This window comes from Rhinopithecus bieti, unplaced genomic scaffold, assembly GCF_001698545.2.
Source record: "Rhinopithecus bieti isolate Rb0 unplaced genomic scaffold, ASM169854v2 scaffold_47995, whole genome shotgun sequence".
NCBI classification, from domain to species: domain Eukaryota; kingdom Metazoa; phylum Chordata; class Mammalia; order Primates; family Cercopithecidae; genus Rhinopithecus; species Rhinopithecus bieti.
The window spans coordinates 729,323-801,331 of NW_016819498.1; the positions used below are offsets into that span (position 1 = coordinate 729,323).

The 72,009-nt window shown below is 39.4% G+C and overlaps 1 protein-coding gene across 2 annotated transcripts; it reads left to right on the forward strand.

Moving 5' to 3' along the window:
- The first annotated feature begins 7,114 nt into the window (after positions 1 to 7,114).
- Positions 7,115 to 37,011, forward strand: CIMIP6 (ciliary microtubule inner protein 6). Of its 2 annotated transcripts, none has more exons than XM_017859050.1 (5): positions 7,115 to 7,253; positions 11,056 to 11,263; positions 19,852 to 20,005; positions 35,266 to 35,381; positions 36,485 to 37,011. In XM_017859050.1, the coding sequence occupies exons 1-5, from the start codon at positions 7,228 to 7,230 to the stop codon at positions 36,842 to 36,844; spliced, it is 864 nt and encodes a 287-aa protein (XP_017714539.1). In that variant the 5' UTR covers positions 7,115 to 7,227; the 3' UTR covers positions 36,845 to 37,011. The 2 variants fall into 2 exon arrangements, with proteins under 2 accessions (XP_017714539.1, XP_017714540.1); XM_017859051.1 differs by having other exon boundaries at positions 11,056 to 11,161.
- The last annotated feature ends 34,998 nt before the right edge of the window (positions 37,012 to 72,009 follow it).

Below are 72,009 nucleotides of genomic sequence, written 5' to 3' on the forward strand. Positions count from 1 at the left end.
TTTTAGACGGATTCTCACTATGTCATCCAGGCTGGAGTGCAATGGTGTAATCTCAGCTCACTGCAACCTCCACCTCCAAGGTTCAAGCAATTCTTCTGCCTCAGCCTCCCAAGCAGCTGGGATTACAGGTACCTGGCATTATGCCCAGCTAATTTTTTGCATTTTTAGTAGAGATGGGGTTTCACCATGTTGGCCAGGCTGGTCTTGAACTCCTGACCTCATGATTCACCCCGCCTCAGCCTCCCAAAGTGCTGGGATTACAGGTGTGAGCTACCATACCTGGCCCATTTGTAAGATAAGTTTTTAGGTGCCAGGAATTTCAAAGAACAAACTAAAATTTCATGTTCCAATGAGAATAGGCCAGAATACAGAAGGTACTCCAATACAGAAAGTATATACTGGCTTGGCTATATGTTAGCTAATAAGATACAGTGATGACCTACAAGGAAGATAATCACATCTCAGAACTTCTTCAAATAGAACGAGGAAAATCGCTTTTAAGAGAAGCTAGGAGACATAGAAAACCTTCAAAACTAAAGAACTTAGGCTAATGATATGGTTTGGCTTTGTATCCCCACCAAAATCACATCTTGAATTGAAATCCCCATGTGTCAGGGGAGGGTCCTGGTGGGAGGTGACTGGATCATGGGGGCGGTTTCCCAAATGATGTTTTCATGATAGTGAGTTCTCATGAGATCCAATGGCTTTAAAGTGTGGCACTTCCCGTCTGCCTTCTCCTGATGCCATGTAAGACATGCCTTGCTTCCCCTTCGCTTTCCACCATGATTGTAAGTTTCCTGAGGCCCCTCAGTCATACAGAACTGTGAGTCATATTAAATTCCTTTTCTTTATAAATTACCCAGTCTCAGGTAGTTCTTTATAGCAGTGTAAACACAAACTAATACAGAAAATTGGCACCAAGAGAAGTGGGGCACTGTTATAAAGATACCTGAAAACATGGAAGCAACTTTGGAACTGGGTAAAGGTCATAGGTTGGAACATTTTGGAGGGCTCAGAAGAACACAGGAAAATGTGGGAAAGTTTGGAACTTCCTAGAGACTTGTTGAATGGTTTTAATCAAAATGCTGACAGTAAAATGTACAACAATGGCCAGGCTGAGGTGGTCTCGGATGGAGACAAGGGAGGAATTTATTGGGAACTGGAGCAAAAGTCACTCTTGCTGTGCTTTAGCAAAGAGACTGGCTGCAGTTTGCCCCTGCCCTAGAGATCTGTGGAACTTTGAACTTGACATTATTTATGGTATCTGGAAAGAGATTTCTAAGTAGCAAAGCATTCAAGACGTGACCTGGCTTTTTCTGAAGTGTACAGTCATCACCTCACAAAGAGATAGTCTGAAATTGGAACTTATGTTTAAAAAGGAAGCAGGGCATAAAAGTTTGGAAAATTTGCAGCCTGACCATGTGGTAGAAAACAAAAACCCATTTTCTTGGGGGGAAATTCAAACCCAAGCCAGCTGCAGACTTTTGCATAAGTAATGAAGAGCCAAATGTTAAGACAATGGGGAAAATGTCTCCAGAGCATTTCAGAGATCTTCATGGCAGCTCCTCCCATCACAAGCCCAGAGGCTTAGGAGGGAAAAATGGTTTTATGGGCCAGACCCAGGGCCCAGCTGCTCTGTACAGCCTTGGGACACAGCACCCTGCATCCCAGCTGCTCCAGCTACAGCCTTGGCTAAAAGGGGCCAAGGTACAGCTCAGGTCATTGCTTTGGAGGGCACAAGCCCCAAGCCTTGGAACCTTCTATGTGGTGTTGGGCCTGTAGGTGCACACAAGAGAGTTGACCTTTGAGAGTCTCTGTCTAGATTTCAGAGTATGTATGGAAATGCCTGAATGTCCAGGCAAAAGTCTGCTGCAGGGGTGGAGAACTCATGGAGAACCTCTCCTAGGGCAATGCAGAGTAGAAATGTGGGGTTGAAGCCTCCATACAAAGTCCCCCACTGGGGCACTGTCTAGTGAAGCTGTGAGAAGAGGGCCACCATCCTCCAGACCCAGAATGGTAGACCACTGACAGCCTGTATTGTGCACTTTCAAAAGCCACAGGCACTCAACACCAGCCCAAAAAAGCAGCTGCAGGGGTTGGACCCTGCAGAGCCACAGGGACAGAGCTGCCCAAGGCCTTTGGAGCACAGCTCTTACAGCAGCTTGTCCTGGATGTCAGACATGGTGTCAAAGGAGATTATTTTGGATCATTAAGATTTAATGAATGCCCTGTTGGGTTTTGGATGTGCGTGGGGCCTGCAGCCCCTTTGTTCTGGTCAATTTCTCCCTTTTGCAATGGGAGCATTTACCCAATGCCCATGCCTCCAATGTATCTAGGAAGTACATAACTTGCTTTTGATTTTACAGGCTCATAGGCAGAAGGGCCTTGTCTCAGATGAGACTTTGAACTTAGACTTTTGAGTTAATGCTGGAGTAAGACTTTGAGGAACTGTTGAGAAGGCATAATTGTTTTTGAAATGTGAGAAGGACATGATATTTGGGAGAGGCCAGGGGTGGAATGATATGGTTTGGCTCTGTGTCCCCACCCAAATCTCATCTCGAATTGTAATCCCCACGTTATCAGAGAAGGGACCTAATGAGAGGTGACTGGATCATGGGGGCGATTTCCTTCATGATGTTCTCATGATAGTGAGTTCTCATGAAATCTTGTGGTTTAAAAGTATGGCACATCCCCCCTCGCTCGCTCTCTCGCCACCATGTCAGACATGCCTTGCTTCTCCTTCACCTTCCACCATGATTTTAACTTTTTTGAGACCTCCTCAGCCATGTGGGACTGTGAGTCAATTAAATCTCTTTATAAATTATCCAGTCTCAAGTAATTCTTTATAGCAGTATGAAAATGGACTAACACAACTAGTGATTCCTAACCTTTTGAGAATGGTATCACCCCAGCCATGTTTCATTTTCCAATGTTCCTTCTTCAAGAAGCTAAATATCCATAGCCATTCATTCAACCCATCTTCACCCCATGACCACTCTATTTAAAATATCACTGCAATATGGAAATGGCCCTTCACTATTTTCTCCACCTAAGACAGGCTTTTTTATTCATCCTTTCTTTGGTCATGCAAGATCTATACAGGAACCATATTTGGGATTATTTAAAAATAAACCTTAAGTCATGAAATCATAGAGGGGCCTGGATTAATAAAATATAAGCCCTCCAAATTCATAAAATACAAATTTCTTCATTCAATCAGGTAAACTTGCAAACTAGTGAGTTCTGATAATTTTGTAGTAACTCAGGCTGTTTTCTTTCAAGAGATCTCATGGAATTAAGATTTTAATTTATACCTCTATACGAATGTAAACATACCCATGCATATATCCAGGATTTGTTTTGTTTTTTGTTTGAGATGGAGTTTCGCTCTTGTTGCCCAGGCTGGAGTGCAGTGGCACAATCTTGGCTCACTGCAACCTCTGCCTCCCGGGTTCAAGCAATTCTCCTGTCTCAGTCTCCAGAGTAGATGGGATTACAGGGACCTGCCACCAGGTTCAGCTAATTTTTTGTATTTTTAGTAGAGACGGACTTTCGCCATGTTGGTCAGGCTGGTCTCAAACTCCCGACCTCAGGTGATCTGCCTGCCTCAGCCTCCAAAAGTGCTGGGATTACAGGTGTGAACCACTGTGCCCAGCATATTCAGGATTATTTATATCAGAAGTGATCTATATGATTTCTACTAGAGATTTTTACCCTTTAGGAAATGTAACAACTTATACTTATTTCGTAATATGTCTCTCTTAAAAGCATGCTACAAATCAATTAGCTTTGAACCTAGACCAGAGGAAAACACAGGGTCCCTTTCATTTATGTGATTTATTTGAACCTATCCATCTTCAAAGATAGGCAGACCTAACACTACCATTTTTCATTCCCATTATCCTCAAATTCATGTCTATATTGGTTTGATAAAATTTTTATAGTATAAGATAATGAAACAAAGACAACATAATGCATGCACTTAATGAATTTTCTACCCTACTAGTTATAAAAACAGGAAGACTAACAGCTCTTAATGAGTGCTATGTGCCAGGATAAGTTCTCTGAACATATTTTCTCATTTAATCCTTACAATACATGTATACAAGGCAAATAAATTGTCTTTTAAAAATAGAACTAGGACTAGCTTTTGTTTATGTCGTATTTTTGAGATTCTCACCTGTATCACACGCACATCACTGAAAAAAGAACTGAGAGGAAGCTGGATCTCCCTGAGCCTCAGCTTTCCTATCAGGTTATACAACTGTGTCATTCTTTATTTCTGGAATTTTCTTATGGTTGCAAAAAATATTGAAAATTTTCTACATCTATAACATTTTGGATGTGCAATTTTCATCTTATTGTGTTCCCTCACATATGGTGTTCTTGCTCAAAGAGCATCAGTATTTTTAACTTGCACAATATTAGTAACTACTTTGAATTATTCTTCGTTGACAAGTATCCAAATATCTATCACAAATTAGAAAATTACATGTATTATTTAGGCTAGTGTTTTCATTGATTTTTCAGACAAATTTTCCAGTAGAATCACTGTATTTTACATTTGGAAGAGATCATGAAGACAATTTAATATGAAGTTATCTTTGTACAAGTGAAAATCTATAGCGCAGAGAGGTTTAAGTGTCTCCCCTAGGTCAATGCTTAGTTAGTAGTAAAAACCACTAATGGCAGCCCAGTGCTTTTCTGTATAAAACATTAAAAGTTATTCTAAAATTCCTATTTTTATGCAGCACCCTGCAGAGGATGCACCAGGAATAAATAATTGGCACATTATTATACTATCAGTACTGCAATGTAACACTTTATCGGTTGTATAATGCGTTCATATATCATTGATGTTTTGGTCACAGTTTTTTTTACTGTATGTCTTATATCCTTAACTAGATTGTGACTTCCCTGTGGTTGGCACAATTTCTTTTTCTTTCTTTCTTTTTTTTTTTTTTTTTTTTTTTTTTTTTTTTTTTTTTTTTTTTTTTTTTTTTTGAGACTGAGTCTTGCTCTGTCACCCAGGCTGCAGTGCAATGGTGCAATCTTGGATCACTGCAACCTCTGCCTCTTGGGTTCAGTGATTCTCCTGCCTCAACCTCCCGAGTAGCTAGGACTACAGGCATGTGCCACCATGCCTGGCTAATTTTTGTATTTTTAGTAGCGACGGGGTTTCACCGTGTTAGCCAGGATGGTCTTGATCTCCTGACCTCGTGATCTGCCTGCCTCGGCCTCCCAAAGTGCTGGGATTACAGGCATGAGCCATGGCGCCCGGCCCACAATTTCTTTTCCAAATGTTTCTCATAGCTTTTAATAAGTCCTAGACATATGCAAACTACTTAACAGAGATTGACATAAATATATTTAAAACTAATACCATAATGCTCATTAAGAGAGGCAAATTACTGTAATCCTGTATGGATGCAGGTGAACTTGTCAGTCTGAAAGGAGCAAGTTGAGAAAATGCCCTCATTTCTTATCAAGCCCTGAGATTGTTCCTGAGGGTAAGTGGTTTTAGGATTTGAAGCGATTGGTGAAGGTTGAAACAGAAATTAGAGGGAATGATAAGGGAGTTGTCTAACCCTCAAGGACATGTGGCAGCATAGTAGATCAAAATAATCAATAAAAATAATGACAAAGCACTTACTAATCATCGGGCCCTGCTCTCAGTACTCTGCCTGTATTAAATCATCACCTCACAACAACCCTAGGTATTTTCCCCATTTTGTGGATGAAAAAAATTGAGGCTCAGAGAGCCTCAAGTGAACTAGCTTGCCCAAGTGAACTAGCTAGTAAGTGGTAGAGCCAGGTTTCAAACACTGACTGCTCCCAGGCCCTAAGCTCCTAATCACAGTGTGATGGTTAGGATAAGACCAGGTAAGCAGGTGGTGGTTAACACAATGCCTAACAAATGCATGGTCCCCTAGTGGAAGCTCAACTGGTATTAGTTCCCTCTGCTTTCTGGTTTTCAACCCTCTCACCCCGTATTTATTTACTCATCCACTCCTTACTCACCAAACACACACACACAATGACACACTCACACACAGTCCAGTCTTTAACAACAAAGTCCACACTCAGGTATCTAGGTCACTAGGTGCCAAATCTATACGTACATTCTTCTTCCTGATAGGATTTCAGGTCACATACATAAAATGAGTCCTAGGACCAACCTCTGCTCTCCCCATCACTCTCCAGGGTGAATGTAAATACACACATGAACACTGACTCTGGATTCCAAACATATGCATATGCATAGCCTAGTATAAGGCAGAATTCAACTCCGGACTCTTCGTTTTCCGTTATCCAGGGAAATGCATGAGTTACCAGGACAGATGCCAAAGACTTTTGGCTCTGGTAGTGGAAACTGGGAGGCAATGGTGAAATGAAGTAAGAAACTCCAGGGCCAGAAGGTGGATGCAAGTCAGCAACGGCTTTTCCCAGGAGCTTGCTCTTTTTGGGTAAGTGCTACACGTACAAGCACCAACCCGCTGCGTAAGCCACCCTATTCCGAACCCTGCTCAGGCTGCAACAGATGCACACACTGCAGGAAGCCTCATTTGCAGGAGATGAGTGTTCCCTTGCTCTATTTTAATCCTGGCAGCCCAGCCGGGGAAGGTTTTGTCAGAAATGGTGGAAAAGAGTGACAACCAAGCTTTCTGGAGTAAAGGCTAGGCAACTCAGGAGCAACGAATCACGACTCGCACAGTATTTAATAATTCAAGGGAAAACAAGTATCCTTCCCGCAAGCCCGCACTTTTGCAGCCAGCTTGGGCAGCCGTGGTAGCGCCTGGGCAACGACCTGCCGGGCTCCGGACGGTGGGCGCGGCTGAGACACGAGCAGCGCTGCCCCGCGGCTCCGGAAACAGCCCTTCCCGTATCCTCAAGGGCCAAATCCGTCCTGATAAACACCCCTCCTGGCCCTACAGTGGGAAGGGCAAGTTCAAATGCAGGGCGTCAAGCCCACAAGCCTAGAGACCCGGCCAGGCATCCCCGCCCTCTTCGCTGCGCAGTCGCGCATGGTGAGCAACAGTCCCCACCAACCCCGATTACTGCGCCTGCGCACTCCAGGGGTGCCCCCACGCCCCTTTCCGAGGCCTAGCGCCTGTCGCTTAGCAACGCGCGAGTCATAGTCGTCGCGCTTTGCGCGCACTTTTCCTGGCAGGGCTGCGTCCCTGTTCTTCCCGGGAGGGTCCTCGCTGCCTGGTCCCGTAGAGGCCCATGGAGGGAAAGAAAGATAAGCATCAGTAAGTGCTGGGGTTTCGTGTCTTATTTCCCCTTCCAAAAACTGTTTTCCTCCTTCAGGGGGAGGCCGGGGTCCAGCACGAACAGTCCAGGCCAAGCTCAAACAGTCCTCTTGCTTCTCTAATTTCCACTTGGCTGAGCGCTTACAACAATAATTTTTAAAACACACCGTTTACTGAGCACATACTGTGTGTCAGGGACTTGACTTGCGTTACTAGGTCTAAAATTCTTGAAGTCATCCACAATTCTCACAATTATTAGCAGATTTTGTAGGCTTTACCTTTAAAATTATCCAGAATCTACCACTGTTCATCACTTTCAGTACTGTCCCCACCCAGTCCCAAGTACCAGCTTCTCTTGCCTGGATGCTGCAACAGCCCTCCAGTTGGTGGCTTTGCTTTTCTCTTACCCCTCTGCAGCCTCCTCAACACAGCAGTTAGAGCGGTCCTTTTACAGCCCAGGTTAGATCGCCGTTCTCCATCCGACATCGTAGAGTAAAAGCCAAGGCTCCTCCAATGGCCTATGGAGTCTACACAACGCGCCCTTTCCCGTTTCTTGCCTCCCTCTGACAGGACTCTGCTACAGCAAACAGGCCTTTCTGCTGTCATCTGCAGTGATAAAGACTAACATCAGCAGCACCTGGTTGTTAGGAATGCAAATTTTGGGGACTTCCTACCCCCGAGACACACTGAATCAGAAAGTCTATGGCTGGGGCTCAATAATCTGGCTTCAACCAAGGCATCCAGGTGATTCTGATGTACCTTAAATTGAGACTATTAATCAAGGTAGTACATGCAGCCAGTCAGGAATGATGTGGAGCCAGTGATAACTTCTTCCAAAGCCTGTATTTTTGACCCTAGAACAATGGTTCTCACACTTGAACGTGCATAAGAATCAGCTAAACAACTGGTTAAAACACGTTCCTGGGAACCAGCCCCAGAGATTCTGAGTTTGTAGTACTCACTAAAAACAAGTAAACAAAAAACTAGGTACATAAAGGAAATGGGGCCCATAAATTTGTATTTCTAACAAGGTCACAATTGATGCCAGTGCTGCTACTCCAGTGCCCATACTTTCAGAAGCAGTGTGCTAAGGATGGTTACACTTCTGCTGGGAAGCTTTGGCAATTACAGTTCACTCTGCTGGAATGCTTTTCCCACAAATATCCACTTAGCTCTCTCCTCCCCTCTTTTTTCAATTGCCACCTTCACAGTGCAGCCTCCACCCTACTTAAAAATGCAAACCTACCTCCCACATACATGCACTCCCTTTTCCCATTCCCTATTTTATTATTGTCCTTAGCACTTAACAGACTATGTAATTTACTTTTTCATCTGCCTTTCCTCCATTAGAATGTAAGCTCTATGGGGGCAGGAATTTTTGTTTTGTCACTGCTTTATCATCAGTACCTCCAACAGCACCTGGCATGCAACTCAATAAATATCTGTTGAAACAATGAATTATTCAATGTTATTCTCATATCTCTTACAATAGGCATTGTTCCTATCATGCAAATGAGACAAAGGCTCAGATATGGCAGAACTGGGCTTCCAGTCCCTGTCTGACTCACTTCAGAGCCCATCAGTGTTTTTATCTGTACTTTTCCTCTGGCAAGAGATTGCTAGAATCATATATTTCACGCTTACTTATCAACCCATAGGCATTCATACCACAAGTGCTTAATCAAATGAATTTAACTATATAAGCAAATAGCCCCAGTCCTTTTCTTCAAGGACTTGATCACTACAAGTGTATATTGTTGTATGATAACTATGAGAAACAGGTGGAAAAAACTGATGCCAGAAGCCTACAATAAATTGACCCCAAAGAGTCTACCTTTAAATAAATAATTATATCTCTGGAAAGATAATAGAAAAAGGTTTAGAAGTTTTTTACATTTTACCAGTAATCACTTTTTCCAAATCCTTTGCAGAAAGTAATTTTTAGAAAGAAGGAACTAGAATCCAAGGATTCTGAATGTTGCTTTTATGTGTACTGGAGGGGTGGTTGAGGGTATTCAAACAAAGCCAGAGTAAACAACTCCAGCAGATTCAGCAGAAATATGTAAATATTATAATGGCAGTCCATTTACCTTGGATGAACAGGACACTTTTCCTGATGTCGGGCACGTGATGAATTCAACAATCTACACCTTCATGGAACTTATTGACTAGTAAAGGATATTTGTAGTGCTTACTAAAAACAAGTAAACAGAAAATTAGGTACATAAAAAATTGTGGTGTTAATAAAATAAATGAACAAAGTACTAAAATAGAGAATGCATGTGGCAGGGGAAGGAAATCTAGGAAAAGCTGCTGAGGAGATGGTTTTAAGCTGAGACCTAAATATCCTGAGCCAGCTGTGCTGGGAGCTGGGAAAGAGCTGTCCAGGCAGAGGGAAGAGCATGTGCAGGTGCCGTGAGGGAAAGAGATTGATGTGTCCCTGGAACTGACAGAAGGCAGTCTGGTTGGAGGGTCTTGAGTGAGGTTGAAGAGATTCACTGGGGCAACTCACACAGGACCTTAGAAGTACGATTAGGAGGCAGTATTTTATTGCAAATGAATGGAAAACTACTTGAGGGTTTTAATTGAAAAGCGAAGTGGGCCAGGCACGGTGGCTCACGCCTGTAATCCCACCACTTAGGGAGGCCGAGGCTGGCAGATCACCTGAGGTCAGGAGTTCAAGACCACCCTGGCCAACATGGCGAAACCCTGTCTCTACTAAAAAAAAAAACACACAAAAGTTAGTCGGGCGAGGTGGTGCGCACCTGTAGTCCCAGCTACTCGGGAGGCTGAGGCAAGAGAATCACTTGAACCTGGGAGGCAGAGGTTGCAATGAGCGGAGATAGTGCCACTCCTGCCTGGGACAGAGTAAGACTCTGTCTCAAAAAGGAAAAAAAGGAAAATGATGCAATAGAAGAGATGGACCTGGCATTCATTTGAAGGAAGGCAGGTGTTATACTTTAAGGGCTGTGTGTAAGGTTAAACAGTGCTCCCTGCTTTCTCTGTGAATTTGGGGTTTCAATGACTCACCTGCTATGGGATCACGGCTTTGATTTTAAAAGCTTCTATGTAAAAAGTATTCAAATTCATGTATTTCATTCTTTATTTTCAAGCAGGTGAATTTTAAAATACTGCCTTTTATAATTTCAATTTCTCCTTATTTGAAAGGAGAAAAATCTGATAAGCTGTTTCTTCCCATACATTTTTAAAATATTTTATTTTAGTAATTTTCATATTTGTAACAGTGTACTTATTAGTGGCAAAAAATGAAGAGATTTATTTTGACTGCCATATAGTGTTCTTTTCTTGAAAAGATAATAATGGTGCTCCTTTGGTAGCTTTAAGTTTGCCAGACAAGCTTTTGAAAATTAACTGGTTTATCCTAGTCCAGATAGCTGTTTACTAGGTAAAGGGGGGAATAAAGCCATTCTCTTGGTAATAAAACTTTTAAAGAAGATGAGTTAAGTATAGGATGTAACTTGTCCACACACGTAAGTACTGCAAACATGATTTGGAAGCATAATCCCATCACTACTCTTTCTTTACTCCAAGCAAATGAGAGGTGGTGCACTGCACTGGTATATTATAATGAGTAATCATTATTAACACAAATCCCTTTATCGCTTATATGATTTAGAATTAGAAAATGGCCTCCTACATTTTAATAGCACAAACCCTTTTAACTGTTAATACAGCCTAAATTGTCTTGACTGATGTTTGTAATATATTTAAATCTTATGTAATTTTGACTCAATATTTTAATGGTTACTTGGGTAAATGATTTACTATTTGTGTTTTTCAGACAGCATAAAATAGAGGATGCTGCTATAGCATATGTAACTGAAAATGAAGAAATTAAACATGAAAAAAAACCTGGAAAAAGCATGCAACATTCAAAACCACATGTCGTAAGAGGACGTATATATTATGCTAAATTCATTAACACAAATGCAAGAACATACAACGAACCAGTTCCCTACATAGATCCCAAAAAAGGGCCAGAAATACAGGTTGGACAGATGTTCATTGTATACAAATAGAGATTTAGATTCAGACACTGTTTTACAGAATAATTTGGTCACAGACTATAAAGGATGAGACACATCTCAGAGTAGTACTTATCATAATCCAATAGTTAAAAGCAGTAACCTGGAACTATTTTGGCACATGACTTTTACATATAAATAATACAGATACAGGGAGGGAATCTAAGTAATTGTTTCCCTAGATTGGGTCAGATTATTGCCACGAAGTAGTGCTTTGGGGTTACTAAAGAAATTTCATGTATATATTGTATTTACAATATATATTCTAATATAAAAATGTCCCATGATACTCAGTAATTCACATACCTTCTGTAAAATAATAATCATTTATTAAAAGCATATGAAGTTCTAAGAATGAGCTAAGTGTTTTATATATATTCTTTAATCTCTACAATTTTTATGAAGTCTTATTGGAAATAGTTTACAGATAACACATATTCCGATGAGGTTAATTAACATATCTGAGATTAAGTAATAAGCAAATGTCACAGTCATATTTCTGACCCAGGGCTATTGGTTTAGCCAAACCACACTTCATTGACTGTACCATGCTAAAAATATTCCCCTACATTTTTTATAAAGTCAGGTTTGTTGCAGTACAATTTATTGTATTAGTTTCCTATTGCTCATCTTAAAAATTTTCACAAACTTAAAAGATGGTTGAAAGCAGCACATATTTATTCTCTAGCTTAGAACTCCAAAATCCATCTCACTGGCTGTTGCCAGGCCTAGTTCTTTCTGTAGGCTCTAAGGGTGGATCAGTTTCCTTGCCTTTCCCAGCTTCTAGTGGCTGCCCACGTTCCTTAGTTTATGGCACCTTTTTGTTCAAAGTCAGCAACACAGCATCTTCAAATCTTTCTCTGACCCACTCTCCTGACTCTCTCTTATAAGGACCCTTGTCATTAGATTGCACCCACCCAGATAATTCAGGATAATCTCCCCATCTCAAGATCCTTAATCACATCTGCAAAGTCCCTTTGCCATGCAAGGTAGCATTCACAGATTTGGGGATTAAAACATGAACAATCTTTAGGGACAGAAGGAGGGAACATTATTATACCTACCCTCACACAGTAAATTAGTTACCCTTGTAGTGTATAATTCTTTGAATTTTGGTAAAAGTGTAGTCATGTTACTCCATCACAGTCAAGCCGTGAATCATTTCCATCACCCTCAAAGGTTCCCCTGTGCCCTTTTGTGGTCATCCCCTTCCTCTACTCAAACAGCCACTGATCTGTTTTCCATAGTTTTGCCCTTTCCAGAAAGTCATGTTAATGGAATTATACAGTATGTAGCTTATTGAACCAGTCTTTCAGAATAAAGCATTTGGGATTTGTCCATGTTACTGTAGCATGTCACTAGTTCATTCCATTTTGTTGCTGCAACACACTTGCTGTGTGACTTTGGGCAAGTCATGCTAAGCTTCAATTTCCTAATTTATATAATTAGGATAGTAGTTGTCCCTCATGGCATTTTTGTGGGAATTAAAATATTTTGTCAGTTACTGTTCTAGACACTAGAGATAGAGCAGTGAACAAAGTAAATGGGGGAAAAATCCTGTCCTTACATAGCTTACATTTTAGTGAGGGAATAGGTAAGTAAGCTGTATTCGAATGTTATATGGTAGTAAGGGCGGCATGCAAGGCAGGATAAGGAATGCTGCAGGCAGAGCTGCAATTTTAAATTGGTGGTCAGAGAAGGCTTCACTGAGCGACATTTGAGTGAAGACCTGAGGGAGAGTGAGGGAATGAGCATGTAGGGACTTGGCAGAAGAGCATTCATAATGCACAAAGGAAGCACTCACTAGACATTAGCTCTTAGTGGCAGCAGAATCCTAATCTACTGCTCTTTGCAGTGATGGGGACTCATTTGCAGCTGAGAGCAGGATTCTATGAGAGAAGACCTAGTACAGTTGGAAAAGGAAATGTGTACCATCTAAATGGTCTCAGATCACTGTGCCAATGTCAGCCTCCTCCTACTCCACTTCTTTCCTCATCTCTCTGTGTGTTAGGTATAGTGATTTAACATTTAGATGGAGATTGCTTTTTGTGAGCTCTCTTCATACTGATAACATCTGTTCTTGTCATAGACAGCACACCATGGTGTGAATGTGAGATCTTCTTGGGGTAGGAATTCCTGTGGTTAAATGTACTTTAATTTCATGAACTAAACCCTTTTAAGGGCCATATTGAGAGTACTTCATTTTGTACATTTGCTTATGCTCTCGTACCAATTATTTCAGATTTTAAAGAAATCAATTGTTATTGTTAGACCAGACCTACACTGGGGAAATTAATTTGGTACCAAAATCCAGATTAGTGAAGTTCTTACATTTCTTATAAAGGCTCATGAATGACTCTGAGCTCTAGTTCAGGGCTGAATTTAAAACTGTTCACTGAACTCATCCTTACATTGGCAGTACTAAGAAAAAGAAGCTGGTTTGAGAATAGAAATATGAAACATAAAAGTTTAAAAACTTTATCCCAACTAATTTTCTCTTACTTCTTACTCTATCGGTATGTTGGAAAAAAAATGAACAAAGGTGTTAAGAGCTACTATCCGCAAGACTAGGTGACAGGGCAGTAGTAGAATCATTATTAGCGCTGGGCCTTTAAGAGATGGTGAAAGTGAGTTTGAGATGAAGAGCTCAAATAAGGGAAGCTGTCCATGAATACTAATGAGCAGAGTTACAGAGGAAGACTGAAGATACCACTGAGTTACAAGCATGTCTGATTTGGGTGTGGCAGGAAGGGAAAGTTTATATTTTAAAAACATAGCCTGGGCAACATGGTGAGACTGCATTTATACAAAAAAAAAAAAATTTTTAAATAGCTGGGTGTAATGGTGTATGCCTGTGGTCCCAGCTACCTGAGAGGCTGAGGCAGGAAGATTGCTTCCACCTGGGAGGTCAAGGCTGCAGTGAGCTGTGTTCACGCCATTGCACTCCAGCCTGAGTGACAGAGTGAGACCCTGTCTCAAAAAGAAAGAAAATAGGCTGGGCACAGTGGCTCACACCTGTGATCCCAACACTTTGGAAGGCCAACGCAGGAGGATAACTTGTGCCCAGGGGTTTGAAATCTGCCTGGGCAACATAGTGAGACCCATCTCTACAAAAATAAATAAATAAATAAATAAATAAATAGCCAGGTGTGGTAGCAAGCCTCCGTAGTCCCCACTACTTAGGAGGCTGAAGCAGGAGGATGGCTTGAGCTCAGGAGTTCAAGGCTGCAGTGAGCAATGATCATGCCACTGTACTCCAGCCTGAGCAACAAAACAAGACCCTATCTCTAAAAACAAATTTTAAAATAATAAAATAAAAAACAAAAACAACAATGAACCTTAAATCTACTCATTTCTAAGTATCCAAGGATGAATAAAGAACATATATTTCACATATTTGTAAACTGTTCCTTTAAGATGACAGGTTTCTTTTTAAAGGTTAGCTTGGTTAAGAAAAAAACTGGTTGACAGTAATGCTGTCTTTATAAGAGTAAAGAATATAAACTTGCCTAAATATTTCAAATGACACCTGTTGTTTTATGTGTTTTGCTAAGATAGTATCTTTAGGATGCAACACGAGATTGGTTGGTTTTATTTATTTACAAGATTTTTAAGATTTCTTACATTTCTACCTAGGAACATAAAATTGAGGATGCTAGAAAAAGTAAGAAGTTGTTTTAGCTCAGTCACTTCCAAAGAAAACTGGTTTGATTGTCTTGTATTTTTGGCTGGGTGAGGTGGCTCATGCCTGCTATCCCAGCACTTTGGGAGGCCAAGGTGGGCAGATCACGAGGTCAGGAGTTCGAGAGCAGCCTGGCCGGCATGGTGAAACCCCATCTCTACTAAAAATACAAAAAATCAGCCTGGCATGGTGGTGCATGCCTGTAGTCCCAGCTATTTGTAGGCTGAGGCAGGAGAATTGCTTGAACCTGGCAGGCACAGGTTGCAGTGAGCCAAGATCATGCCACTGGACTCTAGCCTGGGCAACAGAATGAGACTCCGTCTCAAGAATAAAATAAAATAATTTTTAAATATTGGTACTTTAAAAGAGATAGTATATACTAGGTTGGTATTTTCAAAAATTTATTTTTCAGAGCACTGACCCTTGTCTACATGCTTGACAAAATAAATTTGCAAAGTCAAATACATTTTGGAAAACCTGTATTTTTATAAACCTTTCTCAGAGCTTCACAATTCACATTGGTGTATAAAGGTTCTGAGAAATCTTGTGATAAACTTATTTAGCTTTGTTTTTCTCACTATTTCCCAAAGTTATTTAACTGTGGACACCTCTTTTGTATAACACCTATTAATATGCTGGAGAACTAGTGTTCCACAGAACACAATTTTCGAATTTTTTTATGGAGGGGTACATCATGAACTGCTTAAAAACATTTGTTTAAGCACTCATAACATCTATAGCAAAATAGAGGTGAATTTAGGTACAGTGTAACCAATGTGACCTTAGCTGCCCTAGTGTCTGTGATAGTACTTCAGTTTTTTAAAGCCACTGAGCTCTACCAACAAAATGTGATTGTTTATGTATAGGTTTTGTCAAAAGCCCACATTTCCTTGGGAATCCACAAAGTATGATTTTATGTTCCACAGATGACCACCACCAGCCATCTTGGCTAGGCCACTGTGGCTGTGGAGCTTGGCTTATGACCTCTTACATTCGCTTAACTGGTTTCTCTAGGATACTTCACTTGCTTTTATTACTTCTCCTCTGAGGATTCTCCCTTAATTTCCCAAAGAATGGAAAATAGGTAATCTTTCCTAGAACATCTATGAAAGCTTAGGGGTACTAGGAGTATAACATAGAGACTGCCTTGCACTGGCTTCCAAATGTGACTAAGGGACCCACAGTGCAACAGCTACTGGCCTTCCCAGAGCTGCGGGTTAGAAGAAGCCCCGTCATCAGGAATCTCCAAGCACCTCCTGACCATGGAGCCCAGTGACTATCATCCTGGGGCAGGAAAGAAGACAGGCCTTAGACTGGGAGGGATAACTCCTCTCTGGGTCCAAAGTTTGAGTTAGGCAAAACCCCCTCAACAATCTGCAAGATGTGGTCTGTTGCCCAGTGCCTAGACAAAGCCATCACGCTAGGTAACTTCCCAGCTTATTTTGTCATAAGTAACTGTGTTAACCCCGCACAATCCAATATAAGTGATGGTACACAGAGCAGTAAATTTTGTGTTAGTCTTTCCTTTCAGTATGAGATAAAGATAAAAACAAGCCTCCATCTATCTCTTTCCTTAATCTCATAATCTTTTATGAGTAAATGTTTGGACCAAAAAGGCATGCACATGTTACATGGGCACATACGCACTCTCACTCTTCCAGGAACAAACCAAACTTTTTAGGCATAAGGAAGACTATCCAGAAACATGAAAGATAACCTTTTTTTTGGACTGTAAGATTTCACTCAGCTAAAGTGAAGATGCATCCAATTTCTAACACTCATCAGAACACTTTCACAAACTGCAGTCTTAAAGTCACCAATCACATTTTAGGAAAAACTGTTCTCTATTTCCTTTATATTTGTGAAACAAAGACCATTTTGGCAAAACTCTCAGTTTAAAAGAAGTTTGCTCAAAAGATGAAATTATCTCTCTGCTTTAAGCGTAACTTTGCATTACACTTTTAAGAAAAAATTATAGCCAGGCATGGTGGCTTATGTCTATAGTCTCTGCTACTCAGGAGGCTAAGGTGGGAGGATCACCGGAGTCCGGGAGTTTGAGGCTGCAGTGAGTTGTAATCGCACCACTACACTCCAGCTTGGGTGATGGAGGGAGACCCTGTCTCAAAAAAATAATAACAACAAATAATAATAATTAAAGCCCATCAGCCATTTCCTAGTGGTTTGCTCATCCCAGAGTCATTTTTCCAGTAACTTGAATATTAGCAAAATAAGTTTTTGATCAACAAAAGTAGATGATATAAAGTGTTTGTGCATGCTTTACAATCTTATCATAGAGGAAATTTCTCAGGATACTTGCTGCTATGGTTTGAATGTTTGTCCCCTCCAAACTCATGTTGAAATGTAATTTCCATTGTAACTGTATGAAGAGGTGGGACTCTTTAAGAAGCGATTAGGTCATGAAAGCTCCACCCACAGGAGTGAAATGAATGCCATGATAAAAGGACAAGTTTGGTCACCTCTTGCCCTCTTTTTGCCCTTCTGCCTTCCACCATGTGAGGATGCAGTGTTCAAGGTGCCATCCTAGAATCATAATTACCAAACCTGCCAGTGGCTTGATGTTAGACTTCCCAGCCTCCAGAACTGTGAGACAGTAAATTTCTGATCCTTGTAAATTACCCATTCTAAGGTATTCTGTTATAGCAGCACAAAACAGACTAAGACATGCACTTTGAGCCTCTGTTTTCACTTCTTCAATAATTTAATGTGGTTTGTCCTTACCTGGTTTTGCATTCCACAGCCGGTTTGATACAGCAGTGCAGCACAGAAATTAGAAGTGTGCACAAAGAGTTGAGGGTTTGAATTGTGGCAGTGCAGCAGTCTGCTAGTGATATACCTTGGGGAAGTTACTTAATCTCCTGGCAGTTTTCCCATCTGTAAAGTGGGTGTGCCTGCCTCATAGAATTGTGATGAGCATAAGACAAGACCTATAAATCCTAGACCTTGGGGCATAATAAGCACTATTATAACTGTGAAGTGGAGTGGATAAGAGCTGCCAGAAGCAGGCGCTCTGACAACAGTAGGATGTAATTATTTTCAGCCAGATAGTGAGAAGACGCCATCTGTTTAGTAATCTGTTCTAGAATTTTCCTAGGATCTGCATCAAGTAGTCTTAATTTTTAAAATTCACCTTTTAGCCCATTCTGAAAAATGAAGCATTAGCCAATCTATTCTCCAAAATGCACTAGTTCCTAAATTTCTGTGATCTCTGCAGAAATTACCCCTAGTTACAATTACCAGTTATTCCATTACTCCTGCTTAATAGTTGTCATTGGCCTAAAAACTGGCACTCTTATAAACTGACAAAGTGAAGTCCAACTCTCTCCTCAGCTCTTCAGGGCTTAGTTCTTTGGTACATGTTCATCCCATCTTTTTCAAGTTAACCATAATTTTCCTTAACAACCTCAAGTTGAGTAGTTCTGACTTTCCTGCACAAGATTCTTCTCTCCAAATGGTTAGCCGGAACACAAAAGATAACCTTTTATGGGGCTGTAGGATTTCACTCAGCTATGAACAATTTTTCTAGAAAACCTATTTTTGCTGCCTTTGACAATTTTATAAATTATAAATTTATACAATTTTATAAATTTATAAATTTCTTCCAAGTTTCTTGACAATCTTCTGACAAGCTGACTCCATTAATTATTTTTAAATCTAATGTTGTATATGTCTTTTATACATGCCTGTCTTTTTAGAAACTAAGCTCATTTGAGAGCTGACTCCCTATGCAGCCACATAGGCTTTTTTTTTTTTTTTTTAAAGAAACATCTTCCTTTTTGCATCAATGTAGCCCCAATTGTATTGTCAGAATTTTACCTATTAGAATTGCATATTCATCCCCCTTGAATCATAGTTTAGAAGTCTTTGGCTATGGAATCATAGTTGATTTTTTAAAAGGCAGACTTGCTTCCTTATAGCCCACGGTAGGTGTTTGATTATACCGAAAGTTACTTTCATACCCTAATTGTATTCCGTGAACTCCTAAGTGTCATGGGTTTCTCAAGGGTTTTCTTACTACCACCTAACAACCAGTTTTAAAATATTTGGTCAGAATTAAGTTGACTAACAGTTCCCCTCTGTACTCTCTGAACTTCCAATAAATCAAATTGTCATACAGGCTAATGAAGAATCTTTCAGTTTTCCCTTTCTTGTATACTTAGGTTTTAGTACCAAAATTCAGTAACATTGGAGAGATTTCCCCTTAAAACAAAGTTTATCAAACTGAGTCATTAGTGAACCATAAATCATTGAGTTGCAGTCAGCAATGTGAAATGAAATAGGAAAGCAATAAAATAGAAGAGAAAAGTAGCTGAGCACACTGCATATAGTAAGAATAAGTATTTTGTGAAACTTTTGTTTCAGTTTTATGTATGTGTAGCATTGTGCGCTCTTGTATGACATAAAATATATCTCATGGTACAGTTTAGGGACTAAAACTCTAAAACCCCATTTTAGATGATAATACATTATTTGTATTGTCATAATGAAAAGTTTAGAACATAGTTTTTTAGATTAAATATTTAAATATATACATACATGTGTACATATATAATAAAATTATAGTACAAAAGAAATACAGCTATTTTGTTGATTTTTACCATTTTTTTTGTTGATGGAAGGTAGCTTAAGAATTTAGCAGCTGTATTTTAGCTAAAATACATGACAACTCATTTTCAGTGCCTTCAAAGAAATACATTTTGTAAAAGATATTTCTAGATTTCAGAATTCCACATTAGTACCAGGATATCCACTAACTTGTTAAAGTGAATTACTGAATATCCATAGACATCAAGCAATAAATGAAAATGCCCTACAGTATCCAATATTGTGTTTCCAATTATTTTCTATGAAGGGTGACTGGTGGTCACATGGTAAAGCACTGGAACCTATCTTCCTACCACCTTATGACTCTAAGAGCACCCAGAGGAGTGACTTCCAAAAACCAGCGTGTCCACTGGTTTTGCCAGTCAAACACAGCAAGATGCAAAAGCCTTCTTGTGGAATAGGTAAGGTTTTGCAGTGGCAAAAACCTTTTTTGTTATCTCAAATTATTGCTGTCAAAACTAAGATGTATTAGATGTCCTGACACCTCCTGAAAAAGTTACGTCTTTACAGAAGTTGAAAATACACACACAGCAAGTGCAGCCCTTGGGAAGTTTGTTATTTCTTCCTAGTGGACAGTTTGTCTCCTAACAGTTAATGTGACATAATGAAAATTGTACTGGTCATTAATAACACTAGCCTCAAAGTCAGAAACTTAGTAGCATTCTGCTGGTTGTTGCCACCACATTTTAATAGTTATAACTATTGTCACTTCAAAGAAGGTAGTTGATGAAAGGGGCTATTAGATAATCTGTAACAGTGACCTGTCATTTAGAAAGATAATAAAGTTTCCACTTCTGGTTCAGGATAGTAGACTGAGCACACATACCTATGTTTTCTGCCTTCCAAGACCCTATTACTATAAATAGTAGCAAAGCAATAAACTTCTAAGGGTGAAGATAATAGAAGGAAGAACTTTCTGGAATGTAGAAAAGACTAGAAGCCTACTGACAGATAAAAGAGAATAAGGAAGCAATAGCTAGAAGGAGATACACAAAGAAGAGACAATCTGCCTGGCCAAAGCCCTGACTGAGCTACATGCTGAGCCAGCAGGCATAGTGGAAAGCAAAACTGAAAAGCGAGTAGGAGACAGTTACTTCAAAGCCTGTCCCTTAAATAAAGGCTCCAGTCATGAGCACTCCATCCTATCCCAACATTAAGACTACTAGAGCGCAGTGTCTTAGCCAGATGTCAACTACCACACCAGTTATTTCAGTAAATCAAGTTGATCCCCCCATCCCCTTCTTATGAATGGACAACCAAAGATTAGAATTATGCCAATTAAAAAAAAAAGATTTGGAGGATAAAGGCAGGGAAATATCACAGAGCATAAAACAATAAAACAAAGACTTCAAAAATGAGAAGGAAAGCAAAATAGAGGATCTGTTTGGGAAATCCAACTTTTCTGGAGCTCCAGAAAAGAGAAGAGTAAAAATAAAGGTAGATAATTAGCAAAACATAACATTTCTTGAGCACATACTATTTGCCAGGCACTTTATGGAGCTTTCTGAATAGTAACTCATTTAATTCCCACATGAACTCTATGCAACATAATAGTGTAGTAATACTATTAATATTCTTATTTGTCAGATAAGAAAGTGTAGGGAGGCAAAATTTTACCTCTACCCTCTTGAGTGTTTTTGGCTGGGCTTGAGAATTAAATTGACACAAAGATCAACAGGAGAAAAGCATACAAATTTATTTAATACAAGTTTTACATAGCAGGGGAGCCTTCATAAGGAAATGAAGACCCAAAGACGCAGAAACAACACAAATACTAAATTGGACAAAGAGTAGAAAATTATAAAAATGGGACAAGGCAAAGGACTTTGGGCTAGGGTAATTGGGTAGAGAAGTGACTAGGAAGATAAGGGTGAGTTGAACAGGTTTATTTGTCTAGATTTCCCCTCACCTCAAATTCCTGTGCTTGATGATAAGAATGATGCTTTTCTTCTGGTATAGGAGGATATCTTTTACACAGGAATTTCATCTGCTTTTGAGAAAGAGAAGGAAGGTCAGACTGTTTTTCTTGCATCTGCTGTTTTTCAAGTGCCTTTAACTCAATACAGTCAATAATGCCAGAGTGGCATTTTAGAGTGGCATGTTCTGAACTCCTTTGGAAGCAAGCGTGGAGTTGAAATAATGTGCTCAAGGCTACACAGTGAGTAATTGGCACTTGCACCCAGCTAACCTGACTCCAGTACATATACTCTTAACCAGTACTGTACAGTACTCTACACAACCTCTAAAGTAGTAAGAAAGTTTCCCTACATAAAATGCATTAAAAGGGTCTACTGAGTGCTTCTAAGTATGAAGGGGTAGAAGATGCATACCCTACATATCATTACAAAATTGCAAAACAATCATCAACAGAAGATTCTAAAAGTTTCCATAAAGGGACAGAAAAATAAGCCACCATCTAAGAAGTAAGTATCAGCATGGAATCAGGCAGCACTGATGCAAGAGTACAATGGAGTTAATATCTTCAAAGTTCTCAGGGGAAATACTTTTTGACCTAGAAAAGGGAATTTATTTGGCATGGATACTAAACCATTTTTTTTCAAGTGGCACTGGGCATTACACCCACTGAGAAGGAAATGAAGTCCTGGCACAACATTTGACCCTTAAATGAACAAGATGTATGTAATTATGTAATACTATGCATGCTGTTTAGTAGTTTTCAACTTTTAGGCTCAATCTATAGACACAAGTTTAAATATGGTTACAGAACAGAATGCATCTTAGCATCTTTAATAAGAAAAGTAAGTGCACAACGATAGAAGATGAGAAGTAGAAGAGAAGAAGGGTGCTAACATCATTATTTGCGATATAGGTAACCAAGAGATACTATCCAGTGGGGGTGAAACAAGGAATAGATGTTTAAGGTGAAAGGTCAAAGGAACCAGTCTAAAAACCAAATTTCTCTAACCCTGGCTTCTTTACTGAGCTTCAAGTTCACGTATCCAAACACCTACTTAACATCTCTTGGATGGCTAGTCACCTTCTCAAACTTGATATGGCTGGAATAGAATGCTTCATTTCCCCCATCCAAACTTACCCCCACGAGTCTTCTCCATCTCAGTGAATGCCACCTCCACTCTCCCACCAGGTGCTCACGTTTTGATAAGCTAGAAGGCATTCTAAAACTCTCTCCTTTTGCTCCCTGCCCCTACATTCAATCCATCAGCAAATCGTGACACCTCTATCTCCAAAACAGACCCCAAATCTACTCCTTTCCATCTTCACTGTAAGCAATGCAGTATAGCCGCTATTACCCCACTTGCTTTCTTCCTCCTCTGTGTTTTCTGCAGCATTGTCAAAGGATCTTTTTTAAAAAAAACAAATGATATTCTCCTCCTTTAGATTCTCCAGTTACTTCTCACTGTTCACAGAATAAATTTCAAATTCCTCGCTATGGCCTAGACGGCCCTTTCTGATCTGTCAAATTTACCTGCATTATCTTCTATTGCTCATGTGAGGATTTAGAGACAGAGAATATAACTCAGACCAAGGAGGTAGAGACACTCTCTGAAAGTCAAGCTTGTTTCCAAACCAGATTTATGTCTATGTACTTGTTACTGTATTTCCATATTTTAATTACATATTCTTGTGAGTTAAAATCTGAGTAAGAAAACAGTTGTTTCTATAAAACATTCAAAGTTGAATGTGCAGACTTGATAAAAGGTCAATTGCTAACTTTAAAAAATGCTAATTAGGTATAGGCAAAATAACAAAGAGGAGTTGGACTTAATTTTTAAAATCTTGAAGGATTCTGCACTCATTTTGCTTGAAATGTGTCTTTACGTTTCATTCTGTGTCAAAGAAATAGAAACTGGAAGTGATGCATTAGAAGCATGGTTTGCACAAGAAACACAAAGTGGAATTCCAATCAGTGGACACCTCCTCAAAGAAAATGGCTTGGCATGCCAATAAAAATTTGATGAACTGGTTAAAATATGTATCTACATATGGCATATGATTTTTTGCTTTAACTTTCTTTGGTAGCCAACCAGTCCTTTCCATATAAGAAGCAGTTATGGTACTTTCCTACTCCAGTTGAAGGGATGTAGAAGAGTGGTGAAAGATGATACTGGAGAGATGGGCTTTGTTCTGGGTTCATAAGGCAGGGCTCAGTCATTTCATAAGGGATCCCCCAAAATCAGGGTCTGTAGATCTACTTAATTTGCCCAGAGAGAAATCCTCCAAACCTCTGCCTAGGACGGAGGACAGAAAATCCAGGAGTCCCTTAAAAGCAGTCCTCTGCAACATCACCTTGTCCCCCTGCCCCACGCTCCCTGCCTCAGAGGCATCTGAGGCCTCCCGATTCCGGGGCACTCCTAGAATGCTGTGGCATGAATTGGCTTAATTTTTACCCCACCCTCTTCCCCATAGCACTTAACTTCCAGTTTTCTGTAGTTTACTTGAGTCTATTGCTACTTATCCATCTGTTTTCCAGCTTCCAAATTTGTTAACATCTTCACTCCCATTTAGTTTTTTCCTTAAGGATGTAAGCCCTCTTAAATTTCTGTAGTGTGATTGTACTGGGGCTTGGGGAAGGAATGGGGGAAATGCACGCTGAATTTGCCATGTTTAACTGGAAATCACGGCAATTTTGTCACTATCAATACTCCTTTTATAATATTGGTTCAGTATTAAACTTAGTACTGTGTGAACCTGAACCCATTAAATTTAATCATCCTGTTTTGCTCAATTTGTGAAGTGAGAATAATTCCTGCTTTGCAGGATTGTTGTGAGAAACAACATGTAAAGTGCCTAACACAGTGTTTGCTACATAGTAGACAATACATGGTAACTGCTTCTATTATCAATAATTGCATTGTACTACATTGTGCGTTGAGTTGAAATTTAACTTGAGAATCTGGCATGGTTCTCTCTCTGTTCTTTTATTGGTATTTCTTTTTCTCGCTCTGTTCTTCTGTTGGCATTTCTCACTGCCAAGTTCATTATTGTATCCTAGTGTCTAGAACAGTGCCCAGATTCAATAAATATTAGCTAAATGATAATTATACATTCTTCAATAAAGTCATAATGTAAAGTAACATATACTACATAATATAGGCCTGCAATTTATTCATATTTTAGGTATTTGGATATTAGATGAAAATGATTTTAAAAAAATGTTTTAATGTGACATTTAAAAATATGTATATAAACTAATCTATATGTGCCAGATTTTAACTATAAGCATATGAACATAGAAAATGTGCATATAAATATGCACTAATACCAATTAAAAGTCATCTCATAGTCATTCTGTTCCATCAGCCCACTTAATTACGCCTGGACTTTGGCATTTCAGCAATGTTATCTTGTGCCGATAATTCAAAGCACCCTTTATGTCTTCTACCACACACAATTTCCTGGCTGCCATCCACAGTCAGTTAACAAATGGCTATGCTCCATCATATTTGAGCGCCTGTAAGAGTAAGTGTTCGCATTTGGTTTTATATAATAAAACTTTATAAATTGGAAAGCCTAATCTAATTTGTGAATGGGGTATTTTGTACCTAAATAGAACCTTGCTGATTATCAACAACTTGATACTTCAGTGTTCTTTTGAATTGCAAATTCAGATATAGTGGTAAAATTCATTTTCTAAAATAGGTTTTAGTTTGTGTTGCTTCTTTTGCACCAAAATGTAACATAACATTTTTTTTGCTAGTTATGCTTGTTTTTTCTTTTTACTGTATTTTGAAAATCTATACTATTATTTTATATTGTCTTTTATATAAGATCAGAATATTGAGAAGAGTGGGATTTAAGAGAAAATATTACTGATGAATGATCTTTAAGCAGACACAAAGAGTTAAGAAAAGAACATTTCTCAAAGTAAAACTGCTAAGTTCTCACCAATATAAGAAGCAAATTGTATGTTTGAATAAATCCTGGCTTTGTTGATAAAATATAAATGGTTAGATAGCAACTTGTTTAGAAAATTCTAATTTTAATTAGATCAAGTTTCCAAGAAACAGAGAGTGGATTTCAAACATTCTTCATGGACTTTGCCTTATTTTTTGCAGTTCTCATCTAACAAGGCTTCTTTCAAGTAATTACTCTGGCTACAATTTGAATTCTTAAGTAGAGTAACCACTAAGCATCTGAATATCTTCTCTGATGTTTTCATATTTAGATATTCCTCGCTATTGTGGGCTTCTGTAAAAGTCTCATATGCTTGTATAAATGAACATAGTCGTTATGTCTAATTTTAATAGGTGTAATGTCTGAATAAGGAATTTCCCTCTATGATAACTCGGATTACTTTCTCCCCCGTTTATTTCCATGAAGAAAAAAAAATTTTTTTGAGACGGAGTCTCGCTCTGTAGCCCAGGCTGGCGTGCAAGTGGTGTGATGTCGGCTCACTGCAACCTCTGCCTCCCAGGTTCAAGTGATTCTCCTGCCTCAGCCCCCCAAGTAGCTGGGATTACAGGCACCCACCACCATGCCCAGCTAATTTTTTAAAAATATTTTTTAGTAGAGACAGGGTTTCACCAAGTTGGCCAGGCTGCTCTTGAACTCCTGACCTCAGGTGATCCACCTATCTCAGCCTCCCAAAGTACTAGGATTACAGGTGTGAGCCACTGTGCCCAGTCAAAGAATTACTTTTAAAGTTATTATTTGTGAGATTGTGAGAGGTTTTAGATTACTATTTAAAAGATTCATTTTAATTGATTTAATTGACTTCCTTCTGAAATATTGGTTTTAGTTATTTGCATAACAAACTACCTCAAATTTAATTGCTTAAAACAACAATCATGTTATTAGCTTAATGTTCTGCAATCTTGGCTGAGTTCAGCTGGGTAGTTCTTGGTCTGGTCTTGGTAATGGTCACTTGTGTGGCTGCATTCACTTGGCAGATGGACTGAGGACCGGACTCAGCTGGGATGCAGGAATGACTGGGCCTCTCCTTCTCCATGTGGTCACTCCACGTGGTTTCTCCAGCAGGGTAGCTGGACTTCTTACTCCCAAGAATGCAAAAGCAGAAGCTGTAAGGCTTTCTTAAAGTTTATGGCTAGTATTGGCATAGTGTTACCTCTGTCATATCCTGTTCGTTAAAGCTAATCATAAGACCAGTCCACATTTATGGGGAGGGGACTATACAAGGATTTGAATACTGGGAGGCCTGATTCATTGGGGCCAGCAACTTAACAGACTACCACAATACCCTTAAACAGTTATTTAAATGAGAGTTTAGGAGTAGCCAACTCTTCACCTTTCATTGTCTGAAAATGTCTTTAAGTTACCCACACTCTTTAATGAATGAAAGCATAGCTAAATGTAGAATTCTGGGTTCAGAATTAATTACCCTTTACACTTTAAAGATATTATTCCATTGTCTCCTGGATTTTATTGTTATGTCAAGTCTGCAGGAAGTTCAAATTTTTTGAGGGTTATCTGTTTCAGTGTAAGATTTTAATTTAATTTTAAGATTTTAATTTTCTATATAAAAGGTATTCATAGTTACTTATGATTTAAATATTCCAGTTTGAACATTATAAATTTTAAAATGTTTCCTTAAGTCTTTAATTTTAAGTATTGTATAAAATAAAAATAACGTCTTTCACTTGTTTGACATTTAAATCAAGTTGAACAAATGAAATATATCTTAACAATGACTCATTTACGAAACATAGTCAATTTCTGTTAGCATTTTAAATTGCAAGTTTGTTGATTTAATTATGTTCTGTTTTCCAGAAGTACCATTCAACCAGCAATCTCATTATTGGGTATATACCCAAAGGAATATAAAGACACATGCATGCATATGTGTTCATTGCAGCACTATTCAGAATAGCAAATGCCCATCAACTGTAGACTGCATAAATAAAATGTGGCACATATACACCATGGAATACTATGCAGCCATATAAAGGAATGAGATCTAGTCCTTTGCAGGAACATGGATGGAGCTGGAGGCCATTATCCTTAGCAAACTAATGCAGGAATAAAAAACCAAATACCACTTGTTCTTATAAGTGGGAGCTAAATGATGAAGACACATGGACACATAGAATGGAACACCAGACACTAGGGCCTGTTGGATGCTGGAGGGTGGGAGGAGGGAGAGAATCAGAAAAAATAACTAATGGGTACTAGGTTTAACACCTGGGTGATAGAATAATCTGTACAACAAACCCCCATGAGACAAGCTTACCTATATATAATAAACTTGCACATGTACCCCTGAACTTAAAACATTAAAAAATAATAGTTATTATATTCTGTTTTCTTCTCAAATACTTTAAACATCTTCACAAGGAAAACTTAAAGCTATGACAATCAAAACATTTCCAAATACTTAAATAATTTCTATAAATTCAATAAAATCTAATAAATCTTATAAAACCTAATAAACCTTGTGGCTACTGTGGGCTTACTACCTATGGGGTAGCCCTGTTTCACAAGGAGAAGAAAAAAAAAACCTAATAAATCTTGCAAAACTTTGTAAATCTGATAAATTCAGATATATTAAATATTTTAATACTGTTTATCAACTTAATCAGATTTCCCTGAAATTGTCAGCACAACACTAGTATTTGATCAAAATTTTTTTGACATAGTGTACTAAATAACAAATTATAGATTTAATTGTCTTTGCATTCTCTTCTGTATATTTGATCTCAAACCTTCCCAGAATTAAAAAAGTTTACCAACCATTTACCTTAGTAGTGTGAATCCTAGAATATTGGTTTTGAGTATTCGTAAAGCATTAAATTTGTTTTATATTTGTTTTGAAAAGAAACTACTCTATAACCAGTCTTTACTTGTTACCCTATGAGAAAAAATGTCTGATATGCTATTTGTATTTAATCTGATCCATGGCTAGGTATTACTGTGATTATTACAGACAGTGTTAACTGACAAAAATTGTATGTATCTATACAAAACATCATTACAACATGATGTTTTGAAATATGTATACATTGTGAAATGGCTAATTAAGATATTTATTTCCTCACATCCATTATTTTTGTGGTGAGAACACTTAAAATCTATTATTTTAGCAGTTTTCAAGAGTACAATACATTAACTATAGTTAACATGTTGTACAGTCATCCCTCAGTATCCAGGGGATTGGTTTCAGGACCCCTATGTATACCAAAATCCACAGATGCTCAAGTTCCTTATATAAAGTAGTGTAGTATTTGCATATAACCTATGGACATCTTCCCATATACTTTGAATCATCTCTAGATTACTTAGAATACTTAATACAATGTAAATGCCATGCAAATATTTGTTATTGTGTTTTTTTATTTGTATTATTTTGTTGTTTATTTTCCTGAAAAGTTTCAATCCATAGTTGGTTGAGTATGTGGATACAGAACTTATGGATAGAGAGTACCACCTGTACATCAGATCTTTTAAACTTATTGTTCCTCTCTAACTGAAATTTTGCATCCTTTGACCAAAAAAGTCTCCCCAGTCCTGCTCCCTCCAGAGGGGTTTTATTGATGACAGATTTTGCTTTATGCAGTTCACTTACTAAAACATCAGTATAACTTAAATTCATCATACATACATCTCCTTGCAGTAGGTAGATGTAAACTCTGTTGTCTGAGGATTTTTCAGGTGTGGAAATTGCTGTCATATGATTTTAACCCAGTAGAAAGCATAGCATATACATCTCCAGTTTGGGGCGGCTTATTTGCCCCAACTGTCACTGTCACCTTAGGCAGCTGTCATGTTAAACAATTGTCCCTGATTGTTTTGGATGAACACCTGGTCATGGGGTGAGGCAGGGGCAGGGTGGCGGGGGTGCGTAATTCACTTTGAGGGCTCTGAGTCATGTCTATAAAGATGAACCCTGCCAGCCAGGTTAAATAATGACAGTTCTCTGAGTTGGTATTTGTGAGACACTCCAAACCCCTCCTGCTTCTTCCAGTAACTGATAGACTTCTGGTTTTCCTCATAATTGCAGGGCTCTTGGTTTTCAAGGCTTCTGCAGAGGGGAGATAGGAGGATGGAAACTGCATGAGTTAGAATATCATCAAACTTGCTTTTGTTATCAAGATTAAGCCATTTTTCTTGAATAAATGCTCCTTAGATTATTGCATGCCTTTGGTTAATTTCCCGAGTTCTAAAAAAGAACTCGGGAAATTGATTTGGATGACTTTTGCCAGTGTATTCATTGCTTTTGTGGAGAAGCAGCTTTTTCAAACGTCCTTACTCTGAAATTAGCACTGATGTTCTGTCCCATTAGTTTCCATGTTACAAATATCTCCTTCCATCTGCCATCTCTATTAGCTTTGCCCATGGTGTCTTTCGTCGAGCAGTTATCCTATGTTTTTTAATATAATCAAGTTTTTACCTTATGGGTTGTGTACTGGCTATTTTAAGAAGGGTTTTCCTACCCTTGGGTAACAAATGTTTTCTCCTACATTTTCTTCCCTTGATTTTATACTTTTACCTTCTATAATTAGGTCTTTAATCTTAGAGTCCACCATGTGTGCACTATTAAATAGGGAATCAATTCCATTTTCCAGCATGGAGTCAACCACTTTTCTGAATACCATTTATAAAATAATCTGCACTTTCCCCATTTACTTATAGGACCTCCTTAATTTTATGTTAAGTTTCCATATATAAATGAGTTTGTGTGCAAGCTCTCTGTTATGTTACTTAGGTTAATTTTCAGTTCTTGGATCAGTACCAAAATATTTTAATTATATGGATTTTTATCTGGTATTAATATCTGATATGGAAAGTCTCAATTATTTACCCTTTCAGAGCTGATCTATTTATGGGATTTATTTTCTATTTAAACATTGAAATGTATGATATTCCTCAAAATATCCAGCTAGAATTTTGATTGGGTTGTGGTTACATTATATATTAATTTAGGAAAAAGTCACCACTATAATAAAATATTATCATCCTATTCAAGAGCATAGAATGTCTATTCAGTTCTACTTTTAGGTCTTTAACAGAATTAAAAATTTTTCTCTATAGAGATCTTGTGAATGCTTTTTTAATTTCTAGAAACTTCATACTATATAGTTTGTTTCTACTAAGAATATGTTATTTTTTATTATATCTTCTATTACTATATACAATAGTTACACTGTTGTAGAGAAATGCTCTTGATTTTTTATTTTTATACATTTATCCAATGTCTGTTTACTTTGCCATACTCTTATTCTCATAATTGATGGAGTCTTGTGGTTTTTCTACTCAGGTAATTATATCACCTACAATTACTTTTCTTCCCCCTTTGTAATCATTACACTACTTTTTCTTTTTTATAGTATTTACCAGGGTCTCCATTAATATGTTAATAGATAATATAATAGTTATCACTATTGTAAAGAAATGCTCTTTTTTATTTTTATACATTTATCCAATGTCTGTTTACTTTGCCATACTCTTATTCTCATAATTGATGGACTCTTGTGGTTTTTCTATTCAGGTAATTATATCACCTACAATTACTTTTTTTCCCTCCTTTGTGATCATTATACTACTTTTTTCATTTTTATAGTATTCACTGGGGTCTCCATTAATATGTTAAACAATAGAATTTTAGTTCTGAGTTTTATGGGTATAATACTTAGAATTTCTGTTGTTTAATCCTTATCTTTTCAGGAAACAAAATTTTGTTATTTTCTTTCTTATATCTCAGACATCCTCTTTGATTTATTTCTAGTCTTGAGTTCTTCCTCTAGTTTTTCAAAGTAGGTCTGTTTTTTGGGGAAATCATCTGAGGCCTTCCTTTCCTCCCTGTATTTTTTAAATTTTGGCTTCACAGTTAAATGAAAATTTGGTTGGATATAAAAACTCTAGGCTTAAAGTGCTTTTCCTTTTAATATTAAAAAAATTAATTATCTTGTGTCCAATGTTGCTGTTGAGAAATTTGATATTAACCTGTTGTTACTCCTTCATAATTTACCCTTTGAAAGCATTTATAATTTTTCTTTGTCCCAGATGATCTTAAATTTCTCTATTAAATGTCTTAGATGTGAGTTTTTCCTTTATCTGTACACTGCAGGATTGAGAGGAGAGTGAGAAGCCCAGCTAGGGTGTAAAATTTAAGGAGGCACTCGCTCCCAGGGTCATGCAAGCTCCTCCTTAAAGTTTTGCATCCTTTGTGCCTCACTGCCTCATCTTTCTCCGGCCCCTGCTACCTGTTGGATATTTTGTGAGCTCTTTCAATCTGAAGTGTTTGATCTTTCTTTAATTCTTGGATCTATATCATCATCATTTTCTCAAATATTTCCTTCCCTTCCCTCTATTTCTTCTTCGTTCTGGTGTTGATACTTCCACCTTCCATGCCTCTGAGCTTTTCTTTAATATATTTCTTTATCCTTTCCTGCTGCCTTCTGGGACAGCTTCTCAGTCTGATTTTCCAGTTCATGATTCTTGTTGTTTAGACCATCTATTTTCTTGTTTTAACTGTTACATTTTTTATTTCTAACATTTTAGATCATTCCTTTTTATGACCTGTTCTTGTTCATATTAACAATACCTTCTTCTGTATCTTTGAGGATATTTGTTATGCTTATTTTAAATTCTTGGTATATTGGTTCTGATAATTCTGCTTCACACAGTATATGTTTTAAAATTTTCTTTCTTTTATAGTCAAATTTATGGTAGATCATGTTCCCCTAGGGGAATCAGTAGCCCTCTGCAGGCAAAGGCTGAAGACCAGGGTCTGGTTTGTGTGCCTGCCACTAAATTTAAGGAAAGAAAATGAGACTCAGGCTGGAGAGCTTCTGGTACCAGAAACCCTATTTTGATCATTGTTAATTACTGTCACTCTACTGGGCTGGTCCTCTAGTCAGGAATTCACCCTACCACCCTTAAACTGTTTTTTAAAAAAGGCATCACTGAGAAGGCAGTATACTGATGTTTTAATTCACCAGCATTGATGGTTGCTGGGGGAATGATGCAGGAAGAAATGCCCAAGGGGGCAACATGTCCCCGTTTTCATCAGCTCCTTATCCTGGAGGGACTTCTGTGCTCTTCTGATATTACTGTGTTGACAACAAATGACTAGGCAGTTGCTGCCAGTTTCTGTGGCCCTGGGCAAGCATGATCTTCCCAAGAAAATGTGAGGGAAAGTCAAGAGCGGATTTTAAAAGCTCTCCCCCAACCTATTCTCTCTTGGCTACATCTGACCTTCCTACCCTCCAGCCCAAACTGCAACTAACCCTTCATACCAGCTCACTAAAGCGTTTGGGTTTCTCACAGTTTTTTTGATAGCTCCGGTTCCTGTGTCCTTCTCCCTTCCATGGTTTCCCCTTTTGTCAGGATACAAAAGAGCTGGCCCTTTGCTAACTTTGAAGACTCCATAATTTGACCATAGCATCCTAGAGACTTCACAAACGCTGCCCTTAATTTTCACAATGCCAAAAGCAAATTATTATTTTCTTCATTTTAGAGAGGAGGAAATAGAAAATTTCAATGAAGTTCAGTGATTTTTTTCAAAGTCACAACTAAGAAATGTGGTAAAGCCAGAATTCGAAAACATGTCTATCTTATTCCCAAATGCATGCTTTGGATATTTCATTACCACCACCTAATCAATGCCTACATTTGGAGCTGCTTCATTCTGTCTATCCACGAAGTTATGAAACTGTGTTCAAACATACTCATATTCTGTGAGTTGGACCATGATATTCATCAAAAAAAAATGGTCATCTTTTCCCACTTGGTGGAAAATAAGTTATGCATAGAATTTTCTGTGTCATGCTTATTAAATCTTTGCACTGCCTTTTTTTTGTGTTCTAGCAAGTCCTAAAAGAAAGGTAATGATTTAGTAGAAAATGAGTTTTGAGCAGTTGATTGCAATTAGAAATCAAGAAAATGTTAACAGTTAACTTTTTTATACTGCTAACTGGGAGAAGATTGCCATTTTGTATCGTGTAATGTCTAAGTATTTGAATACTCATTATTCTTGCTAATAAAGTTAGCTCATAACAATGTCTGAATATCAAAGTGAATTCATGAATGCTTAATAAATGTAAATTTACTAACATTTTTCTTATGTATTCCTCTAATTTTAAAGGTGTGATTTTTAAAAATTAAATTTTTTAAATAGTTAATATATGCATATAGCCCAAAATTCAAATGGTACAAAAAGATATACAGTGAAAATTGAATCCACTTCTCCCCACCTGTGTCCTCCAGTCACCCAGTTCTCTTTCCCTACAGTCACCACTGTAGGGAAAGTGGTGACTTTTCCTACTGTTACCAGTTTGTTACATAGCATTTCGTAGATACATTAGGTGTACATAAACTCTTACATACTTTTTTTTTTTTTTGAGACAGAGTCTCGCTCTGTCACCCAGGCTGGAGTGCAGTGGCACGATCTTGGCTCACTGCAACCTCCGCCTCCCAGGTTCAAGCGATTCTCCAGCCTCAGCCTCCTGAGTAGCTGGGACTGCAGGTGTTCGCTACCATGCCTGGCTAATTTTTTTTTTTTTTTTTTTTGTATTTTTAGGAGAGATGGGTTTTCACCATGTCGGCCAGGATGGTCTCGATCTCTTGACCTTGTGATCTGCCCATCTCGGCCTGCCAAAGTGCTGGGATTACAGGCGTGGGCCACTGCTCCCGGCCACATACATATTTTTTAAGGGAGAAATTTTTCTCCTTGATAGAATTTTACTTCACTAAACTCTTTTTATTGCCAGCAACAGTACTGAAAGTTGCTCTGATTCTTTAAATAACTTTCTCTGCTAAAAGTAAAACTGAGTTTTAAAAATTATTTAACATGTTAAACATACATGGAGCAGAGACCAATATAATGAACTCATATACTCATCAACCAGATTGAAAGATTATTTAAAAGCGATTTTTAAAGGATTTCATACTCTTGCAAATTTTTCAGAACCCCTGTTATTGGGTGAAACGAAAAGAATTATGTGTTCAACTACAACTGCAGCAGCCCTAGAGTCTTCCAATGGATTCCATTAGTGCTAGCTTCAGCATACAATTTCTAGTCCATGGCCATAGCCACTGGCCAAACTATAGATTCAACATAGAATTTTTCATACTCTTTCTAGTAGTGAAAAGTTAACAAATTATAGTTATGCTTTCCCTAAAACATATTGGTATCTGTGTAAAAAGCATATCTAACAGTTTTTTTTTTTTTTTTTTTCTTAATGAGACAAGATCTCTCTTTCACCCAGGCTGAAGAACAGTGGTGCAGTCATGGCTCACTGCAGCCTTGAACTGTTGGGCTCAAGTGATCCTCTCACCTTGGTCTTCCGAATAGCTGGGATCATAGGCACATGCCACCATGCCTGGCTAATTTTTTGTAGAGATGGGGTTTCACCATGTTCCCCAGGCTAGTCCTCAAACTCCTTGGCTCAAGCAATCCTCCTGTCTTGGCCTCCCAAGGCATACTGGGATTACAGGTATGAGCCACCATGCCTGACCATATTATTATATTAATTTTAGTTTTAAAAATTACTAATAATTCCACACGTGGGGCTAATTTGATTATTTTGATTTGGTTCCTTTCATGAAGAAAGAATGGTGAATCCATTCTATTTATTATTTAGATGTGTGTAAATAATCTTGCATACTTAAAGAATTTAGTTTTGTTACCATATTTTATAAAGCATGAATATTATTAATACTGATTATATTTCCATAAACAAATCTAGTTTTTTGTCCTGACTTCACAAAATCTTTTTTTCAGTTCCACTTGTCTCTCCTGGTGCATCAACAGAACTTCAAAACAATTTTATAGAATGTATCTCTTTTATACATCAATATGATGCCAGGAAAACTCCAAATGAGCCTCTCCGGGGAAAGGTGAGACAGTATTTAGAATTAATTATTTAATACTTCAAGACAGAGTAGATTTATAGAACTTTAAGCCTTTTCAAGTCATAATTATCTTTCTAAACGTCTATTTAAACAAACTACTATAGTTATTAATAGGCTAGAATCTTAGCCACATACCATAGGAAAATGTGAGGAATAATAGTATCCTAGTATGGTGGTGCCACCTGTAGTCCCAGCTACTCAGGTGGGTGAGGTGGGAGGATTGCTTGAGTCCAGGAGTTCAAGGCTGCACTGAGCCATAATTGTACCACTGCATTCCAGCCTGGGTGACACAATGAAACCTCATCTCAATCAATCAGTCCAAACATGTGAATCAGTCTTTGGAATTTGGTCTACTTAAATTATTGAAATAATTTGTATAAAAAAAAATCAAGGCATGCTGGGTACAGTGACTTGATGCCTGTAGTCCCAGCTACTCTGGAAGCTGAGGTAGGAGGATCACTTGAGTTTTAGGCCAGCCTGGGCAACATAGCAAGGCCCATTTCTAATAATAATAATAATAATATCAAAGCAGTTTGACAAATGTTTTGATATGCTTAATACATGTGTGTGGCAGGGAGATGCATATAAGGTTTATAAAGCCAAATAGAAATGTCATTGTCAATTATTGGATTTTTTCCAACTATAGATGTTTGCTTTAATATTTCATTATTACTTATCTGTTCATTAGCAGTAATAGGCATTTGGGATGTAATCATAAATTCTTAGGTCTATGAACTGTAGTTTTGTTGTATCCATAGCAATCTTTAGAGCAAGAAATGAAATTTGATGTAAATAGTCTATACGGTCCAAATGATAAAAAAGTTGAGAATGGGAGATGAGCTGCTGCTTCTTTGACTTTCTGCTTTTTTCCTTCCTGTTCATTTTCTGATGTACCCTATTTTATAATTTAAAAGGTTCACCCATATATGGTGGTGTCTAGTTTGAGACTAAGGTGACACCAGTGAAGAGGCAGAGAAGTGCCTGCGTCACTGACTAGGACTTGAGCTAACCCACAAACTCAGTTCACAGCTGCATCTTCCAGTAATCTGTGTTCTCCTGGTTAATGTCTACTTTGTTTTCTTTTCCAGAGACATGGAGCTTTTGTACACAGAGAGATAAAACCAGGGAGTAGGCCAACAGTTCCTAAAGGAACAGAAGTAGTACTGAACGCTCCAGGGTCACGTTCATCAGAACAGTCCGAAAAAACAGAGAAAGGAAGCTCAGCGGAAAGCAGAATGATCTCACCAGGTCTCTGCCAACAAAATTCCCAAGAGCTGTTAGAGACTAAAACTCACTTATCAGAAACAGACATCAGACAGGCAGCCAAGGCATGCCCCAGCAATCCTGAGAGCAGAGAAAAGATCGCAGGCGCCACTCAAACAACTGTAGGAGATGCTCTTTTCACTAGGCACAAGCCTTTAAATCCACCAATTAAAAAATCAGAATAAATTACGTTCTTCAGATAAAACTATAATCCCTAGAATATGGGGAAATTTCACAATCATCATCTTGGCCCTCACATTTGCTTTTCTGTTACCAGTAACTTCAGAACATACAATTTATGTAAATGGAAAAAGAGAAAAAAGACAATTAAAATACAACCAAATGTTATTAATAAGTGTGGTCTCCAATAAGTGGAGTGAGACATTATTTCTATGTCACATTCTTCATAAACACAACTTTGTTTTGCACAACAAATGAACATAATTAACAAATGTAAGACTTTTAGAAGAGAGGCCCTGTTAGACGTAAGTGACAGCTTTGGAATCAAACAGAGTTGTAATGTTGGCTTCACTTCATTCCTTAAGCTGTGTGACCTTGGGTAAGTAACTTAACCCAACTTCAGTTTTTTCAACTGTAAAATTAGCAAAATAGCAACTTCATAAAATTATTGCGGATGTGATTATGCACATTGATCAATAAGTGGTCAATGTAATCATATCATCACTGCTACTATAATTCAATTTTCAATTTAAGGATAATGTTCTCTTATATATTTAAATTTTCCTCCTTATTCTAAAACTTAGAACTCCTCCATATATAATTCAGAGTGTGAAAATCTAAAAATACTTCTGCCAGTACAAGATGCACATGCAGACACATACACACTTAATTCAAAGACGTGTGGGTACTTAGAATATTGAAGTATTTTCTAAATTGTTTTCTTTTTACTCAGATCATTTCTAACACCAACTCAGCCTTTGCTTTTAGGATGAGTTTGGTAAGGATTAATTCCACCTTGCTTTCTGGATGAGTTTGGTACGGATTAATTCTTCTTCCAATTTCGTGTGTTTTGTGTGCCGCGATGTATTATAAGATATGTTATATTGCATACAAGTGGAAGCAGGTGGAGTATTCCTCTGCTATAAAGAGTGTTTACAAATTTCCATGGGGGAATATCAGCTGCTCACTATTATCTGCAGTATTGGTAAGACTACAGCTTTATCTTTATCCCTTTATTCTCCATTAAAGAAATTGTAATACATTGCAAAATAATGAATATCATTGTTATATATTGTTTTGTGTTGGGGACTTCTAGTTCTTGCCACATATATATCTCCAATATATATTTTGGAGATCTTTCCTTGTCAACACATGTAGGCTACCTTGTTATTTTAATAGCTCCATCGTCTTCAATAGCATAGGTATACTACTATAAAACTGGAAAAATAAGAATGCAAGTTTTGGCATGAGGGCAGGGAAGGGAGAGGTTGTCAGCATGTTTGGAAAAAGATCTTAAAACCTAGGGACTTGAACTTTTATCCTCATTGGAACAGGGATGGAACCTTATGTCTTCCAAAGTAGAAAGATAGAATTGAAATCTGCATAAAGCTAGAACTCTCGAATGACTGGCCTGTCAGTACAAGGCAGACTCCTCTCTACTCATATAACCAAGAAGATAGCAAGAAATTTTGCCTCTGCCTGGAGCTATGGATAGTGAATAAACTCTTTGTGAAAAAGTAAAACCCCAAGCTTGTAGCACGCTCCAGTTAGGAATATAAATTTACATGTAAGACTTCTCTTAGGACACAAAACCAAAAAAATCCTGCTGGTGATACCACTGAAGTACCTGACAAAAGCAAATGCAAAACCCCCCTGGAGAGACAGTTTCACGATCAGCACAAAAAAAGGAATCCCTGCTAAAGATAGTCACAAACAAAAATTACAAATCACACCAAGAAGAAAACCAAACTGAGCAAGAGTCTGCAGTACAAAAGAATGACTATAATTTCAAAACTGGAGATAAAAGCATTAAAACACTTTCAGTTTGAAAATCCTTGTTTTTTTTCTACCTTAGAAAATTTTATTATGTTGCTTTTTCTGTTATTTCCATCCCTTCCATTCTTTCTCTTCCCTCTTTCTGAAACAGCTATGAGCTAAATGTTAGAACACTTAGATCTATCGTCTATGTCTCTCATTATCTGTCTGTGTGTGTATGTGTGGTTTTTTGTTTTGAGACAGTCTCTCCAGAGCCAGGCTGGAGTGCAGTGGCTTGATCTTGGCTCACTGCAGTCTCTACCTCCCAGGTGCAAGCAGTCCTCCTGCCTCAGCCTCCAGAGTGCTGGGATTACAGGTGTACACCACCACACCTGGCTCATTTTTGTATTTTTAGTATAGGCAGGGTTTTGCCATGTTGGCCAGGCTGTTCTCAAACTCCTGAGCTCAATTGATCTGCCTACCTCAGCCTCCCACAGTGCTGGGATTACAGGCATGAGCCACCGTGCTTGGTTGTCATTATGTTTCTCATGGTACTTCACCACTAAGTAATGCAAGAATTCCCTAACACTTTCTACTAATTTGCTTTTCAGCCTTGTCCATTGGTATGCCAGACCATTTGATGAAACTTAGTATTTGACCATCTATTAAACTTGGTATATATTTAATGTCCAATCTATACATGTTTCCTCAATACCTAAGACTCTTCCTCTATTATGGATATGATCATCTCTCTTAGGATATTGTAGTTATGCCTAAAATGTTTTGTTTGCTCTCTCAATTCTATTAACTTTTGTCTGTTAAGTGTGAACTTCACACTCTGGGTATTGTACTTTTTCCCAAATGCTTTGCATCTCTTAATTGTCTACTCTCTTTTGATTGTAAGGTTTCCAGGTTATTATCAATGTAAAATGTTTCTGTTGACTATAGCCTGACTTTGGGACAAGTTTGGGATGTAAACAGGATCTGAAGATGATTTGTCTGATGAGCTCTTTGGTCTTCCTGGGGGTCGGTAGCTACTTGGGCATTACCCTCCTTCTCCAGCCCCAGTCTATGATTTGATTCATGCCACAGTTACCCTGGCTTAACACAGCAGGAGAAGAGAAAGGGGATGACTGGTTTGCTGCTCCACATGCAGTTCCCTAATTTTTCAAGTTGATAAATGGTCCAGGGCCTCTTCTACCTCTTCATATTCATTGAGGCTTGTAGTTCTATCAGACCTACCATTGGGTCATCTCTACACGTTAGGCTTTTGTTTCCTTTAGTTTTGTTCTTCCAAACATGAGTTCTTTGGTAATATCTTTCAAAATTTATTTAAAAATATATTTTTTTCTGATAAGTTTCCCTGTTTTCTAATTCTATTAAAATGGATTTCATTATCTATATTGATCTACATTCGTTTTATGGACTTTAGAGGGCAACAGGGAGCAGCTGTGTATGATCAGTCCACCAGCTTGAGTCAATCTCTAATTTTCTTTCTAAATCATTTGTAAACTCAGTACTTTAACCATTAGGAAATAACACATTCTCTGCAACAGACTTCATAGTTGACTGACAAATGTCACTGAGGATTGACACAGTCCTTGTGTCCCCCACATAATTTAGTTAGAGGAGAATGGTCTGGGGTCATATAGCCCAGTTAGTGGTTCCTACCACAGGCTAGGTTGGTTCTCAATCTTTTTAAACATAAAGGCGTCTTTTCTTCATTAAAGTAAAAAGTTTATGTTTCCTCACAATGACTGAAAGTCATTGAACTTTCAGTATCCATTGTGTGGGAAATGTATAATAAAATGCAATGATGATTTCCAGGTTTAATTCTCTATTTTTTTTAACTGCAAAGGGTGTCTCTCTCCAAAATGAATTCCATAGTCTATTAAAGTCATAACTGCCTGTCAGTACAAATAGTGCTCTTAAATTTCACAAGAATATTTGAATGTTTCCAAGTAGTTCCCTCATTAAGTACTTCCAAATAATGATAACCTTTACCAGGATACAAAATCATTTTCAAATTACAAAAAATAAAAAATAAAATAAAATAAAAAATAAAACCAAACAAAACCATCATTTATTATTAAAGTCAAAATACTTTAATGAAGGTGCTAATGGTTTCTAACATCGCTTATTAATAGCATAAATTTATATATGTTAAGTATTGGAGCATTTAAAAATCTATTATTTTATGTGACTCTTATAATAATCCTATTAAGCAGGACAAATAATAATTGCATTTCACAGCTACTTACAGAGAATGTAAATGATTTCTCCATGTCTGCAGTTAGCAAGCAACTAGGAGCAGATCCAAAGTTTCTCAATAACCGGTCCATTAATTCCCAGATGTTAACCATCAGGGCAATGCTGGCCCATAACAAATGAAAAAACAAGGATAGTATAAGGAAGTACCAAGACAAATAACTTCAATTCTTTTATTGAAGAGACTGCAACTTTACTGCTTTTGGGGATTTAAAATACTCTTTGTTAGATTCCTTACTGCTGTAATGGACTACGTTGATATTGGAAGCACCCATCATTCCGAACACAGATAAATGTTGGATAAAATATAACAGAAATGTTTGAAATATACAACTAAGCACTAAAACAAGAAATTAAAATCCTCAGGTGCCAGAAATGGAGAGAACACAAAAAAGCAATGAGCTAGAGGTGAGACTAAATAAGCAACTGCAGAATTGCAACCAGAGGATGAACTTGGGGGCTGAGATTTCAATGCCTGAGCTGGAATGGGAGTGGAAGCCCCAGGTGCAGGGGAGTTGGGAGCTGTGCAAAGAGCCAGGATCCTAGAAGAGCTTTGCTGCTGTGAAAATAATTCTGGGCTATCTCCTCCCATTAGCCTGGGAATTAGGGGAAGTAGTAGATTCATTACCACCTAGATGACACACCTACCAAACCAAGCTATGCACAGGAGTGGGGTCCAATGTGCATTCATGAAGAGGAAATCCAAACCAAGAAAAGCAACAGAAATACTGGTTTGAACCAGGGGAACTTGAAGAACTCTGTTAAAAACAAATAAGAAATTGCCCCATAGTGACAATTAATAAGCTTCCACACATGAGACAATGTGGAAAATCCCAAGATGAGATGGTTAAAAACAAAAACACAAGAGACAAGAACAAAAACTTCCCAGGAAAGGAGTTAGCAGAATTCATATGCCAAGAATTACAGCCAATAGAACAAACAGACTATATAAAGTAAGTATACTTAAAATGACTCAAGACATAAGAGAATAAAAAGTATACAGAAACCTCTTGCTTCTGCTCTTACCATGTGATACACTGGCTCTGCCTTTGCCTTCTGCCATAATTGTAAATTTCCTGAGGCCTCACCAAAGCCAAGCAGATGCCAGTGCTATGCCTCCTCAACAGCCTGCAGAACCATGAGGCAATTAAACCTCATTTCTTTTAAATTAAATAAAAGTATACAGAAAGATCAGAACACCATAAAAATAGGCACATTTGGGAGTGAAGCTATAGAGATTATACAGTTTAAAATGTCTAATTTTTTAAAAACTTAATTCAGTAGATTAAACATAGCTTAAGAGAAAATCAGTAAATTGGAAGATAGGACTGAAGAAATCTCACAAAATGCAACACAAAAAGATGTTTAAAATATTAAAAGGAAGACAGAGAATAGAATTTTATGAAGTGTTCCAGAAGGATATAATACAAGGAACATGAGAAAAAATTTGAAACGAAAATGGCTATGATAGAGACTACTACTTGTTACCCAATAGCCAGTCATCCCCTCTTTCTTACTAATAAAATCACCCATTTTGAGCTGGAAATTTGGCTGACCAGAATAAAGACAGTATTTCCCAGCTTCCCTTGTAGCTGGGTTGACTATATGACTATGTTCTGGGATATAACCTGAGCAGCATGTGCAACTTCTAAAAATGTCCTTGAAGGGAGGATGTAGGCACTATTTTCTTCCTAGTAGCTGGAATGCAGCTGTGATAGTTTAAGGTTTTAGCCATCTTGCTGAAAATGGAGGAACAATAAAATACAAGGATCCTTCAGCCCCTGACGTCTTCAAACACTCCTGGATGGCCTAATCTGTCTGAGAAAGACATAAACTTCTATCTTGTATAAACTACTCTGATTTAGGATTGTTGTTTTCTTTAATCACTTGTAGCAAATTCTACTCCTAACTTATACAATGATTGAGTATTTTCTAGGATTAAAGAAAGATGTGAGTTTTCAATCTGAAGGAGAAAATAAATTTTGAACTAGAAAAATTAAATCCACACATAGACACATAATAGTGAAATCACAGAATATCAAATGTAAATGGAAAAACCTTACAAACAAATCAGAGATAAAAGAGCTCTTACCCATAAAGGAAAGACAACCATAATGTCAGCAGACTTTTCATTCACAACAATGGATGCAAGGCAGCAATGGAGTAATATCGCAAAAATACTGAAAGCAATAATGGTCAACACAAAACTCCATGCTAAAATAAACTAAGTCAAGAATGAGGGTAAAATATGGACATTGTCTGACATACACAGAATAATTATTGCAAGCACTTATATAATACTTATATAACTGTACAAGGTACTATTCTTAGTGCTATATAAATATTTTAACTCAGTAATCTCCACAACCCTCTGAGGTAGATACTGTTAATATAACCATCTTAGAGATGATAAAACTAAGATACAGGGAGGTTAAGGTAACTTGCCCAAGGTCACACAGCTAGTAAATAGCCAAATTGGGATTTAAGCCCAGGCATTCTAATCTAGACTCCATTGTTTGATTAATCACTGTGCTTCACCATCTCCATGACTAAGAGAGTTAGCTGCTCACAGATCTTCACTGAAACATTAAAATATGTCATTTAAAAGGTTTATATTAAATCTAGACAGAAAAAGTTAGGATGTAAGCAGAAAAGCAAGGCAAATAAATCAGCAAATCATACTGATTAACCTATATATTAACCATAAGAATGTTCTTTCATGAAATCATTCTGATAATAGATTCTAGGGGACATTTTCCCTTATAGTTTCTTCATTTGGCAAAACATGTATATTTGACAACCCTATGTCAGTTCCCCCACTCCCCCAAAAAATTGGTAATTTTCCCGGTCTGTGAAATTCCAAAATCTGGAAATTATTGATCTATTGTGAAACAGGATTTTTTTGAAAAAGCAAATTTGCAAGGTTTATTACTGTATCATACAAAAATATATATACATATTTATTGGTAATTGGGTATTTGTACTCATGATGTAGGGAGGACAGACTGCATGATACCATTAGTTAGAATTGCTGTTCTCTAAGGAATATGGCCCTAGGAAAGGGTATGCTATAAATAAAATGTAAAAAAGGAGAAGAAAAACCCTTTCCACCACAGAAATTCATTGCCAACTTAATAAGATTTATGGAGAAAATGCTTTTGGTCAGTAAAATATATCAAGATGCTCTATAATATTTCGGCCAAGAAGGCAGAGTCCAGTGCTATCTGTGACCACAAAAGCCAAAGATGGATTTCAAGAGATAGAGAAAACATGTTACATTTTACTTACTTGTAATATTTTATTATAAAAATTTATTCAAATTACTCTGTAAACTCTTTTTAAAGACTGTAGATTGAGAAAGTATTAGTTTTATTCTTAAGTAACCTTATAGGTCACATAATTTCCTCATTATCTACTCAACTTTACACTAGGAGACATCTCCAAAAAAAGGTCCCCAGAGTTCTAGCTCTTTGTTTCACAATCATAAGCTAAAAGAGTTGAAGAAACTTATGACCTAACACAATTGTCATGGCTAGAATAGTAATTGTAGCACTCACATATATTGAATTTCCACGTTTGGTTCTTCTGTAAAAACAATTTCATTTGTTTGCTTGCTTTTGCTTTTGTTTCTTTACAGTAGTTTCATCAGCAGCTTGTGTGTATTTTGTTGTGGTGGGAGCTGGGGATAGTGGGAAGGTACTTTTAAACATCAGGCAATAAAGTTGAAATTTCTTTGAAAGCCCTTACATAGTTTCAATGTCTGGTATACATGGCTTTGTGTACAGTAATTCTTATATGCACTAGAAAATAACACTGAGCTAGAAGGACAAAAGGAAAAGCCCTGTCAGATGTCTGTCTGCTTGTAGTCTCCTCCATTGGGTTTCAATATGAGATTTCCATAACCCTAGCGCATGCCTATGCAATAAAGGATTAATCTGTCCCAAAGAGAGTTCTGGCCTTTGCCCTTGGATCCTGTGAGGTAACTTCTAAGACCTTGGAATGTCCTGTGTAGGAGTGTCTTATGTTTACTTGGGGGCATTGAGGCATGTCAGATAGTCTATAATAACAATGTGATTTATGGTGAGGGGTCTTGGGGCACATGGCATCAGCTTGACCTCTGGAGGGACTGGAGACTGAGGTCAGCCACACAGCTGTCAACCATGTCTTATATGACAAAGTCCAAAAAAAACTCTGGACACCAAGGCTCAAGTAATTTCCCTGACTGGCATTACTCCATGCCAAGTATCATCACACATTGTTGCTGACTCCACAACTCCACTGGGAGAGTACAACTGGAAGCTCATGCTTGGAATTCTCTCGGACCCTGCCCTATATGCCTCTTTTATTCGTTGATTTTAATCTGATTCTTTTACTGTGATAAACCATTATAATGTATGCAAGAGCTCTCGTGTGAGTGAGTTCTGGGGTCATTCTAGCAAATTATCTAACATGAGGGTGGTCTTGGGAACCTCATCCTTGAATTGGTACTGCATACATCATATACATGAAGCGTACCAGGCCACAGGAGCCTGCAACCATCACACTGGGTCACTGAACAATTTTCCTCTCATGACAAGTACTTAAATCCTCAGTTACCAAAACACTGGGATAAGCAAAATGTGTCAGGAATTTGTGTGTGTTGGGGGGTGTGTGTGTTTGGTGTGTCCGTCTGATGTGAAATGAACCTGGACTTGCAGACATTTTGACTCATACCATCTAACAATAATCTTAGGAGGCTAAAAAAAAAAAATCCTTTAAATCACTGGGGAAGGCAGCTTAGACCAAATGCTGAAAAATCTGGTTTCTAACCCTAAGGCAGGTCTTGGAGCAGTTCATCTCATCTACATGAACATCAGTTTTCTAGTCCATGAAGCAAGAACAATTAGAGCAACTCGACTTAGATTGTGGGTCATCTTAAGGATCAAATAAAGAAAGAAAATTGATTTGAAAGTGCTTTAGAATTTGTAAAGCAACCAGACAGATGTACAGTTTCATTATCTCTTCACAAGCCTATGAAAATTTTCACTGGCAAATTGAAATGGTTGCTTAAATAACCAGGAAAATTCCTTGGTTACAGCAAAGCACTGTTTTGAAAGGAGGAAAAAATACTACTGAGTGCATTTGTTTTCTAATATACAGTTTCAAAGGTCACAAGGTAGTTTGTCAATCAGTGCTATGCTGACATTTCTCACCACGCCAAGCACACCAAAGTTGCTAGAGTTATTAAAATAATTCAGTGAGGGGAATGAAGGGCATCCCCACTGCAGAATAGCCAAGTGAGATGTTCCTTCCTTCAGCTTGCTTCTAACGTTATTGCTGGTGAATTCACACAGTACAAAAATACGGAGTAATTCTATACTACTTTAGTCCTATATTTTGGTCTGGCCAACTATTAAGAAAAAGAAGTCAGCCAGGTGCGGTGGCTCACACCTGTAATTCCAGCACTTTGGGAGGGCAAGGCAGGTAGATCACCTGAGGTCAGGAGTTCAAGACCAGCCTGACCAACATGGTGAAACCCCATCTCTACTAAAAATATAAAATTAGCGAGTTGTGGTGGCTTGTGCTTGTAATCTCAGCTACTCGGGAGGCTATGGCAGGAGAATCACTAGAACTCAGGAGGTGGAGGTTGCAGTGAGTCAAGATTGTGCCACTGCACTCCAGCCTGGGCAACAGAGTAAGACTCTGTCTCAAAAAAAGAAAAGAGAAAGAAAGTCAAAATCACATTTTCAGAGAAGGAAGCAGGGAAGAAGTTAAAGCTCCCTGCCACCTTTACGAGAGTGTTGTGGAAATTATAAAATGTTACTCATAAAAAGTACCTTGCAAATCCATTCAAAGGTGTATCACAATTATTTTAGTACTAAAAAAAAACATGTAAAGACAACTAGTAAACTTAGAAATACAGAACTGTTGCTGTATAGTTGACATGTTTTTTGGTTTTGCCATCCAGAGTTCTCTCTCTCAGAATCTGAACTGGGCAAGAACAGAAATAACTTGAAACACACAAATCTAAGTAGTTCTGCCTAGTGACTCCTAAGCTGGCCCTGGTCAGTTTGAACTGTGGGAAAAGGTGAAGCAGTCCATTGGTCTTTAGGAGAAAGTTCTGTTGCGGGGGCCTGCTTCCCTTGTGACATGTGTGGAGAGGAAGCCTGAATGGAGGGGTGGGCTGTGACCCACCAAGGCCAGGATAGCAGAGTTCCTGACGTTCTCCTGAACTTCCTGGAAGTCTTGAGAGGTGAGACAGTCCCTGGAGGGGTAGTCTGCCCCGGTCAACTTTGACCATACCCACAGTCGCCTGCCAAGTGAACTGCTTTTATTGTTAGCAAATGTCACTCCACCCAGGGCAGGATTTTCAAAGATTCCTTAGATGAATGGGAACTTCTGGTTGCTCCTTGTTTTCTGAAGTGTGTTATGACAGGCATTTGATCTGTTCCTTCTTTGTAATTCAGGAAAAATTCCTCAGGGCCTAGAGGGTGACCTTTAACAGAGAGCAGCAGACACTGTTACTCCTTTCCAGGCACTGCAGGGCCCGATGGGTTGACAGTTTCATTTTCTCACAGATGTATCCATGTTTTTAGGCTGTTTAAGAAGAAAGAGGAAACGTCACTGCTCTATTTCCTTGCTTGATTTTTGAACCCCCCACATGGGAAGATGGGGAGGGTTGAGAGAGGGAGGTGAGGTGCCGAGCTCAGCCACAGAGGAGAGCCCAGGAAGCAAGATGGTGTACCCAGCAGGTGCCACCGCCAGGGCTGACACTCTTCACCAGGGTGCTGGCTCCTGTTGGGTCTTTAGGGGGAAGGCAGGCCAGTCCGTATTCCACATTTGCCCAGAGTCATCTTGGGCAGGCACATCTGGGCCTGGCTTCTATTCTGATGCGGTACCAAGGGAACGCATTGATGAGTTTGGTCCTCGGTTCCGAGTGGCCCTGGGAAAGGGGCTATATCCCACCCCCACTCCACACCAACGGCAGCCGTCTGGAGATTTCCAGCAGGGAGGCTGGGTGCCTGCAGGCATCACACCTGCTGTCACAGTTGTCCACATCTTGCTTCTAGTAAATTTCAGACATGCCAGTCGTGGGCGAGGGCAGGGGCAGCCCAGGCGGCATCTCCTGGGAGGACAGCTTCAGTGCCAGAAACACAGCGGGTTGGCCAGGAAGCTAATCCCACAATGTGGGTGGGCATAGGAGTGGTCCCAGGCATGCTCCTGTTTGGGGAGCAGCTGCACAGCCATGGGAAGAACTGAGTCTATGGAAGCAGGAAAGCAGGTTTCTGAAGTCATGGCTCAGTAGCACTTGAGAATGCTACCTAACCTCTCAGGGTCCGGGTCCTTTATCTGTTAAATGATAATGCGAACAGCTACATCAGACGTCCTAGGAAGGAATACATGAAATAGTGCATGTGGTGGTGCTCTGTCAACAATACCTACTAACGTTCATGGAACTATTCTACGAACTGTGTATGTTTTAGCTAGCATTCTCAGCAAATAAAGCCGGGGGGCGAGGGGACAGAGAGATTAAGAAAGTTGCCTGTGGTCAAACTGTAACTATGCAGTGGAGCCTATCTTCAAACCAAGTGGTCAGATTCCACACCCACCCTCTTCATCACTAGCAATGATGTTATGATGTGGGAAATGTCAGTGTTCACATTTATCATAAGGCTTCCTTCCTCCTTAGCCTAATCTTCAGTCGGTTGTTGGCATCTGCAGAGTGTACCTATAGCTGTATTTGTACACTTGTTTTTATTATGTCACTCGTCGTGGCAGTTGTAAAATATGGCCTCGGGCTTTTTGAGGCTCCTATTGAGAGGTGGAGTCTGTGTCCCCTCTCTGCGAATCTGGGCAAGCTTGTGACTGCTTAGACCAACAGAGCAAGGCAGGAGTGATGACAGGAGACTTCTAAGGAGACGTCATAAAAGGCTACTGTTGGCTGGTACACAAGGCCACCATGTAAGAAGGTCGACTACTCTGGGGCTGCTGTGCTGTGGTCATGCCAACCAGCAGTCCTGGCAGAGCCCAGCCTGCACTCTTCCCCAGGGTGCCAGGCACACAAGTGGAAAAGTCATCTTGGAAGTGGCTCCTGCAGCTCCAGCTCTTCAGCCCCAGTCACTTGAGCCCAGTCTTTTTAGCTAAGGCCCCAGATTGAGGTGGAGGGACAAGTCATACCTACTGCATAACAAAGTGATGTTGTTTGCTGCTCTGTTTGGGGTCCTTTATTGTACTGTGATAACCAGGGTCATCTCTGCCTCCTATGTTTCCCCTCCTATAGTTCTGCTTTCCAGTTAATGGTGTCTTAGGTTACCAATGGGTCCCTCTGAGTCCTCTTTTCCATTCCCACTGCCCCTGCCTTCCATAGTTCAGGACCTTACCACTCCCCTCATCCACAGGTAGTAGTCCCCTACTGACCTGACTTGACCTTCTCACACCCTGTCCCTTCTCTGTACTGCAGCCGGAACTGGTCTTTCCAGATGCACCTGAGTCATATCCATCTCAGCCTTTCTTAAAATTGTCTAAGGGCTCCCCATGGCTGCCTGAAGGAGTGACACAACCTTCACAGTGGGGCAGCCCCCCTCCAGCCAGCCACGCTCCCAGCCTAGCACTGGCTGCTCAGTCTTCCCGGAACCTGCCGTGCATGCTTGTGCTTCTGTCCTTCCTCCATGCTGCTGCCTGGGCTGCCCAGGCCTTCACACCTCCCATGGCTATAACTTTTTATTCTTTCTCCAAGGCCTAGTGCCGATATCACCCTCTCAGAAGTTCCCCCTCCACCAACTCCACAGCACAAATGCTCCTTCACGGCTATCCTATCCTTCCCTAGTTTGTGTGTCGCTTTTGCAGCACTTCTTGTCTCTACACTTGGTATGTCCAGGGCTTGCCATGTAGCCTTCCTGGGATATAATACGTGCTCTATAAATGCTTCTAGGAGTTCCTCTGCTGTTGCCCTCAGAGAGTAATCTTCACCCTAGTATCATTAGTCTTCTTAGAATACAGCCCCAACACTTTGTCTCCTCCTCAAAAACTGTGGGTGACTGCCGATTCAATAAAGACACAACTCCTTAGCACGGCATCAGTGACCTCCACCTATGTCCTTGGGCTGCAGGAGCCTTGAGTAATGGTCAAACAGTGGAAGTCTCCCAAAAAGTCAGGTGAGTTAGTGCCTTGCCTGCCTCTGTGCTGCTTCCAGCCCTCCCTCCTCTTCTCTGCACCTGTTTATTCTCCAGCATGGCACTATCCTTGTTTTATGAATTTCTGCTCACATATTTACCTTCCTAATAGTCTGTTTCTACTAGACAGAGTCTATTCTTCCATTCTTCTATTCTGCCATTGAATGCAGAATAGAACATACTATCCCGTGAATGCCCATGAGGTCATATTTATTCCTGGCTATTAAAATGTCAAGTTCACTTTTGTTATTATGTACTGCCTAACCAATGGCACCCAGAACCCTGAGGTCAGCAGTGCTGTTTCTTACCTCCTTAGCCTGTACCGTACTGTGCAGCATGCCTGCCTGCAATGTTCCTTCCTCTCTTCTACTCCATACTGTCTATAGTAACTGATTTTCCCATTTTATCTGAGCATTTCTTGCCCTACTCTCTAATTCTTACAGATGGAATCCTAACATGCTGAAAATGGAAGTCTTTTTTTCTTTTGTTCTTTTATGAGGTATTTTAAGTACTGGAAAAGTGCTGGAAGTCCTTTTCAAAACAAGGTATTTTGAGTAATTAAATTTGAGTGGTCTGATTTGAGAGATGAGATTGTAAAACTTGTTTGGACTTTCCTTTAGTCATGGATGGCATTTTAAAGTATAAAGTAAAACTGTCTCAGGGCAAAGGAGAATTAGGATTTAAAATTTTAAGTAAAGGTAAAATAATGCTTAGAGAATCAAAAATGAGTCATTCCAAATTAACAGGACAGTTTGACTCCATTTAAAGAACTTAAATATCAACCAGTTGTTCACATTTTGTTCCCTTCAGAGGAATGTTATGCACATTATCCAAAATGGGTGTTGGAAAGAAAAGGCTAGGATAAGCCTGAACTTGGATGTAGTGGTCACGTTTCCAACACAGAGGACTTAACAGATTTCTAATTCTCTTTCGTGTGTTTTTTCTTGGAAAAATAAAGGCAGAATCAGCCAGTGCTACATTTTGCCTTTAGAGCAAATTATGAAATGCATATGTCAAGATCCCCTTTTCAGTTTCCTGCTGGCCCCTCACACCACTCCCCTACGTGTTTGCAGTGCACAGAAGGCTCCGCGCAGCCTTCCCCACTACATTTTCTTCCCTGATCTGCAAAAAGCACTTATTAATCTTATTGGAGAAATATTTTTTTGTTTTGCTTCACACATAATAGAATATCTAGTGAAGTATTAATATATGCTGGGTACCTTTTTATGACATTAATTCTTCAAACTTTTAAAGGCTTCTTTTTCTCAAGGGTTTCCAGCTACCTTACCAGCATTTAAAAATATCCCAAACAAGACCCCAAACCCAGAAGCTGTGAAGGAACAGAACAGCAGATTTATCTACAAAAGAATGTGAAGTGTTGACATGGCAAAAAATATAACTTTAATAAAGTTAAAAGATAAAGGGAAGAGTGGGAGAAAATATTTGTAAGATAACAAAGTATTAATATTCCTAATAAAGATATTAAAAGTTTTATATAAAGAGCTCATAAAAATCAGTAACAAAGTCATCAAATTAATAAGGAAAATAGCAAAGGGGCTAAACAGGCAATTCACAGAATTCAGAGTAAATACTGTCAAATTATTGCAAAGGAGGAACAAAATACAAGTTTTCCCCTTTAGTTGGGCAAAAGTTAAAAAAATTGTTTATATACAATATTGGTAAGAGTGGGGGGAAGCAGGCACTTTAATGTTAGAGTATAAACAGGTATAACCTTTCAGAAGGGCAATTTGACAAAAGTTATCAAAATCATACACGTGTGTATGTTTTTTACTTTACGATTTTACTCCTTGGTGTCTATGCTACAGAAATAACTATACAAGAAAACAACAGCATATTTACAAGGACATTTATTTGCTATATTTAGTGCAAAAATTGAAGAAAACTTCAGTGTTCACCAGGGAACTTTTAAAATATATTATGATACATCTGCACAATGGAATTCTCTATTGTACATTTGAAGCATGGGCTAGATATTCTCCAAGATATATGTGAACTAACAGCAAGTCACAAAGCTATTGATATAGTTATGTTCCAATTTTTTGTTTTAAAATTTTCAAATCATATAGGGTGCGTGTGTGTATGTGAAGTTATGGAAGGTTACTCACCATAATGTGACTATCCCTGGAAAGTAGAGGTAAAAGAAGCAACTCCCTTTTTTAGCTTTATACTCTTCAATATTGTTTAAAATTTTTATAATGACAAAAATTGTTTAAATTTTTTGGTTTTGTTCTTGAGACAGCGTCTCACTCTGTTGCCAAGGCTGGAATGCATTAGCATGAACACAGCTTACTATAACCTCAACCTCCCCGACTCAAGCAATCCTCCTGCCTCAGCCTCCCGAGTAGCTGGGACCACATGTGCATGCCACCACGCCTGGCTGGTTTCTACTTTTTTTTTTTTTTTTTGGCTCTCACCATGTTGCCCGAGCTGGTCTGCAACTCCTGGGCTCAAGTGATCCTCCTGCCTCACCCTCCCAAAGTGCTGAGATTATAGGCATGAGCCACAGTGCTCAGCCTGTTTTTCAATTTTTTCATGAAAACAGTTGAAGAAAAATAAAATCCAAAGACAGCCTTAACTATATTCCTGTCGTGAGTACCAACTCACTAAGTCTTAAGGATCCCTAAAATATCATAGTTACCTTAAAAATCTCAAGTTCGCTTTATGGCCCCTCTCTTGGGAGGATAGAAATCTTCACTGGTATAGACATGATTTTACATTTAGGCCATTCATTCATTCTGACCCTCATCCCAATTACTCCATCTTACTCATTTCCAGGCAATTATTCCCATGGACATAAATCTGACCTTTGTGACAGTCACCGAGGATAACGCACTATACACTCATGAGGGCAATGGGCTGCCATGCCCAGGTTGGGAGTTAAAGAAAGCCTGCCAGACACCACACGCCACCAACCGCTGTGAATGGTGTGCACACGCCTCAGCAGCCAGGGCCACCACTGCTTGGCCATTTGCACTGAGGCCCAGGAAGCTGAAGGATTTGGGAAAAGTATTAGCTACACACCAGGGCTTCTCCCAGCTGGGCACTGTTAGCACAAGAAATTAGTCTTGGTTTTCCTCGAGGGCAGAGGCACTACCTTCCAGGATCACTGTGAAGTTCACACAAGAGTTTGCGTGCCAGGATTTTGTGAATGAGCTAGTGTCCTTCTGAAGAACAGAGTCTTTACTTCTCACCTTAGCAGTCCGTTTTCCTGACTTCGGTTCTCTCGGCCAAGTCTCAAAGGAGAGGATAGCACTCTTGGGCTTACAGAAGCTACTCATCAGCCCTTGTGGACTGTTTATTTCCTTACAAAGGGAATTAATTTATGACAACACCTGTCTGCATACTGTCCATGGTTTGCTGGTAAATGTTTAACAACTGGCTCCCTGGGAAACAACAGCCTGATTCATAATATTGACCAATTTCCATCGTGTAGCTACAACTCCCATGGCTGATTTCAAGCTACCAACAAAACTTTACTGATTATCAGTTGGGAAGAGATAATATATATCCTCAGTTATAGCACCGTTATATAGTATTTCTATCTCAAGAGCAGAGGCAATAATCAAGGACAGTAAACTGATTAGGAAATGATAACTTGTGAATATTTATGACATTTATTTTTAACATAATTTTATTTATATGATTTGTATAGTTTATATCATTTACATAAATTTACATAATTTAACTTCTAATGATAGATTTTCAGGAATTCTCAGCTGGTTGTGAAACCTAACAATTGGCTCTTGCAAGCCAATACAAAGCAGCTCCAGCACACCTCTGAGATTGCTACACTGCAAGATACTACAGATACTATCTTTCCCGGGAAAATCAGTCATTATTTCCTTAATGAAAACCCAGGTCTCCCTGTGTTTTCAGCAATCCATAGGTATGTTTGTGTGGCAACAGTAGGTGTCTGTATTCACAGCTCCTTGGACTTGGTGTTGGGGCTGGAAAGTGTGTAGTAGATGAGAAAAGGCACAGATGTTAGAGTCAAATAGACCAGTGACTGTTCTGTGTCCACTTGTAATTTCATTAACCTTTAAGCCTTCATTTAATATTTATTACCTGTGGGATTGTTCTAAAACGAAAAAGATAAAGCAGATAGCGAATACACTTAAAAAATAGAGCATGTGTGAAGTATAAGGATTGACACACGTGAAACACCCAGCCCAGAACAGGAGCTTAGTACATGTTAGTGCTTCTCTTTAACATGTGCCCATAGATTCCCCCCTTAATTGGTGGGAGCTATTTAGAGAGCCCTGCAGAGCAGGGAGCATCAGGACACAGCAGGCTGAACCCAGTTCTCCTTTCCTTTTTACCAGATTTGGGAATCCAGCTGGGAAAAACATTGACTTTATCATACTGTTACCTGGGAACAGTCAGTAGTTTAACCTTCTTAATTAGTGTTGCCACTGTAGGGGAGAAGGTGAACAAAACTGACCTGGGTTTGTGGTGATAATATTCCCCTGGGTTACCAAGGCGGAATAACCAGTGCTAGTCTTTCCTGGGAAGAATCCCAGCCTCACACGGCTTTACGGCTCCAGAGCTTATCCAGGTGCAGGCCTGCACCTAAGCTCAATCAACAGGAGTTTAAAACAACATTTTTAAACAGGAAATCTATTGTAGCAACTTAAATTCTTCCCTAATTAATTGACCAAATTATATGTTTTATACATGATAATGGATTTTTTTTTTAGAACATCAAAATTTTGTTTTGAAATGCATTTGGGAAAATATACGTGTGAAACTACCAAAAAATTTTCTGGAAAAGAAGAAACATAAATGCCCCGCTTTCTCAGGAAACAGAACATATTATCATTAACAATAAAATGCAGAGGTACCGGTTCTAACAAAAATAACTAAAGCATGTATAACAATTCACAAAACAATACAGAAAAAGAAGTATTCAACCAAAGGAGAAAACTGGAATGTTGTCCCCTCTACTCCATTTAAATCAAACTCCCTTTTCAAGTCCCAGCTCAGTTCCCAAAAGGTCAAATAAACTTTTTTGGACCCACATGTCCTGAATTCTTATAGCCGTAGAACTTGTTATCTCTACTCCTAAGTTTGTGCTTTCGTGATAAAAGTACTGTACTACCGTCCTTTGCAGAGATTTAAAATGTCGTATTTTCACATCTTTGGTTTTTGAGGGCAGAGAGCATGTACCTATGTAAGCCTCATGAGACAGGCACACAAGCCTCTACTTAAGCTTCACATGCAGCAGGCACCCAAACCTGTGAATGAGTAATAAACCAAACGAAGAAACAAATGAACGAAGCAATAAATGAATGATATAGATATCAGCAAAACATAGCTTCTAGGGCTCCCAGTTTCCTAGCCTGGCTTCACACAAGGAAATTACATTGATTCAACTTAAAAACAAGGCTTTTACTATAAATGTAGTTTATTGGCCTGATCGGCTGTGACTGACATCTCTGGAAAGTGACCTGGCTGCCCCTAACAATGCCTCCTCATCTGGGATGCATTTCAGGTTTTATCCTTTGGCTTTTTTTTCCCTCCAATTCCTCACTCTTCTAGTGTTTCATAATGTGTGGTTATTAGAGCTCTAATCTAATCACCTAGGAGATGCAGATCTCACCTCATCCTCAAGAATCTGATTCAAAAGTCTGCAAGTGTGGCCTAGGAATCTGCATATGAATAGGGACACAGGTGATCCTAGGCCACACTTGCAGACTTTTGAATCAGATTCTTGCGGATGAGGTGAGATCTGCATCTCCTAGGTGATTCTTACGTAGTCTAAAGTTCGAGAATCCCTTATTTAGGAGGGCAAGGAAAGGCCAGGCGTGGTGGCTCATGCCTATAATCCCAGCACTTTGGGAGGCCAAGGTGGGATTCCTTGAGCCCAGTAGTTTGAGACCAGCCTGGGAAACATAGGGAGACCCTGTCTCTACAAAAATTCAAAAAATTAAGTTGGCCAGGCGCGGTGATTCACGCCTGTAATCCCAGCACTTTGGAGGCCAAGGTGGGTGGGTCATTTGAGGTCAGGAGTCTGAAACCAGCCTGACCAACATGCTGAAACCCCATCTGTACTTTAAAAAGTCGAGCATCGTGGCATGTGCCTGTAATCCCAGCTACTCCGGAGGCTGAGGCAGGAGACGCGGAAATTGCAGTAAGCCGAGATTGCGCCATTGCACCCCAGCCTGGGTGACAAGAGCAAAACTCCTTCTCGAAAAAAAAAAAATTAACTTGGTGTGGTGGTGTGCACCTCCAGTCCCAGCTACTCAGGAGGCTGAGGTGGGAGGATCGCTTGAGCCTGGGAGGTTGAGGCTGCCGTGGAGCCAAGATCACGCCACTGCCCTCCAGCTTGGGCAGCACAACAAGACCCCATCTCAAAAAAATAAATAAAGAAAGAAAGAAGGAAGGAAGGAAAATAAATGTGTTATATGCCTCCTACATACTCAGTACTTGTATTTATGATGACTCCTTTGATGTTTACAATACCACTAAATGTAGACTTTACTATTCTTTCAGTGATGAGTCTTACACACTATTGTATTGATGAGACAAATTGCCAAAGGCTCTTCAGTGAATTAGCACAAGCCTAGATTCCAAAGCAAATGCATCTGACCGCCTCCCCATGCAGAACCCCACCCCCAACCCTCCTGTACTGCCTCAGTTCTTCCCATGACATCACACTGCCTACTCCCACCTGGAGTGTCTTCTCATTTACATGTATTCAAGGTTCCAGGTTCCAGCTGATAACTTTCTATATTGACACAAAGTGATCTGAGATGCTACTCCACAGTTCATTTGGCACAAGAGTTAAAACACTCAAAAAGCTTCTGGGAATTCCTTATCTACCTGTGGACATTACAGGGAGACCTTGTGCTTATATGCTTTCCTCTAACTGCAGCGCCACATGAGTCAGGGCTATGTGTCCTCCACACCTAGTTCCCACACCTGCCTCTGACATAGACAATGTGTGCACGCACCCACATGCACACACAGACATACACATACGCATGATCACACCCATACCTTACCAAGCATTTTGTACAGACACATGCTACCATGGGAACGTGGGCACAAAATACATAGTTGATTCTCCTCTTTCCTTTATAGATATTTTCAAAACAGTGTTTCTGTGGTGATATCTTTTTTAGTCTTCTTGTTTCCTTGACTGCAGGTTAAGAATGCTGAAATGCCTTGGGTGCCTTTTAGTAGGTCCTTCTCCACTGGGTTTTGTGGCTGAATGACTATATTCCTATTTCTGAGTCAAAGTCTATTGTATTAATTATATCATTCATCTCTTTGCAGTGAAGTCTCAGAATATGCTTGCAAGAAACATCTCTCTGCCCAGGAATTTGAGATCACATTTCCCTCTTTCCCGCATCAAGCTCAAGCTGCTTTCCTGCTTTCAAGGCCTAGTCCTGCCCCATTGTTCTCTGCCCAAACCTTCCCCTGCCATCTCTGTTCCATACCCACGTGATATGATGTTACCAACCTCTATGCCTTGGTTCATGCTGGTTCTAATCTGAGGTTCTACTCCAATTCCTAACTGACCCCCTAAAATGACGTTGGGAAGTCATTACAACTCTCTAGGCCTGTTTCTTTACTCACCATAAAAAGGCTCCACAAATCATAAAGGCTACCATTTACTAAGGCTTACTTTGTACATTGCCGTAAGTAGTTTACCTATGTTTTCTCACGTCTTCTTAATATCCATTATAGGGAACATTACTGTCCCCATTTTTCAGATGAGGAAACTGAGACAGAGATGAAATAAATTGCCCAAAAGTATACAGCCAGCGAGGAACAAAGAAAGGATTAGAACCTGGCTTTGCCTAATTTCAAACCCCATCCTTTCAATTACTTGCTATGCTGTTCTTCAAAGACTTTTCCAACCCCGAAGTCTATGATTTTATGAACCTATTCAGCCTTCCTCATCCTTTCGCTCCAGTGCCATCTGCCCCTTGGAGGCTTTGGCATTTGGCCCATATGGAAATGGGCCATTTTCCATAATGGGCCCATTTCAGAATTCCATCTGATTTAACACTTGATTGTAAACCATCAAACTTTTCCCATAATTTTCAGTGGGTGTTCTTGTCTTCCTTCCAGATGAAACCTTGAGAAAAGGAGCCAAGACTATAATAGTGGTCCTGTGCCACAGTGCAGGAAGAGAATGAACAGAGAGATCACTGGCTTTTTTTTTTTTTTTTTTTTTTGGTGCTTGCACCATATCCTAGGTGGTTTCATGCCATCTCATTTTCTCCTTGAAATATGTTCACAGTAAGTATTAGCAGCTTCATTTGTATAATGAGGAAGCTGAGGCCCAGAGAGGTTAAGTAGCTTACTCCATAATAAGTGGCTGAAGAGAACTTAATAAAGTCAGTCTGATTACAAAGCACAAATTTCCTGCTATAGAAATCTGAACAATGAAAGACAACAAACATTCTAATTTCCTTTCTCTTTTAGCCATCCCTCTAAATATCAGTACCATTTGGGTACTCAATACCACACAATATTCTAAATCACTATATTGTTGTCAATGTCCAAAGAGCTCTAAGAGTAAATAGTCAACGGAAATTGAGAACAGTAAAACTGAGCCAGTGCAGTAACATGTTTACTTATGAAAATCATTGATAATGTGGCCATTATAGATATGCCCTGAAAAGCAAGACAAATAATGAAGTAGTAATTATAAAACATTACAACTAATCAAAAGACTCCAGTTTTATAGTTTCTGATGGTCCCAGCATGCCTTTCCAACCTGATCTTTACCTACTTCATTTCACCCGTGCTACAGCCATCTCATTTCCTCCCTCCATGCCCTTTTATTTTTCCATTTGAAATATCCTCTCCAGTATCTCTACTTCTTCAAATCTTACCTATATTCAAATATCACTTCTTCCCTTCAGTCTTCCTTAACCTCCTCCTTTGCATCTACTAGCTAGACTCTCCACATGCTAATAAACACAGATGTTTTCCACCCCATATTCCATTCTCCTCTCCTTCCTGTGCTCACAAATAAACCACATTTCACATTCACTTAATTGGACCATGTGGCGGATTTATGCCAACAGAATGCAAACAGAAGTGATATTCGCCATTTCTAGACTGTAGTGGTTTGAAAATATGTTCACAAATTCTTTGATGCTACTTCTTTCAAGAAGTGGAACTCGATTCCTTCTTTTGCATGTGGGTTGGACACAGTGATTCTCTTCTAATGAACAAATATGGTGGAGGCGGCAGTATATGACTTCTGAGGCTAGATCATAAAAGCCATTAAGCTTCTGCTTTATGTGTTCTCTCTCTCCTCTCTCCCCTCGCTCTTTCTCAGATGAGGTAACTGGCTCTGGGGGAAGCCTATGGCCATGTTGTAAGGACACTCCATCAGCCCAGTGGAGAGGTCCACATGGCAAGGAACTAAGGCCTCCTGCCAACAGCCAACAAAGAACTGAGACCTTCTGTCAATAGCCATGAGAAAGTCCTCTTGGAAGAGAATCTTTCCATCTCATTCAAGCCTTCAGATGACCACGGCATGGGCAAACTTTGATTGCAGTCTCATGAGAGACCCAGAGCCAGAACCATCCAGTTAAGCTGCTATCGAATTCCTGACCCCATCTAAATCGTGTTAATACCTGTCATAAACAGATAACTAACAGATTAATAAGCAACTTATATACAGGCTTAGCTACAAATCATTCCATACAGTATTTGACTCAAACTGTTTTTTCCTAGTTTTGCCTTGAAGTGAATGAAGCTCTAGAAAGCCAAAGGACAGAAGGAGACAGGACCTCTGAGTCATCTGGAGGAGTGGTACCCTAGAAAGCCATCCCTATCATGCTAAATCACAAATTTGGGACTTGTTTGCTATAGTAGTTAGTGCTACTAATTCTGTGTAATATACTCTCCTTTTTCATTCTCATAGTATTTATTGTTCTCTACCATATATAATTATTTGCATAAATATATTTTTTCATTTTAGTCTATTAGTTGCTTAAAAAAACAAACAAACAAAAAAAAAAGAAAAACAAACAAACTACATTGCCATGGTTTGACTGTGTCCTCCAGAAGCATGTGTTGGAAACTTAATTGCCATTGTAACAGTATTAAGAGGTGGGACCTCCTAGAGGTGAGTAGGCCATAAGGGCTCTGCCTGCATGAATGGATTAATGCTGTTATTTCAGGAGTGAGTTTCTTATAAAAGGACAAGGTAGGCCCCCTTCACACTCTCTCTGTTGCACACTCTCTTGGCCGTCTGCCCTCTGACATGGGATGACACAGCAAGAAGGCCCTTCCCAGGTGCAACCCCTCCATCTTGGACTTCTCAGCTTCTAGAACTGTGAGCCAAATATATTTCATTTCTTTATAAATTACCCAGTCTTTGGTATTCTGTTACAGCAGCACAAACCGGACTAAAACACGAAATGAGAAATTACAAGATGCTTGGTGGTATGTGCTTTGCCAATATATCTCAATTAATTCTTGCAATAACCCTCTACAGTAAATACTATTATTACTCTGATTTTTCAGATGTGAAATATGAGCCTGAGAGAGGTAAAGTGACTTGCTCATAGCCCAGAAGAGGCCAAGCTGACAAATCTGATGATTCCTGAAGTCACGTCCTTAGCCACACTCTGACACACTCCCTCCCAGTTAGCCCTGCGTCTCACATGGTGCCTAACAAAGTGTCTTACACACAGGTGTTGGTTAATTTGTGCCAGTGACTGCATGAATAAGTGAATGAAGAAATAGCAATATGTTAAAAGGGGAAATGTCATAAAAGTTCACAAAGAATCAAAAAATCCTGTTGCTCTCAAATATTTTTTCCTCATACAAATGGCCCTTTTTACTTGTATGTCTCTGAACTTTAGGGTGCTAGTGGCTAGAACACATAAAGAGATTCATTCACTGGATGGAAAGCATGCTTAGAGAATACTAAGAAATTCTTCATAATGTCTACTTTTAGATCAAGAGCCTCAAGTGCTTCAGGACATCAAACAAATTTAGAACGTTTCTGAAAAGCCGATTCATTAAGGAAAGCTGCTGAAATCCACAGGCACCTTTTAAGGAGAGGACAGGGACATAGCGATGGGTGCCGTTTCACTAGAAACCTGTGTCCATTCACAACCAGGCTGGGGAGCCTCAGAGCATGACAAAGCCTTAATTGTTCTTGCCAGAACAACATGGTAATGGAGTGAAAGAGTGGGTGCCCTGTGTACCGAGGAAAAAAGGCAGTAAATGAGTCCCTGGCAGCACCACAGCAGGTCAACCTTAACAAAGATGGAGACGGTACTCTCTGCCAGAAAACCAGTCTCAGCAAACTTGCTGAGTTAAAACTATCAGATTTAAGCTAAAAACAGCTATATTTCCAAAATATGCAGCCTGTGCACCATGGGAAAAGGAAGACTATCCCTACCTGGGGAGTAGGTAAGTAATAAATAGTCTCACACTCTTTTAAGGAAAGCAATGTCCCAGGCTTCCTTTCTGATTTGCTCAGAATTGGCATTAGCCTCAAGTTATCACCCTATCTCCACTTCAGGTTCACATTTATGTCTGTTCCAATCCTCTCCAAAGAAAGCTTCAACTTTCCTTACTATAAACTTTTTTTTCTGAAATGAAAAATATTGTACTCCAACATTTAACTGTGGGGACTGAAGCAGAAGGAAGGAGACATTTGTTTCCCATGCTTATTATTATTTTTTTTTTTTTTGACAGGGTCTTGCTTTGTTGCCTAGGCTGGAGTGCAGTGATGCAAACATAGCTCACTGTAGCCTTGACCTCCTGGGTTCAAGCAATCCTCCTGCCTCAGCCTCCTGTGTAGCTGGGACCACAGGCGTGGGCCCCTATGACTGGCTAATTTTTTTATTTTTATTTTTGGTAGACATAGGGTTTCACCATATTGCTCAGACAGGTCTTGAACTCCTGGGCTCAACTGCCTCAGCCTCCCTAAGTGCTGGGATTACAGGTGTGAGCCACCATGCCTGGCTAATTTTACTTTTTTAATGTTAGAGGAGTTCATCAAGGTGATGGTTATGACCACTTGGATCTCTGAGGTTTTTTTTTTTCTATTATTGTTCCAAATAAGTTAAATATTTTTTTAAAATTTTGTTAACTATGAATCTCCACCCCAAATAACAGTTATTTTCCCATAAACAAAACCCTTACTTCTCAGAGGAAAGTCCATTCTGTGTGTGTTCCTTGGGCTAGAACATTATAGAACACCTTCACAAAACAAGAAAAGACCCCAGATTATTAGGGTTTTTTAAATTTTAGTATCGCTTAAAGTGGCATAATCATGTAGTATTATTTTAAATAAATCACTGATTTCCAGCTGAGGGTGACTGACCCCCAGATGACATTTGGCAATGTCTAAAAACATTTTTGGTTCTCACCACTGATCAGGGGTGGAGGGTCGTGCCTAGTGGATAGAGGCCAGGGAGCCTGCTGCTAAGTATCCTACAGTGCATAGGACAGTCCCCACAACAAAGAATTACCTGGTCCGGAATATCAGTGGTGCCCAGGTTGAGAAACTTTGACACAGGTATATTGACTCTATTATAGAATATACAGAAGAAGTTCACACTAACGTTATGCTCAATAAGATGTTGGCGGAAGCGATCATTTTTTCATTGGTTGGATGACATACCAAGTGTGAGGTTGAAAATGGCCAGATTTGGGGGCACAAGTTTGTGCCCTTTCTTCCTGTGCGTGCAAGGCACTTGATAAATACTGTGAAATAGAATTGAATCAATCCTTGATCCTTTTTTCCTTCATCTAATAAATATTTGTTGAATCTCTGCTATGCTATCAGATACATAAGGTTTTGGGATTTTGTTGTTTTGTTTTCATAGCTCACTGCACACTTGAACTCCTGGGCTCAAGCAATCCTCCTGCCTTTACCTCCTGAGTAAGTGGAACTACAGGCCTGTATCACAATGCCTGGCTATTTTTTGGCAGGGGTGGGGGGGTATTATTTTTAGTAGAGACAGGGTCTTGCTATGTTCAGCCCAGGCTGGTCTTGAATGCCTGAACCCAAGCAATCCTCCTGCCTCAGCCTCCCAAAGTGCTGGGATTACAAGTGTGAGCCATCGCAATGGCTAAACACAGCTTTTAAGAGAGCTGGTGCCTCAACCATGAGCATGCCTGTTCTTAATCAGAAAGAAAAGGACCCAGGCCATTTCTAAATACTGCAATCAGTATTTTGGTCAGGATATGTCTCTGAAGAACTAACATAAAATGAGAATGAAACTGAAATGTTAAGGTACCTTTTATACAAAATGTGCATAAAATTAATTTCCCGTATGGCCGATTTTGTCATGCTGTAATTATAAACACATTTCTACCCCTTTGGGAAAGCCAAGGCCTAAAAGGGCACCAATTCAGGGGACTTATTGAAGCTAAATAAGCCAAGCAAGTTAGATTTTAGGCCTGGGACATGGGTGGGAGGGCTTCTGGTACTTTCACTTTATAATACAATGTCTAACTTGTCCCCACCCTAACCCGTTTTCTCAGGACAGGAGGTGCTCTGGGACTTCCCTTCACATCTAAAATAGCCGGAAGGATGTGAGTGTGTGGTCCCAGGGGCTGGACTTGCCTCATCACTCGGAAAGGATTCACTGGGAAAGTTCCCAAACTACCCCTCCCTGAGCAGTCATGAATCCACACTTAATTCGCCCCATCAAAGTAGGCCTCATGAAAATATTTTCCCTCAAACTGAAAAAAACCACAGCAGGATGAATTCTCTCAGAAGTTATAATAGTTGTAGCATTATTGATCCATGAACAATTGAATTCTTTGAATTCATGCCTAAGAACACAAAAGAAGCCCCTGCACTTTTTTCACAAGTCTCTGTGGAATTTCCCATTCCAATGAAAGCAAGTTACACTTATTTTTTATTTAGCAACAGTACCATTTCCAACCACCAATGTAACCACTTAATAGAGTTTTGTTTATGATTTAACAAGATGTTTTTTTCTAATAACAAAAAAATGCGGCTACAAAGCACTAAGCTCAGAAAAATACATTTGCAAAAACATATTGCAAATGTAACTCTCTTGTGTTTTAGTTGCCTTTAAGGAAAGTCTTAGTTGGAAGAGCAGCATTGTCACAACTACTGTGCCAAAACCAAAGTTGGTTCAGGACTGGCTGAACCCACCGAGCTGAGGTCAGGGCAGATGCAGCCCATCCTCTGTGCTGGGCAGGAGTCTGTGGAGTATTCTGCGTCTGTCCATCCCGGTTGTGAGTGCTCCTAGTTGGCCCTGCCAGCCACTCCTAACAGTCTTAGCTTAGAGCCCACCTCCAGTCCTAGAGGTGCCCAAAGCCCTAGTCAGGGTCCAGACCCTACAGTCTGTCTCAAGGTTTGAAGTGCTCTGGTCTGACCCAGAAATAGCCCAGACCCTTTGGAGCTGTGGGAGTAGTTGCAGGGTCCAGGACCCATCAAACAGTCCTGATCAATCCACTAGCTACTCATATCCAAGGGCTTTGACTAGAACCAGAAAAATTACAGGAATGCAGCAAACCAACTGCCTGGATGCATTCAGCCCTGGGTCAGTCACAATAGGTGTTCAGAACCCCTGGTTCTATGTAATCAATCAAAGACAGACATCTTCCACTAAGAACTGAAACCTCGGCAGGCTCACTGGCCTTAAATCACGCCTGTGTCACTCTGGAGCTATGGAATGAGTTAAACCTCAGCATGCTCCTTGACGTTAACTCATTCCAGTTTCTCAAATGAGAACAAAGAAAACATCAGAAGGTATCCAACAGTGGAATACTCCCCACACTTGGCTAAGCATTGTATCTTCACTCGTAACTCAGGATTTCCCTTCGCTTACAGGTTTAATGCAAATCATTTGTTCGGTTAAATGATGGCACACATATTTGGTTTTTGATTTATAATGTACTTGGTTTACTGTAGGGGAGGCAGTGTCTGCAGTTCTTTATAAATACTAATGCATCTATATGTGTATTTATGTGTATATTTATAAAGGTACATATAGTATGTACATTTACAACAAAATGTACACATCAAGGGTTTGCATACATCCAAATAAAACAACTTTAGATTTTTTGTGACTGATTTTGTAATATTTTTAATTGCTGAATATGTGCCCATTTTAAGAAAGTAAACAAAGTTGTATAAAGAAAAAGTGAATAATTCTTGTTGTCCCCTTTCAAGTTCATCCTCCTGAGGTCACAGTAATGTTTTCTAGTGTTTACCAATGTGCAGGATAAGCCTTCTGAAAGGAGTTTTTTTTTTTTTTTAAGTTTTAAAAAGAGGCCAGGCACAGTGGCTCACGCCTGTAATCCCAGCCCTTTGGGGGGCCGAGACGGGCCGATCACGAGGTCAAGAGATCGAGACCATCATGGCTAACACGGTGAAACCCCATCTCTACTAAAAATACAAAAAATTACCCAGACGTGGTGGCGGGCGCCTGTAGTCCCAGCTACTCTGGAGGCTGAGGCAGGAGAATGGCGTGAACCCGGGAGGCAGAGCTTGCAGTGAGCCGAGATCGTGCCACTGCACTCCAGCCTGGGCGACAGAGCGAGACTCCATCTCAAAAGAAAATAAAAAATAAAGTTTTAAAAAGAAAAAGTGTCAAAGCAAACTAAACTGCCGAGACACCACGATAAAAAACATAAAACAAACAAAAAAAACAAACACAACCTGATTGATAAAAGAGAAACAAATAAAGTGGGACACAAGATAAAAGATTCATTTCCTCAACATGGAAAAGGGGTAAATAGCATGGCTGCAGTAGAATTTTTACATTAAGGCAGTTGAGGAAGGAATGAAGAACTGCAAATCAGTGTAGACCTGGGAGGATGGCAGACATATTTTAGGACTTTCAGAATTGATTAGCGAGTTTTCATTGTTATCCAGACATAGCAAGCACCCAGGAGGTCCTTTCAACAGACATTTCCTCTCAGGAATTTTTAGTCCATGCCCTTTTGAAATCTGACCAATGACCTTCTGCTCATACACCCTCAGGACCCCGAGATTGCATTCGAACGTTCTGCCAAAGCAAAAAGGAAATCTCGTCCCTCTTTCCTGGAGAAAGGAATTAGGTATACTAAAGGGAATTCTGGAAACAGTTTGTCCACTAAAACCCAGCATCTTCCGAGAGACTGTGTTCTCCCCTGTGATGCGTGCAGGCAACATTTTGCTCAACCTTCAAGAAGGCTTCAAAGCTGAGGGAAGCTCACAGGTGCACTGGAGAATCGATCGAGAGTGGCCAAGGAGTCCCCTGTGGGACTTAATGTAGCACAACAGAGAGAAGATTCTGCATGGAGGGCTGCACCCCAAAATCGAGAAGGGAGCAATGAGGACTAAAAAATACTCTAAACCCTGCAGGGTCACCACTGTAGCCCTCAGAATAAAGTGAAGGCTTCAGACTCCAGGGACCACCCTTCCAGCTGTAAAAATGTTGTGGACTGAGCATCTCTGTCTTCCACAGAGACCAAAACAAAGATCAAATAATCAAGAGGTATAAAGAGGGAACAGAGAACTCCCTAGCTTGTTGACCTTAACTTAGAACATGATTTGGAAGTTTTGTTGTATCACATGGTAATCAGTCTCTTGGCCTTTTAAAAATGTGTGTTAACAGTTATCTCATATCTGAACAGAGCTCTCTTAACCTCTCCCCATAGCTAATTAATGATTCTTAAAGAGGGCAGATGTCTTGACTTAAACTTGTGTTGGAAATCATATTGGGACATGATTAAGATGGTGTTTGTCTAAGGTGGTGGTTTGACACTCTGGTTGCACATTAGAATCACTAGGAGAGTTTTATAACACTGATACCTGGAATCCATCCTCAGACATTCTGATCTGATTGTTGTGAGTTAGGGGCAGGTTACCCATATCAGTTTTAAAAGTCCCCCAGGTGATCTGAATATGCAGGCAGCCGTGAGAAACACAGGTCTAAGTGATTCAGGCTCATTGGGATCCTAATCCCTTTCTAAATAACCACCCTTTCAACAACACAAGCAACGCTTTATTACAAGCCTGGATTCCAAATCTCACTGTAGCACTGTGATGAGTCAGGCTGGACCTAATGAATGCCTTTGCATGCACCTAAAGAGCCAAAAACAACTGAAGGGCTAACTCTTCCTCTCCAACCCCAAGTCCAAACCCACGCCTCTATTCTTCACCATCCCACCAAGAGGAACAGTCACACCTGTCAGCAGGAAGCAGAACGAACACCAAAGAAACCAGAGAATCACTCTTGAGGCCTGGAGTAATGCTGGCCTGGGCCTCTCCCAGGTCGACAGAGAGAAGGATGTGGAAAGGGAAGAGGGATGCTGATCCTCAAGGAGGCTCCTTCTCGACCTGTTTTGCTTAATCCTGGAAGAAGGAAAATGTGAAGGCACAGCTGGGGCTCCCCTGAGGAACCTGAACTCTCTAGGTTCCTGAAGGAAGAAAGAATGAGGTTGAGGGCAGTGGTGAATAGAAGGGCAGCCTAAGCCTTCTCCAAAGAGGGCAACGCCTCCGACCTCTCAGTCCTCTGGCTGAATCGACAGTCAGCAGATGCCCCTGAGCAAGCAGGGGATGGGGAGAGATGGAGACCCCAGCTCTGAGGCACACTGAACTGAAGTTGAACTCAGCGTGGCTGCAGACACATAGGAACACTGGGCAGCATACAACCTGAAGGAGATTCTGATACACACCCATACTCAAAAGACAAAACATTGGAACTAGAAAACAAGAATGTTCTGAAGCCAGAGGAGCAGGCCCATGAACTGGTACGAGGGTGACCCTGGGGAACGACACTGGGAAACCAAGAGATGGTACTGGCAATACACGAAGGGCCAGGAGATGTGGGCCCAGGCCTCAGAGGGGTGGGGAGCTGTAATCAGAAACACACAAAACTAGAACCCTCAAAGAGGTGCCCTTCTAAAGGGCTTAGGAAAACGACTTGCTCTGTCAGAAAAGCAACAAGGAAGCTTACCATCTGACTGGGACACTAATTGGGAAAAAAAATCAAGACTACAAACAAAAAGTCCCTACTAAGAAATCAAAACCACAAGTTTATGGGGGGTCTGCGGTCCAGATTATGTCATTTTGTATAAGAATCCCAAGCCAAAGAATAAAGGTAGAAAACCAGATTTGGAGCAACTAAACTCCTAGTCCACAGAAACAAATGCAAAACCATCCCAAAGTGACATTTCCACAACTCAGGAAGCACAAACATTTCAAATACGATAATGAACACCTGCTAGAAATGGCTCACAGTAAAAATTTACAAACCACACAGGGTAATGAACTGTAACAAGGGAAAGTCAGGAGAGACAATAAATGGGAGAAATCATAGTGTCAGAACAGTAGGTAATAAATTAACCTTAAAGAGATTACACGGCTGGGTGCAGTGGCTCACATTTGTAATCCCAGTACTTTGGGAGGCCAAGACAGGAGGATCACTAGAACCCAGCAGTTTGAGACCAGCCTGGGCAACATATCAAGACCCTGTCTACAAAAATTTTTAAATTAGATGGGTGTGGTGGTGTGTGCCTATAGTCCTAGCTACTTGGGAGATGGAGGTGGGAGAATCACTTCACCCTAGGAGTTTGGGATTACAGTGAGCTATGATTGCACCACTGAACTCCAGCCATGATGACAGAGGGACACCCTGTCTCTAAGAGAGAGAGAGAAACAGAAATATTACATATATTTTAAATGATTAAAACGTTTCTTTTAAAGGAATAGATCCTAGGAAAGAAGACAAAATGAGCAAAGAAGGCATTTTTGAAAGTGAACCAATGAGAAATAAATATTGGCAATGAAATTAAGAGTTTAATGAACTGGTAACAGAAAATGCAACCTAACAGAAGAGAAAAATTCTTGATTCAGGAGATAGAGGCAAAGAAATTTTCTAAACTGCAACCCAGGGAAGCTGGGAGATGTGAGAATAGAATGAAAAAGTGTGGCATACATAATGGCAATTCTAGGAAGAGAGAATGGAGAAAATGGAGAACATCAAACAGAAGGGATGGTAACTGTGAATCTCACAGGATTACAGAAAGACATGAGTACTAAGATTCAAGAAGCATAACGAGCAGTATAAATAAAAATAAATCTACCCCTAGAAATATTGTAATGAAGTAGCAAAGTGCCAAGGACAAAAAGAAAATCTTAAACCAGCCAGAAAGAAAATATGGATTACTCAAATTCAGTTACATTTAGACTTGTAAGCAAATGTTCAAAGCAGCACTACTCATAATAGCCAAAAACCTGAGACAATACAAATGTCCATCAACTCTTGAATGGATAAATAAAATCTGGTATATCCATAAATAGAATACCATTCAGCATAAAAAGGAATCAGTGATAACATGTTATAACATATGAACTTCATAATTACTAAGCGAAAGACTACATATTGTATGACTATTTATATGACGTTTCTAGGAGACAAATTTCTATCCACAGATTGCCTGGGGCTAGGAGAAGAAGCTAAGATTGACAGCAAATGGTCATGAACTTTTTGGGATGATGAAAATGCTTTAAAACTACACTGTGGTGATGGTTGCAACATGAATAGCTTTACCAAAAAAAAAAAAAAAAAAAACACTGTACACTTATAATAGGTGAATTGTATGGCATATTAATGATAGCTCAATAAACCTGTTAAACAAATCAACAATGACAACAACAAAATGTACAGGGCCCAGATGATTGTATAAGTTGGGTTTTGCCAAACCTTTAAGGTCAGATAACCCTGATCTGATACAAAATTTTCCAGGAATTAGAAAAGAGCAAGGGTTCCCATCATTTAAGAAGCTAATATGAGATTCAGATCTAAGCATTCCAACTCCAAGTGTAGACTCTCCACTATACAACTGCCTCTATCTCTGTGTCTAAGAGTTTTTTTTTTTTTTTTGAGACGGAGTCTCACTCTGTCACCCAGGCTGAAGTGCAGTGGCGCGATCTCGGCTCACTGCAACCTCCACCTCTCAGGTTCAAGCAATTCTGCTGCTTCAGCCTCTTGAGTAACTGGGACTACAGGTACACAGAACCAGGCCTGGCTAGTTTTCTGTGTTTTTAGTAGAGACAAGGTTTCACCATGTTGGCCAGGTTGATCTTGAACTCCTGACCTCAAGTGATCTGCCCACCTTGGCCTCTCAAAGTGCTGGGATTACAAGCATGAGTCACCACTCCCGGCCTGAAGGGTTTCTTAAACAAGACAGGAAATGTACCAAACATAAAGGAAAAAATGGATTTTGACTACATTAGAATGTAAAGTTATTATACGACAAAAGACACCATATATAAAGTGAAAAGCCAAAGCTTACGATATTTGCAACTCAGATTTTCAACCAAGAAAATATTAGTATCCCAAAATAGAAGGAAATACTACCAAAAAAAAATGCAGCAACCCAACGAAAAAAATGAGCAGAAGGTATATACTGTCAGTTAACAGAAGAGTAGCCTCTAAAGACCAATAAACAAATGAAAAAATTCTCTAGTTGACACTGCTATAAAGAAATACCCGAGACTGGGTAATTTACTTTAAAAAAAAAAAAAAAAAAAAGAGGTTTAATTGACTCACAGTTCCACACAGCTGGGGAGGCCTCAGGAAACTTACAATTATGATGGAAAGGGAAACAAACATCTTCACAAGGCAGCAGGAGAAGAGAAAACGAAGGGTGGAAGAGCCCCTTATAAAACCTTCAAATCTCGTGAAAACTCACTCACTATCGTGAGAACAGCATGGGGACACCGCCCCCACAATCCAATCACCTCCCTCCCTCCACACATGGGAATTACAATTTGAGATGAGATTCAGGTGGGGACACAGAGACGCACCATATCACTAGTAATCAGGACATGCCAATAATAATCACAAATGAGATACCATTTCACACTCACCTAAATAACTAAAATCTGAAAGTCTGGTAATACCACATTAGCGAGGATATGGAACAACAGGAACTCTGATACATGACAGGGTGTGTGCATTTGCACAGCCACTTAGAGCAATTTTGCAGTATCTGTTCACATGGAAGATGCTCATACCCTTCAAGGAAACAACTTCACCTTCAGTTCTATGCTGCTCAGACAGGTACAGAATGAGATACACGTAATTCTTTGTAATGTGAGTAGGTTAGAAGGTTGATGTTCATCACTAGTAGAACACATAATTGTGGTTTCATCATCACACAATGAAATATGATATCTCAGTTAAAATGAATAAATGCCTACATATTTCAACACAGATTAATGTATTCAAAAATGTAAAGTTGAATAGAAAAGAGCAAGTTACAAAAAGTCATTTTCAGTATATCTTTTATGTAAAAGAGCCAAACACACAAACGGTATCATATTTATTCATGAATAAATATGTAGAAAAGTATAAAACATGGGCAGGAAAAATGTATATCAGTGATAAGAAGTTATTACCTCTGTAGAGAAGTAACATCTGAGATGAGAATGGGCAGGTATTTCAACTGCAACTAAAATGTTTTTATTCCTTTTTTGTTTGTTTTTTAATCGAACCAAATGTGGCCAAATGTTAACAGTTTTAAGACTTGTGTATAGGTAAATGTATGCTGTTATACTTTCATTTGTATTATATATTTGAAGTATTTAATAATTAACTTTCTGGGCCAGGTGGAGTGGCTCATACCTGTAATCCCAGCACTTTGGGAGGCTGAGGTGGGTGGATCACTTGAGATCAGGAGTTTGAGACCAGCCTGACCAACATGGTGAAACCCTGTCTCTACTAAAAATACAATAAATTAGCTGGGTGTGGTGGCGTGTGCCTGTAATCCCAGCTACTCGGGAGGCTGAGGCAGGAGAATTGCTTGAACCAGGGAGTGGGAAGTTGCCATGAGCCGAGATCACACCACTGCACTCCAGCCTGGCAACAGAGTGCGACTCTATCTTAAATAAATAAATAAATAAATAAATAAATAAATAAATAAATAAAAATAAAACAACCAGGAGACCATGGCAAGAATGATGGCACCTCCCAGAAAGTCATATTCAGAAGACAAAGAAATGAGTG

What these genes read in the sequence shown, in the direction of transcription:
- CIMIP6 (XM_017859050.1), top strand. Translation starts at nt 7,228, where the DNA reads ATGGAGGGAAAGAAAGATAAGCATCA. An exon ending in AAAAAGGGCCAGAAATACAG is followed by an intron (nt 11,264 to 19,851) that starts GTTGGACAGATG and finishes TTTTCTATGAAG; the next exon opens with GGTGACTGGTGGTCACATGG. An exon ending in ATGAGCCTCTCCGGGGAAAG is followed by an intron (nt 35,382 to 36,484) that starts GTGAGACAGTAT and finishes TTTCTTTTCCAG; the next exon opens with AGACATGGAGCTTTTGTACA.